At 45.7% G+C, this 71,610-nt stretch overlaps 2 protein-coding genes and 1 long non-coding RNA gene across 3 annotated transcripts in view; 2 read left to right on the top strand and 1 right to left on the bottom strand.

Moving 5' to 3' along the window:
• The window catches only part of LOC123347046 (killer cell lectin-like receptor subfamily F member 1), an 8,367-nt gene extending 6,787 nt beyond the window's left edge, over window positions 1-1,580 (bottom strand). The window contains exon 1 of the mRNA XM_044984474.1: window positions 1,444-1,580. Within this exon, the coding sequence (XP_044840409.1) occupies window positions 1,444-1,528 (85 nt within the window). The 5' untranslated portion in view covers window positions 1,529-1,580. The remainder of the gene's footprint in view (window positions 1-1,443) is intronic.
• A 21,296-nt stretch (window positions 1,581-22,876) lies between these two features.
• On the top strand, window positions 22,877-32,059 carry LOC123345116 (killer cell lectin-like receptor subfamily B member 1B allele B). Its single transcript, XM_044981784.1, has 6 exons — window positions 22,877-23,021; window positions 27,648-27,746; window positions 28,120-28,233; window positions 30,363-30,517; window positions 30,973-31,082; window positions 31,939-32,059. Exons 1-6 carry the CDS (start codon window positions 22,877-22,879, stop codon window positions 32,057-32,059), a joined length of 744 nt encoding a protein of 247 aa, XP_044837719.1.
• A 4,968-nt stretch (window positions 32,060-37,027) lies between these two features.
• LOC123345117 lies at window positions 37,028-69,234 on the top strand. Its single transcript, XR_006572724.1, has 4 exons — window positions 37,028-38,726; window positions 39,750-39,824; window positions 52,298-52,410; window positions 68,565-69,234. It is a non-coding gene; the product is annotated as an uncharacterized LOC123345117 (long non-coding RNA).
• The last annotated feature ends 2,376 nt before the right edge of the window (window positions 69,235-71,610 follow it).

Below are 71,610 nucleotides of genomic sequence, written 5' to 3'. Positions count from 1 at the left end.
AACTCACAGGGGAGAGAAGCAGCAGCTCAGGTGTATAGTTTGAGCACAGATTTCCCCTGAGCTGATACAGTAAATCTAGAACTCAGCGAGGTGCAGGAGATGCTCAGATCAGTGTTTCCGCTGTGCATTACTTTGCTTTTGTCAACATCAGAATTTCATTTTCCAGCCTGTTGCTCTTTCACCCACCGTGGTGGTGTCTGACGTCCCTCACAGTTTTCTCCGATCCCGACAGACCTAACCAATCCCTTGACATCCCCCAGCTTTGCAGCCTCCTTTCCAGATCATGAATATATTAACCATCAGGCCTAGGGCAGAACCTTGTGGCAGCTCCCTGCCAACCTTTTGTCGCGATGAAACTGGCCATTAAGTCCTGCTACTTGTTTCCTGTCTCTTAGCCAGTTTCTGTTCTAGGCTAGTACTTTACCAGTCACCCCATGAATACTTAGGACGTGCCTACACAGGGAAATTGACCGGATGGTTATTCCCAAATAGCTCTCCATGTGGACACTCTATTCTGATTAAAAATCTCTTTCTCCCAGAATAATTAGTGCACTTTCAAAGAGGAGTCATTATTCTGGAATAAAATCACTTTTAAACTCACTGTCCTGGTCAGTTTACCCATGTAGACAAGTCCTTATTTTCCTTACTGACTTCTTGTGAGGGACCTCATCAACTGGTCCAGTAGTATGCATATTAGTGGATCTGAATTCTGAGGACGTGGGATTTGTAACCAGGCAGATTATACAGGCACAATGTAACTCCCAAATGTAATCTGTTCTTCCTGTACAATTCATAGTCAGGTGCTACAGTAACCCATTGATTTGGAGAATTCTACCACCTACTATATCAGGTCTTCTATCAGTGTCCATTTCAATTCACTTGTTTGTTGCTTTCACTCTTCTGGCATTTGTAGATACACATATTTTTGATCATCTGCCTATGTTTATTTAACTCCTTTGATGCCCTTTTTCCGAATTTACTTTTGTGTCTTACTCTGTCCATCCTCCTGTCCAGCCATCCAGCTGAACAGGAGGATGGACAGGGTAATTTATGTCTTATCCTTTACTGGATCCTGCATTTTGGTATTACTAACATGTCTGACATTAGCAGGCTCCTCAGCATCTGTTAGCTTTTCCCCAGCTCCTACCTTAAATAATCACCCAAATCCTATTTATTGCATGTGCCAAGAGTCTGGTCCTGCTCTAGTTAAGGCAGAGACCATCCTTTCTGTACAAGCTCTCTCCTCCCGTACGTACTCCCACACTCACTACGTCTTCTCTATCCACCGCCCTCTGCAGTTATCTGCGCCATCACCAGAGTATCACAATGGCACATACAGAATTTCCACACACATGAGATGTTTTCAGTCGTCCCCTCCCTGCCAGGTAACATGTAAAGGCACAGTCAGTAACAGATACCACAGGGAGACAGTAAGTCACTTACCTTGGGTCGCAGATTGACACGGCCGGTCTGATCTTGTCATCTTCTGATGACGGTTGCATACCATGTACCCCTCTTCATCCTCCATTGGCCAGGCTCATCCTGGGTTTGAATTCTGTTCAGCAAATACTCAGAGGCGGGAAATAAGCCAGCTACCAACTGACCCTCAGGCTCTGCAGCTCAGGGCTCACCTCCAGCAGCAGCACTGTCCCCTGCTCATGAGAAGAAACCACAGGAAGTTTGGGCTCTGAACACAAGCGACACCCAACTCCTCCGCCTTCCCCCGCACCCTTGAGCCCATCACTAGACCCTGCAAGCTTCTCTCCAACACATTCTGCCGAGCTCCAGCAAAGTTAGCTTTCATTTCAAGGGTAGGGTCTGAAGCAACCCTGTACATAGTAGTAAGTGTTTTCTGGATCAAGCAGTTAGTTGTAACAAAGGAAATTACAGCAGAGCGCTGGCTCTGCTGTAGTAAGGTTTGAGTATTTAATTCTCGAAACATTGACTTTTATTGCACAAACATAAAGAAACTGAAAGACCAGGAAAAGAATGTACCTACACAGACAATATGATAGAATTGGGAGGGGAGAAACCAAGTCAGCTTGTCTGTAAAATGACAATAGTCTTGCCCATCAAAGTGGAAATGGTGGTTGTTCCCAAGTTCACAGCTCAGCAGAGTCTAAGTGAAATTTCTTGAAACAAAGAAAAGGCCCTTCTCCAGCCTGAGGACTCTCCCCATGCTGAATTTTCAAAGTCTGCTGCGAATATAAAGTGCAAGAGCTTCTTTAAAAAGTCAGAAGAAATTTTTCCAGTGGAAAGTGTAAGTGATGCCTGTATTAGGGTTCCCTACCAGCTTCACATTATAATTAGTTTCTAAAGCCCTTTGGGACAAAAGGATCTACACAAGTGAGGTTTTTTACCCATGAAAGCTTATGCCCAAATAAATCTGTTAGTCTTTAAGGTGCCACTAGACTCCTCTTTCTTTTTACACAAGTAGGATCCGAAGTGCATTTTGTACAGTACACACTGAGATTACCCCAAGTGACCACTAGGTGTCACTGAACTATGGGGAAACAACTGAGAGAGCAAAGGAGCAGAAGTTACCTCTTGAGTTGCTGGATGGAGGTTCACATAGAAACTGTTTGAAGCAGAATGGAAAATCCTTCAGCTCAGTGCTGCAGTTATAGCCGTAGCTGGTTCTCTCATCGGCACCGTCATTCCCCAGGCTCTTAAAATTTCCTTTTGACAGGAAGGAAAGAGCATGATTGTGAACCAGAGTTAACTATTCCGAGTTCGCAACCTGAGACTGAGAGTGTGTGTGTGCAAAACAAACACGTGCACATGCTGTGACAAATGTAGAGTAGGAAAGAGAGAGAACAAGACAGAAACTCTCATTTGTTGCACATTGTAAGATGCCTTCCCTTTTCCCTGCACGCTTAACAGAAGAGTTGCCATAGCTGGATCACTGGGGTTCATGTATCAAGCTCTTAGCTACCCATTGTTCATGGAATATTTTGCTCTGCTTTGGAATGATGAAGCGTCCATGATTTTATTCACAAATGTGTTGGAATCGATAACCCTGACTCAGTGCAGGGGGCTGGACTAGACGACCCCGTGAGGCCCCTGCCAGCCCTACATTTCCCAGATTCTATGAACAAGAAAGAGTCTTTGTGGAAATGTGGGGGAAGAGGAAATCTCGGGGTGCAGCATTTCTCACAAGTGAATAACTAGCCTTGAGTTACTCACCGCACACGCCCATCGCTACCACAGCTCCCAGCAGGACGATGTTCCCAGCCCAGCCGACCCCCAGAACCATCCGATGCCAGCGGGGACACTGAGGGTGACCTGGAAGAGTCAGTGTTTGGTGAAACATCTGCATATAGTGCAAGAAATAGTAGTGACCAGCTGCTTTCCAATGGAGCCGGTGCAGCAGCCTCTGACGGGGGTTATGTTCCCCCTCACATAATAGCAGGATAATTTAAAACCTGGCAGTCAAGGAGCAAGTCACTCTTAGGGCAGCCCTGTGACTAACCAGAGGAAATACTGGAAGCTGCTGAGCATGTGAACACCGACCTCCTGTTAGCAACGTCACAAGTTAACAGTGTGGTTATGTCCCACTTATGGGTATATTCTAACAGTGACCATGTGGCTGCATGGCAAGTCTCTGCTTCAGTCCCCCCAGGCCTTGTCTGCTTAGTCCAAGACCTCACAGGGGCCTGGAGGAGCAAAGGAGGATGCTTCTGGCAGAGCCACATGAGGGGGAAACCGCCTGGCAGTCAGTCAGAGTGTCACGGGGCTGGAGAAAAGAGGGAAGTTGTCGCAGAACAGACAGACAGACTGACAACGTGACAGCGTTGAACTACCTGTGACCGGGTTCCCTGTCCCCAAACCCCCTCCCCCCCACCCGCCTGTGAACACAAAAATCCTGTCTGTCTCCTTCATACCTGCAACCCCATTCAAGTTGCTGTGGTGACCTTCCCCTCCCCGTCTCTGTCCTGGAATTCTTTGCTGCCACCCCTGCAGAATGGGCACTGTGAAGCCAAGAGGGGCAGCTTTCTGAATGGTGAGTGGGGACGGAGAAGGGAATTGGCCCTCGACTGTGGCTGTTGGGTCAGACAAGATCAGGGCTGGCACTTGGGATGGTGAGCCGGGGGTGCGGTGTAGGGTTCCTGAGAGAGCAGCAGCAGGGGGCCATAATATGCTGCCACATGCGTCCCTACTGGGGTCAGGCAGGGACGACAGAGAGTGAGGGAAGGGTCTGTAAGGGTGCAGCAGCTGCTCAGTGAGAGCCCATCCCCACTACAACGTCAGCCATGCTTGTTCTAGCCTTTAATTCCAGCAACTAATGATGTGGCTGTGGCAGTTTGTGTATGATCCCTAGTTGCAGTTTTAAAAGCACCATTTTCTTTTGTTTTCCATTTCTTCCCGGTTGTAGGAATTGGGATTTCTTGGAACAATCATTGCTCTTCCTCCAGGGGTTACTTGTTAGACAGCCAATAGCATTTGTTCTTTTGTGGCAGCCAGTTCCAGGATCAGAATTTGCACCCAGGACCCTTTGGCAGCTGGATTGGGGATGAAGATGAGGGTACTGAATAACAAACACTTCCCATACAGTAATTTGAGGGACCATCGTGCTAAATAATGTGCACTGCATGCAGGAGCTACTATCTCAAGTTCTCTAGTCTGGGTTATCCAGGAGGTCATATTTAGATAAAGTGGCCGCTTCTGTTACTGTAATTTTATTTCTATATCTTTTGGTGTAAATAGGCTGCATCCTGGGAATAGGAAAGGTGGGTGGAAGAAACCAAACATAAATATGTTCAGTCTGTTATGGATTTTAGGGGAAAATGTAAGAGCAGAATGAATTAATAATCAAAAGAGGCCAAGGGAAACCTGAAGGGCTTTTACAAATGTGTATATAAGCACTAAGGAGCATTGGATGCAAATCTTATTTATCTGGGAAGTTCTACAGGGAAACTTAAGACAGGGCCTGACCCAACTCTTGTAGAAATCGACTCTCATCGATTTCAGATCTAGCCCACAGACAGGAACAGGGCTGGTCAATATTTTAATGTTTTTTGCAAATATTATTGAATGAATGAAAACTTTAAACTTGGTTCAAAAACTTTCAGGACTTTTTACAAAGTTCACAGCTAATTTTCTCTTCAGTTTTTCCCCCTGCCATTTTTTGACCTTTTTCCGCTTGAAAAGTTTATTTCTTTAAATGAGAAAACACAGTCATGTGCTTTTCTCCCCTTTTCCAATGAGAGAGAGGACTTGCAAAACTGCAATGAATTTTTTTTTATCAAAAACAATAAAACCTGAGACATTTCCACAGGAAACTTTTGTTTTTGTCAGAGCCGTTTTTGTGTTTAAAAAAAAAATTCAACCAGTTCTAGAAAGTAGGTCCATTAATACATGAGGAATATGGGACAGGGGAGAAGTGAAACGCTAACTGTTCCAGATGACAGCAAATTGGGAGGAGCTGTGAACACCAAAGAAGGAGAATACACAGGGATTAGAGCGTTTAGAAATATGGATAGAAAACAGGATTCAGTCTGGAGGACAGGAAGGAAATACATGAGGGGAAAACTAGCTAACAAACCAACAACTTACACTATGTTCCTATACTGTTTTGTGTGTTTGATACTATTATCCCCATTTTGTGGTGCTGTAGAAATAACAATTTAATACTGTAGTCAGTAAAATGTACTGCCTGACCACTAGGTGCTGCTGCTGCTATAGACAATCAGAGTCGAGAGTGTATTTAGGCCAAGCTTTTCCAAAATAGGAGCCTACAGTTGGGTGTCTATACGGATTTAGAAGCTAAGTGGCTTGGTTTGCAAGAGTGCTGAGCACCCAGTAGCTCCCACTAATGTCAGTGGCAGCTGTGGATGATCCCCACCTCCGGAAAACACACCAAGATGCCTCCAGCTGGGAAACCAGAAATTGAGGCACCTGAACAGAGTGGCCATTTTAAAAATCTGTGGTAACAGAACTCAGATTTCCTAGCTCCAGTCAAGTGCTTTAACTGTAAGCCTGTCCTTTCTTCCATCCTTCCGTCTCAGATCAGAGAGTGTTGGAGCATCTTGGGTTTAGTAGGGCTGAGGACCTAACAATAGCGTAGTCCTCAGTGCTTTAAGGAACAATGGTAATAGACTTGCTCACCAGTCATAGCAAGTGTGTGGAGGATCTAAGATTTCTTGCTGTGCTGCTGTATGGTGCCTTATGCAGAATTTGTTTCAAACCGGAAATTCTCAAGGTGAATGGTGCCCTCTGCTCTGGCAGAATCTTAGTCAGAGGCATTTAGAGCAACTCTGGCCTGACCTTTCTGACTCGGACCCTGGAAGACTTAATAAAAGCATCTTTGTGGAGCGCATGGTAATGTCTGGGTGCAATAAAGCAGCAAATAATGTGCCTCATACTCAGCACAACTGAGAGCAGAAAGGGGGAGACTCTGGTTCTGTAGAATTTGAAGGGAAATTTCTGTGGCTTTTCTGCATGATGTGAAAGTGACACTGTTAAAGGTCACTTGTAACAAGTAGGTAAATGGGGAGGGGAGTGTATTGAATGTGAGCACTTTCTTGCTGCTTTCTGGTGCATGAAGGTCTGAAGGGCTCTTTTATGTTAAATTATGGATGTGGGCATGTTCCCAGCATATACACAGAAAAATTAGAGAGAAACAGAACTACTCTTGCTGGAAGGTTGCAATGTAACACTGTTTGATTTCTTAGAATTGACAATGACAACGCAAGAACCCAAAACACACACACACAGAGAAAACAGGCTGCTCCCTATGGTGGCGAGACACAACTCGCCCACCGTGCTTTACTCTAGCTCTTTCACACGCTTTGCCACCGAGCCCTTTGTCTGCAAACAAGACCAGGAACCTCCTACTCTTAAAGAGAGCGCTTGCAATTCCAATGCAGTCCTCAATACATGGGGGTGGGGTGGAGGGGATTTGCCTTTATATATTATAAAAGTGGATCTTGCCTATCCTGTTTGTCTGGAGACTCTATGGCTGACCAGAGAACTAGTGAGCTATGCTATTGATATCAGCATCTGAATGTGGGGTTTGTCAGTTGTGTTCCTTCTGTCTGGCTCAACAGCCGCCGAGCAACAACACTGGATGGAGCCACGTACCCAGATTTTGGGAGTAAATTACTTGGCACAGTAGCCCCTTTAAAGTTAAAGGGCTTGTTGATCAGAGGTTTTGAGCAGAACTGTTAACAATACGGACGCTCCCCGGGTTACGCAAGACCCGACTTATGCAAATATGCATTTACGGAAAAAGTTCCGTAAGCTAGAAATAGGAGTGTTGTTGGGTATTTTTGCGTAATGGTTGGGTATATGTTTCCGACTCTTTAAATTCATTTCTGGTTTACTACAACTGAAAAGCATTCAGGTATAAAGTCTTTATACATTACTAGGAAGTTAAATACATTTGTCTCACAACTGTCAAATCATGTTTTTTTTTAAACTTATTCAGTGGCTTCTAACATGAAGATTCTTTACATCAAATTATATTTTTTATAAATCTATAAAGTAATTTCATTGTTTTATTCTCATCCAGTTGTTGATTGCATCCTAAGCATCTGTAGTTTATTTTGAGAGGGAACGGCTTGAGCATTTGCCTAAGGATCATCTTACGGGTAAACATAGACTCAGTCAGGCAACATTAGTGTGACTCTGAGCCCTGCCACAGACTTCTTGTGTGACCTTAGACAGATCATGTCTCTCTGCCTCAATTTCTCCATCTGTAAAATGGAGCTATTTACCTACTCATAAAGCCATTGAGAGGGTTTAACATGTGTTTATAAAGTCCTTTGAGGACTGCAGATAGGGTATTAGTTATTAGTACTAAATCCTACATTTAATTGTGATTAGTCAGTTCTCTGAAAAAATGTGCTGCAGAAATGCTAAGTACAGTAGCTCTACTACCTTGAGTCTTTCTTTGAAGATGGGTGACTGGGGTTTCTCGCTTCAGGCTCAAGATTTAATGCTGTGCAGCCCTGTTCAGCTTGCACCTTTTTATGTTCTGTTAAATTATTAGATGTTAAGGAGTAGCTAAGCCCAAACTGAGACTGTCTAACTTAGGATATAGGCCTGTGGTAGAAACAGTGACATCTCATTAACTCATCTCATTGAACTGAGAAACCACTTGAAAATGTAGACAAGGCATAGCTGCAGGGAGAAGAGCAAAATTTAAACATCGTTAATCAGATTAGACAGAACTTCAGGCTGCATGAAGATTGTTTTCTGACCACACAATGTAAAGTTAAACCAAAGAATCATAACGATAACGATTGTGTAATGAAGCCAGAAACAGCTCCATCATGTTATTCACTCTTAGAAGCGGCTCTCCTACACTTCCTCCTCCTCCCTTACCTGCTACCCTTTGGAAAACAGGTTTAGATGCTTTTTTTTAATAGACTTAACACACGTGTGAGCCTGTGAAAATGGGTGGGATTAAGCTCTAGATGTTTGCCTTCACTCCTCTCAAAATCACTATTGTTTATTACTAGGAGTGGACATGGGGGTAGATTCACAAAGGTACGTAGACACCCAGACCCCAGAATGAGACACCTAACTCCCAGTTTCAGGCTCCACTGAGATCTACAACACTCCCGCGAGCACTGCAGACACCTACATTTTCAGGTGGAAAATTCCTTAGGTGCTTTTGCCTCTGAGCACAGGCTGTGCTGCCTCACTGGAGGTGTCAGGATGCCGAGCTCCCGCCTAAGTCCCTGCACAATCCGTGACCCAGGGCAGGTAGGTGTTTGCCCATCGAGCTCACACACAGGGCCTGATCCGGTAAGTGTGTTAAGAGGCTGCCTCCCACATTGGCTCCCATTCAAGCTGTGGGCAGTACTGGAGGTGGTGGCAGCAGCCACCTTATAACTTTTAGCCCGGTGGGTGGAGCACTCACCTGGAATGTGGGAGACCCAGGTTCAGTTTCCCTCTCTGCCTGAGGGGGAGAAGGAATATGAAGAGGGGTCTCTCAGGAGTGTGCACCAGCCACTGAGCTATGGGATAGGCTGCTGGGGAGAGGGTCCCTAAGTCTCTCCTGTAGAAGCTGTTGCACTGTGGATAAATAAATATCCATTGGAGCAGGGGGACTGGACCATGAGTCTCCCACCTCCCGAGTGGGTATCCTAACCCTTGGACTACACAGCCTTTTATTCTCTTTCCCCCAGAGGCACCGACCTGATGTGCTGTGGCGTGCTCTGCCCCAGGCCCCACCCCACTCCACCCCTTCCCCCAAGCCCTCTCCCCACCCTATCCCCGCTCCACCCCCACCCCACCTCTCCCTGCCCATTTCCATCCCCTCCCCAAAGTGCACCCGCCCTCGCTCCCAGTGCTGCCTGCACGCCACGGAACAGCTGATCCAAGGTGGGCGGGAGGCGCTGATCAGTGGGGCCGCTGGTGGGTAGGCGATGGGGGGAGCTGGCTGGAGCACCCACCATTTTTTTCCCGTGGGTGCTCCAGGGCTGGAGCACTCACGGAGTTGGCGCCTATGCTCCCCCCCCCTTCGCCTGCTCCAAAGGCATATGATAGGTGAGTAAGGATCTGAATGTGTTCTCCCTTTCCTTCTGTCCATGCACTGGGGGAAAAAGACCTCAGGAGCAGACCGTATTTGCATAGACACACTTACTTTGCCAAACTCCACCAGAGAGGTCCTTTGGGGCCATCTGCCTGTCCCAAGTCAGGGTAAAGGAGGAGGGTTGGGCGTGGGGCTAGCAACTCCACCCTGTAAAAATCAGCTTGCTACAGAAACGTCAACAATAGAGTTAACAGAGACTTTTAGCCTAGAAAAAGAAGGGTCTTCAACTCGAAGATGCATGACGCTGGGTGGTGAAAGCCGCGAGGAAGCCACTAAGCCGATCACCCTTCTTGCAGCCAGGAGGATTACCATCGGCACATGGAACGTGAGGACCATGTACGAGTCAGGAAAGACGGCGCAGGTTGCAGCAGAGATGAGGAGCAACAACCTGACCCTACTAGGCATTAGCGAGACAAGATGGACGCATTAATAGCTGCCTCAGAAGGATTCTCCAGATCCGCTGGCCAGACACCATCAGTAACATCCACCTCTTGGAGAGGACCCATCAACTCCCAGCAGAGGAAGAAATTAGAAGGAGAAGGTGGGGCTGGATAGGACATACACTACGCAAGCAGCCAACCAACATCACCAGACAGGCACTGCAGTGGAACCCCCAAGGCAAGCGGAAAAGAGGCCGCCCAAGAAATACCTGGCGACGCAACCTTCAGGTTGATAGCAAAAAAATGGGCTATACCTGGAACCAGCTAGAGCGAATGGCCCAGGATAGAAGACTATGGAGATCTGTGGTTGGCGGCCCATACCCCGGTTGGGGTGACAGGCATGAATGAATGAATGACTTACTTTGCCAAGGTGATCAGCAGGCAGACCTGCTTTGCCAAAATGACCAATTCTTGCTGTTTTGAGTTAAAAATCACTTTAGTCTTGAATGTGGCAGTAATAAAATGTTGTTTTCCTTCCTGTATGACTGAAGGGCAGCAGAATTGTTGAGGGTCACCCTAACTGTAACCTCAGTAGCTAAGCAGGGGGTATTGATGTCACATGCTAGTGAAAGTGGGGGGAGATAGATGAGAGTGAGAGCTTCTTCAGAGTCTTATATGGTGGTGGCAAGTCTGTTTAAAGGGTGCTTTTGAATACAGTTTGATCCTTTCCCTCTAGTGTTTAAAGGCAGCATGTAGCGAACTCAGTTGAGAGTCTTTGTTTTTGTTCAGTGGTCACTAGAGGTGAAATTGCTGATTAATAAGTCTAAGGGGCTGAACCTTAGACCTGGCCTGGGGAGAACTACCTGGTGAAATTGCTAAGTGGTGGAGCCTCAGAACATGACATTGCGGCTAGAGGCAGAGGCAGCAATAGAGACGGGGTGAGCAGCAGCAGCAGCAAAGCAGTGGTAGAGGCTACAGAGGTCAGCAGCAGAGGTACTGATCAGTTCCCCCTTTCAGGGGTGGGAATGAGCCATGTGGACACACCCCTGAATTCTGGGACTTTGCTGACTTCGGACAACGAACTGTGAGTGGGGTGCAGCAGAGGGAAAGGGGAGTTGTGTGTTAAAGGGACATTCATCCATCAGACTTCCACACCACAAGCTGGGAAACTGAGGCAACTGACACTGCCCAAGATATTGTGGAACAGGTGGTTACTAATGGTTTGAATACTTTTGAATTACTGTTGCAGTGCTTTCCCAAAGAAATGCTGAGTGACCTCTCCCTTTTATTGAAAGTGTTTGTCATATGCAGACTCAGTGCTTGTGAATGGGGAAGTGTTGCCTCTTAGAGGTGCCCAGGGTGGTGTTAAGTTTTCCCAGATTACTGGGTGGGGGCTTGAGCTGGTTCTCTTTTGCAGTGTTTAGAGGAATCCCTAGATACTGAAACTGGCCCTTGTTCCTGCCAATATCACCTGGCAGAAGGGTACAGATATATTTATAAAGGGACTTAAACTTATGTACAAAGTGTGTCCCACCTTCAGGTTTATTCCAGAGTGTGTGTAACTCTCTCTCTCTTTTTCTCTCTCTGCCCCAAAAGCGTTTGATGTATACCCCTGGGACCTAAACATATGTACAAAGTGTCCAAGGTGACGTTGCTACTTGGCCGCTAAAACTGTTGTTTCATGCATGGTAGCCAAAATCTGTGCATCCAAACCAACACTTTTATACATAGATTGGATAGAACTACATGATTGACATGAGCAAAGATCCTCTGCACATCAAATGTGCTTTTCATGTACAAATACTTGCATGCAAAGATATTGTAACCTTAAAGTCTCTTTTTTAAAAAAATGGCCGTCTTCTTCTGAGAGCTTTGCCTGAACAAGGCTTGGGTTGTATAGTACGTGTCATGCTCTGCTGAACAGCAGTTCTCCTGGGGTGAAATGTGCTGCTGAACAGTGGACAGTAACACTGCACGGTACTTTAGGACAAGAACTGAAGATGATCAAGGTAATAGCAGGTTCACTGCAGTAGTGCCTGGGGACCATCAAGAGATGGATGATCCAGCGGTTTAAGGTGCGTTTGTAGGGCGTGGGCAATCTGAGTTTAAGTCCCTGCTCTGCCACAGACTCCCTCTGTGACCTTGGGCAAGTCACGTAGCCTCTCTGCGCTTTGGTTCCTCTGCTGTAAAATGGGTGTAATAACCCTGCCCTGCCTCACTGGGGTGAGTGGGGATAAAGATTTTGATGGGCTCAGATCTATGATGATCATGGGTTCCATATAGGTACTTACGATAGGTAGAATGGGCCCCCACTATAGCATGTGTTGTACAAATAGAGGTGATTGTCCCTGCCCCCAAAACTGTAACAGTCTAAATATAGAGGCCAGGGAATGGGCATAACAGAAAAGCAGAGTAAACAAATGTGATGGCTTGTAAATATCCTGCTACTGCCCCAATTATTTGTATTCCTTGGATGGGGTTTAGTTAGGAGGGGATTAGCTGCTGAACAGACAAAGGAAGGGGGCTAAGGGGCATAGGAGAGGGAGAGGGAGGGAAGGGCAGAGGGGAACATGGAAGCCTGATGGGGTGAAGCTGAGGGGAAGGGAGAGGGGAACATGGAATCATGATGGGGTGAGACTGAGGGGAAGACAGAGGGGAGAGGAACATGGAAGCATGATGGGGTGAGGCTGAGGGGAAGACAGAGGGGAAGGCATTGGAGCAAACCAGTCCCTGCTGTAGCACTTGTTGAGGAAGCTTCTGCATCTGCTCCTGCAGGCTACTGTCTCTTTGGCCTCTGGGACTAGTTCCTCCATGGACATTTTCTTTCCCCAGATCATGGCTTGGGGTGGGGGGTTGCTGCTGCATAGGTCCTAGTGCTCTTGTAGGTTGAGGTGGGAGAGATGCTCCTGCACAGTTCTGTCTCTAGAGGTATTGGGGGAGGAGGGGAAGAGAAGGGAGTCGTTCCAGCTGGGCCCCATCTCTCCCCCTTCCCTAGTCCAGTGTGTCAATACCTGCTGCAACTGCTTTTGGATCTGCTCTTGCTGTCCTTCGTAAACATGAATTGCAATACTAATGGGAGTCACTGTTTATTTTGGGTTTTTACCTGCAAACCAGGGAAGGAAAAGGTAGGAGTTCTATTATCTTTCAGTAATACTATTGTTTTTAAAAGGTAGAGATGCTTGAGATTAAGACTCTCTGTGGTGTTCTTTACTGGACTACAACAGTTTCCAGAGATGATAGATGTTGGTCTAAACTTTTTAATGTTGTCCCTCTAATTCTGTTTTTTATTTTGTATTTTCCACGAGAGTGGGTGTCACAGCCCACACCGAGTTAAAGATAGCCCTGCACAGTTTTCAGCTGTTTGCTTGCAGGTTTGTACAAGAAAGGAAACTGAGCGTTTCACCAGCACAATTAACACTTCAGACTTCTGACACCACAAGCCCCTGAGCCCAGATACCTTTTACAAAGAGTTAGGCCCTGATTCTGCAAGCACTTCTGCTTATTTAATTTAAAGCATGTGCATACTGTTCTTCATGCCAGTGGGACTGCTCACATGCGGAAAGCGAAGCGTCTGTATAAATGTTTGCAGGGTGAGAACTTGTTTTGAAACCCACTGGAGAAAACTAAACCAGATGACAATTTTTTCGCACTTCTGGTCACCAGAAGGGTGCCATAATGATTAACAGCGAGCAAAGTCTCTTTTGTGCATCATCCTGTTAACCACAAATTCTTCCCCCTTATTGGCCACCTGCTTTTGCTAAACATCCGCATCATTTTTGCACTAATTGCTCTGCTCACTAAATACATGTTCCCAGACCTCACGGTTTTGCTGAATAACTGCACAGTTTTGTTTTCAACTTTATGCTACTTACTCTAATCCAGTGGTGTCATTTCAGAAATTTTTTTGCGGGAAAGGGGGAAGATTGTGTCAGCATATAGAACGTTCTATGTGATTGTGTTCTATCCTGCAAGGTTGGGGAGGGGGAAGAGGAGCATATGGACTTCTGAAAAGTTGGGTGGGGAGCAAACTAAGGCTGGTGCGGGGGCGTGGGGGCAACAGCCCCCTTTGCCCTAGATCAAATAACGCCCTGATCAAATGTTCACCGTAAAGGATCTTAAAGTACCAAAATACTTTACATACAAACACTCCCCATCATATTGCTTTGTGCTGTAGAAACCTGCACGGTTGCCCTTCCTGCCTCTTGCTCACTTTAACTGCAACTTTACTGTTACATTAATAGTACAGGTCTTTTTGCGTCTAGCCTGAGATTTCAAAGCAGCCTGCGGGAGTTAAGTACCCAATTCCTATTGAATTTCAGTGGGATTTGAGTGCTTAAATCTCAGGCTCGGATGAAATCTCCTAATTTTTTAAAAGGAAACACCATTGAGTGAAACATGAACGTGCATTTCGATGTAGTATTTTGGAATAAAACTTTCAGTAGATAATACTTAAAAACATCCCAGGGTTGATGGAGCAGTGGCAGGTTCTGTGGTCACAGTTAAAGACGGCAGACAGTGCCCTGTGACACGGAGACTTGTACCACAACAGCCCGTTCAGTAGTTGTTGCTGGATAGCACTGAAAGACCCTCCCTTTCATGAGAACAAATTCACTCACATTTTACAAGCAACAAAGAACAAAACTGGGAGATTTTCATCTGAGCCTGAGATTTAAGCGCTCGAATCCCACTGAAATTCAAGAGGAATAATTGGGTACTTAACTTAATGCATCGCATTCAGACTCCTTTACACTGTCTTTGAGGTATTTCAATTACTCTGCTTATAACAACATTTTTTTCATCCTCCTTATCGGTTTCACTGATCCGGAGGATGCAGAGTAAGAGGTCTTTTTACAAAATGTATCTGAAATAACAGAATTGTTATATTTAGTGATCACACAGGAAAAGGGCACAACATTAGTCAGTCGTCAGGCAGGATTTGGTCATTGCCGAGGCTTCTGTGGTATAGATTTCTTGGAGGTGACACAAACACCAGCCTACAACACAGGCCTGAGGTCAGAATTTGAGGCTGTTTATTAAATAAAGTATTTTTTTCTTAGCATATCGGCCTATGGACACACAACACATTATATTGGTGCAATGCACTAGAGAACCTCAGTGTAAGGGTAGCAAGCTCAGGGCACTTCATTCCCCCTCTCCTTGGGCCTGGCAGCACTCAGGAATAACATGGCTTCTGTCTTATGAAAGAATGATACTTGCCACTTCCCTTTCTGTTAGTGATGGACAACAATCCCACCTGCAGAATCGGAACGGGCCTCTTTGTGAGTGAAGTTTGAAAAATTGTTTCATTTCCATTCCTCATCCCCCTTCCTGCTTCCATTTTAAGCCCCCTATGCACCTTCTATACTGTCTCCTCTCCTTTCTCACCTGTCCCTTGTTCTCCTGCCCTCTTCTAGCTGTAAATGTCGAAGTGTAGAAGCGAAGGAGGGAGTGAGTAGAGCAGCTAACAGAATGTTTTTAAAAGCATCAGGGCGGCTACGCTACCGCGCTACATCGGTGCAGCTGGACCGATACAGCTGCCCTGCTGCAGCGTGTCTGGTGAAGGTCAGAGCGCTCTCCCTTCGGCATAATGACTCCACCTCAGCGAGAGGTGTGCGCCTTGTTGGTGGGAGAGTGTCTCCTACCCACATAGCACGGTGTAACACCACTTTATGTTGACGTAACTGATGTCACTGGGGGGGGGGCTTTTTCACACCAAGTGAGGTAACTTACATTGACGTAAGCAGTAGTTTAGACAAGCCCTTTATGTTTATATAGTATTTTAAACATTTAAAAAAGAGACGAGAGCAGTGGTCCCATCTTCATATTCCCCAATCCATTTTTAAACAACCTTAACTCTAGAGCTGGGTGAAATTCTTTGGCCAAATCTATTTTTTAATTAAAAATGCAGATTCAGGGTGAGTGAAACATTTTGTGAATTCACTACATTTTTTGTTACTTTTTGGTTTGCTGTTTTATTTTTCAAATTTTCGGGACAGTCCGTGAACTGAAAATACAGTTGTTTGCATAGCTCTCCCCACAGCAGCATCAGTGGCGTAGCCAGGTGGAGGGAACAGGGGGAGTGATCCCCAAAAAAGGTGCCACCCACTGCGGCGCTTTTACTCACTTGGCGGCACTTTTATTGATGGGGCGCCGCTCTGGGTCTTCAGCAGCACCTCGGCGGTGGGACCTTCATGTGCTCCATGGGTTTTCGGCGGCATTTTGGTGGCGGGTCCTTCAGTGCCGCTGAAGACACCCGGAGCTAGTGAAGGGCCCGCTGCCGAAGTGCCACCGAAGACCCGAAGCGCTGCCGGCTGAGTAAAGGCGCCAAGAAATTTAAAAGGCGCCACTTGTGCTCAGTGGGAGAGCGGCCACTACCCCGCTCCCCCCCAGCTACGCTACTCAGCAGCATCCGAAGAATACCCACTTTGAAACAACCCAGTTCATCTGAGCCAGGGCTGGAAATACAACCCAACCTCCTATTCTAACACCAGACGGTGCTGCTTGTTTCCTCACCTGACATGCTGAGTCTTTTAAAGATTTGGCCATTGATTATGATGCCTAATTACAACATGAGATGTCGATAAACTTTGATATAAGGAGTAAGGGGTCAAATTCTCAGCTGGTACGAATGGGCACAATGACATTGACTTCAATGGAGCTTTGGCAATTTACATCAATCAGTAATCTGAGTCTAGCACTTCCTTATGTGTGAATTATATATTTTTCTTCCAGTCTAACCTTTTTTGCAGATCCACCTAGCAAATAAAATTACAGAAATGTAGGTCTGACAGGGACCTCAAAAAAACATAAAGTACTGAGGCAGGACAAAGTCAACTTAGACTATTCCTGACAGGTGACTGGCCATCCTGTTCTTAAAAACCTCCAATGATGGGGATTCCACAACCTCCCTTGGAAGCCTATTCCAGAGCTTAACTACCCAGAGAGTTAGAAAGTTTTTCCTAATGTCTAACCTGAATCTCCCTTGCTGCAGATTAAGCCCATTACATCTTATCCTACCTTCAGTGGACAAGGAGAACAATTGATCACTGTCCTCTTAATAACAGTGTTATGGGAAAAGAGGAGAGATATAAAGGACCCCTGCTAAAGGTTGTGTTCTGCTTCCCTGAGTTAGGGTCTATCACCCATAGACACAGTGACAATGACACTTTACTAGAATTAAAGGTGAACCAAAGAGAGTTTATTAACATAACAGTGTTAGGTAAACAAGGATAAAGCAATAATAATAATAATAACTTGGTGGTCTGAGAAACAGAGGGCTTGGAGCCGGTCTTACTATTCCCCAATACAGACTATGGACTAACAACAAGATTAATATTTTACAGATGAGATGACAATCAGAACAAGGAAAGCAGGCGTGTCCATCTGGTCTGCCACAGCTCCTGATGAGGTGGATCCAGACCTTTGACCGTGTGATGGATGAACACAGGAGGAACTTGGATCAGTTGGAATGATCTTTCAGGTAAGCAGGCCCTCAGGTAAGCGCTGATGATGGTACTTGTCTCTTGAAGACTGCACAAACACAACTGACACGGAGTGCCTCTGGGGCGGACAGCACTCGGTGACTGGCGCACAGGGTTTATATACCCAGCAGCATCTAGGCAGATTAGCCAGGTCACGTGCTCAGTCTTTTCCTGCCACACTTGAAAAGAGCCCCAAAAGCTTAACAAGCAGGAACCCCAATATGGCCCCCAAACAACAACATATACAGATTCAAAATGGCGACGACAGGAAAATTTTCAAAATAACAGTAAATGACAGCAAATGACCATAGAACCTTACAACAGCTCTCAACATATTTGAAGACTGTTATCAGGTTCCCACCCCACAGGGTTCTTTTCACAAAACTAAATATGCCCTGGTCTTCAGGGTCGAGTGCTGGTTTCTTGAGGATTGAGTAAGCTATTGCTGTCGCAGCCCTTCAGAGATTCCATGGCCAGAAGGGACCACTGTGATCACCTCATCTGACCTCCTATAGAACACTGGCCAGAGACCTGCCCCAAAATAATTCCTAGAGCAGATCTCTTAGAAAAAAAACATCTGATCTTGACTTAAACATTGTCCATGAGAGAGAATCCACCACGATGCTTGGTAAGTTGTTCCAGTGGTTAATTACTCTCAACTGTTACAAATGTACGCCTTATTTCCAGCCTTAACTTGTCTAGCTTCAGCTTCCAGTCATTGGATCACGTCAGACCTTTCTCTGCTGGACCAAAGAGCCCATTATTAAATACTTGTTCTTCCTGTAGGCACTTCTAGACTGTAATCAAGTCACCCCTGAACCTTCTCTTTGTTTAGCTATATAGATCGAGCCTCTTGAGTTCATCACTACAAGGCCTATTTTCTAATCCTTTAATCATTTTCATGGATTTCTCGGCACCCTTTCCAATTTATGACCATCCTTCTTAAATTGTGGACGCCAGAACTGGACACAGGATTCCAGCAGCTGTCACATCAGTGTCAAATACAGAGGTAAAATAACCTCTCTACACCTACTCTAGATTCCCCTCTTTATGCACCCCAGGATCGCATTAGCCCTTTTGGCCAGTGTTGCACTGGGAGCTCATGTACAGCTGACTATCCACCATGACCCCCAAATCTCTTTGAGTCGCTGCTTCCCAGCAGAGAGTCCCCTGTTCTCTAATCATGCCCTGCAGACTTCGTTCCTAGCTGTATACATTTACATTTAGCCATATTAAAATGCATATTGTTCGTTTGTGCCCAGCTTACCAAGTGATCCAGATAGTTCTGTATCCGTGACCTCTCCACCAATTAATCTCCCAACTTTATCAGTGATGATTTAATGTTTTCTTCCAGGTCATTTTTATTAATGTTAAATAGCGTGGGTCCAAGAACCAAACCCTGCAGGACCCCTCTGGAAACAGACTGGCTGGATGATGATTCCCCATTTATAACTACACGTTGAGACATATCCATTAGCCAGCTTTTAATCCATCTAATGTTTGCCATGTTAATTTTATAGCTCTCTAGTTTTTTAAATCAAAATGTCACTTGGTACCAAGTCAAACGTAAGTATGTTACATCAACACTATTACATTTATCAACTAAACGCGTAATGTCAACATAAAAAAGATATCAAGTTATTTTGTCAGGATCTATTTTCCATAAACCCTTATTGATTAGCATTGATTATATTACCTTCCATTAATTCTTTGTTAATAGATTAATTAACTAGTCCTGGTAAAGCTCCCCCTGCTGGACACTCACCAGGTTTCTGTGGTTGGGTCCCATCATGCTAGACCCTTGTGCTGTAAGCTACCCGACTCTGAGCAGGCCTCAGCACGCTCTCGTTCAGTGGCTTCTCTGGCATGCTCCCTGGACAAAGACAGTATGTCTATTGCCCCTTCATGGCAATGGGACCTTGTGGTCCAGTTACCCTAGGGGCCCAGGACCAGTACTGACCTCCACATAGACATCCCAGTAGCTTAAGCACTTTTCTCCAGAGGTCTGACCTTATGGGTATTTGGGTTTACAGTTGACCTCTCCTGCGAAGTGTGATAGTTGAAGCATGTAACACAGAGGCTTTGCAAATGGCTCCCAAACCAATCACTGTTCTTTTAGATAGCTCCAGAGATGTACAGATCTTGTCAAAACACTAAAACATCTATACACCATTCCTGTTTCACTTTCCTCATCATGCTGGAGTGTTTGTCACGATGTGGGGGAGTATCCTTTCAGTTCCAAGTCCCCTCCTCTGTACCTCTCTCCTCATGACTTCTCCCCTGGAACATGCAGTCTGCTCTTTCCTCCTGCCTGCTTCTTTCGACCTTGGCTGGTCCCACAGTCAAAGAATGTCCCCTCTGCTACAAAAGCATGCCTCTCTGTTCGTCTCTCCTGCTCAAACTTCCTCTGTCTCTGAGTCCCTCTGAGTCTTTGGTGAAAATCACCACCTGGTTTCTTTGTTTTCCTGTTTGTGGACTTTCTATTCTCCAAAACCCACTCCCTTCAGACCATCTGGGTCAAACTGGTTCTCCCAGATGGGGGCAAACTCAGGGCTGAGGTCAGAATTTGAGGCTGTTTATTAAATAAAGTATTTTTTTCTTAGCATATCGGCCTATGGACACACAACACATTATATTGGTGCAATGCTCACCAACTAAGGGCTGGTGGGGTGAATAATACAATCTGGTGAGCAATGGAATTTTCTTTCCCAGTCAGCTCCATTCATACATATTTGATTGATCTTGTCAGTGAAGCATGTTGACAGCTCTTCACAGCAGTTGACGTCTGGGTCTGATGTTTGGGCTATGCAGCCTGGATTGCTTAGCCAGTTCACTGTGCAAAATAGCTCCGTTGACTATAATTCTGCTGCATGGATCTTGGAGAATCAGATGCGTTGTTTTGCCTCCTTTACTGCAGTGCTGTAGTGTCATAAACAGATAGTTAAGGGTTAAAGTCTGTTTTACCTGTAAAGGCTTAACAAGCTCAGTAACCTGAGAAACACCTGACCAGAGGACCAATCAAGGAACAAGATTATTTTCAAATCTCTGTGGAGGGAAGCCTTTGTCTGTGTTCCTTGTTTGCTCAGAGCTCTCTTTGGATCTAAGAGAGGTCAGTCATGTCTCCAAGTTCTCCTGGAGTAGTTTCTACTATTTAATAGTGAGTATAAATTAGAAAGGCGGATTAGTCTTTTGAGTTGATTTCTATATTTGCAATTGTGTGTTTGCTAAAGGAAATTTTTTATTCCTGTTTGCTGTTACTTTGCTTTTACTAAGAAAGAAAGGAGGGGGGATTCTCTCCAGAGATTGATAAGTTTAGACCCTGTATTGTTCTATCTTGGATTACAGAGACAGTGACTTTTCTTTTTTATTCTTTAATAAATTCTTTTCTATTAAGGACTTGGTTGGTCTTTCCTTGGGTGGATTCTCAGGGAAAGAAGAGGGGGAGGATTCCCTCTGTAGTTAAATCCCGGTGTCTCTCCTAGGAAAAGGGAGGGGGGAGGAAGCAGGGAGGAATGGTTTATTTCTCCTGGGTGTAAGAACTCCATGATTTGGGGCTCTTGGAATCCCCTAGGATTTTGGGGAAGGACTGTGTCTCAATCCACATTTCCTGATTGAGTGGTGGCAGCTTTTACTAGATCTAAACTAGGATTTTAGTTTAGAGGGAAACCAGGCAGGTCCCCACATTGGAACCCAACAGCTCCAAGTGGGGGTGAGACCTATGACATGTAGTCATTAGGATTTCTGTACAGAGGGGCAGATTTGCTGCAGTAACAGGAGGGGTACGAGGGATGGACAGAGAAGTGAGGAGGAGACACCTCTGGAGCTGCAGATTTATCAACCAGGTAGTTAATAAACTAATGTTACTAGCAAGTGCTACGTGAGATGTAGAGGTGCCGGCATTACTGTATAAGACCAGTTTCCTCCAACTGTACTTCTTACTTGTCAGGTCACTGTGTGACTAGGAAACCTGATTATTTTCCTGTGGGCAAAATTTCTGCAGAACCTTGGCTGACTCCTACAGTCCAGGGATTAGACACAGGGGTCTGTCCTGTGCAATGCTGAGCACCCTTTCCTCCCATTACTTCAGTAGGATGTCACTCAGTGCCTTGTAGTCCTAGTGCAACAGAGCAGCTTTTCCCTGGGTCAGGTGCAGGTTGCCAAGGAAGTGCTATTACAAGAGTCGGAATATCTCAAAGGAATGATACTAATGATGTTATTGCAGGTTTAGCCATTGGCCTTCATTTAAGCCATGGTGGTTCTCAAAATTTTGCACTGGTGACCCCTTTCCCACACCAAGCCTTTGAGTGCCGCCACCCCCTTATCAATTACAAACACTTTTTTGTATCTTTAACACTGTTATAAATGCTGGAGGCAAAGCAGGGTTTGGAGTGGAGGTTGACAGCTTGTGATCCCCATGTAGTAAGCTTGCGACCCCCTGAGGGGTCCCAACCCCCAGTTTGAGAACTCCCGATTTAAGATAAGTTGAGAAAAGCCCTGGCTGGGATGATTTAGTTGCAATTGGTCCTGCTTTGAGCAGGGGGTTGGACTAGATGACGTCCTGAGGTCCCTTCCAACTCTAATCTTCTGTGATTCTATAATCACAAGTCCCCACTTAAGACAAAGGTGGACGTGAACACTGTGTGGGAGAAGGCTCCACCGTGAATTGTTTGGCCAGAGATATATGTGTGTGTGGATGTGTGAAGAGAAGCATGAGACAGAGCAGAGAGAGTGAAACCGGGGGTGGAGGGTGAGAGGGGAACAGACGCAGCCTCAGCAACAAGCCACTGGGAGCATGGTTTGGCCAGGGGAGTAGCCTAGAGAGAGGATTTGGGTTGGAAAGCTGAAATGAGTTTTGGACCTGTGAACAAGGACACTGGCTCCTGTTTGGTTCCTCCTGTGTTTGGGGAAACAGGACTTTGTACATTCTTTGTAAATAAGATTGCATCAAAGGTAACAGACTCCATCAGCAATTTCTCTTCCTAACTGGGACAACCCACAGAGCTCCCGACTTTGAGCAGACAGTCAGGTTAAAAGGGGTAACAGTGTAGAGCCTGAATAGAACAGCTAGAGAGGGGGGTATGACTGTCCCTAGTGATGAGATAAATTAAAGACATCTGTCTCCAATGGGAAATACGAATTGTAATTAAAAAGTTCTTATTTTTCAATCTGTTTTCCAGTTTAATGTGATGATAAGAATTTCTCATCTTAAAATGTCCAGAGCTTCTGAACCAAACATAACAGGGAGCAGCTTTCTTTTAATATAGGAAAAATCAACAGTTCATCTGATCCCAGTACCAGCTCTAATGTATTGAGAGAATGTCTCAGATTAGCTCGTGCAATTGTACTTCAAACACTTTTATCTCTAGTGCCTGGATTTCTCTCTTAGCTTGCTAGGAAAGAAGAAAGTCAAAATCTTCTGATAGACACTTCCTCTTACTGGATACGTCTGTCATCTTGGCTCATGCATAAATATGAGGCAACTCTTAGACAGTCCGCCTTCTTGTACCCTCTCATCTTCCTCTGCACTTGCCATGGCTGGAGAAATAGTATATGCTGATTTAAACATTCCTGGAGCTTTTCCCACTTCAAAGTCACTGCATCCAGCTCAGCACCCCAGTAAGTGTATTTAGCTTCTTAGTTTTGTAGTGGTAGGCTCTCTTTTTTGGTTTGGATTCCACTTTTTTGTTTTTTGTGGGGTTTTTTTGTATTTTTTTGTTTTTACAGGTAGCACAGATATTTAAAGAAAGATTTTTCTAGAAACAAAGAGCAGGTGGGAGTCTCTATGTTCCATTTTTATGTTAGGACTCAGCAAATATGAGGTAATTTACCACCTGTCAGAACTAGGAACTGAATCTCTTTAATGTAATATTGTGAATTTTACTTTAATGTTAATACAAAGTGTCACAGAAATCTTCAGAGCTACTGACAGTCTATACATGCAAATTACATGTGAAGAACAAGACAGCTTTATTTTATGGCATTTTTATACTTGGGGGTGGATATTCATGCTGTATTGAAGATGCAGTACGTAGTGTAATGGGGTAAGTCAGAGGTAAAGAGCAATGCACTGGTCAAGGCTTGGGAAGACTGAACACAAGGAATCTGGGAGACTCGTTTCAGTGTCTTTCATTTCTTCTTGGAGAGAACCTTATATCACACGGATCAAGGAGAAAAGATTGGATTTGGAAAATTGCTGAGAAGTCAGTGCAGAGGGTCATGGAGGTGATTCCACATGGTGAGGGAAGTGAGGAGAAAAGGATTCATGAAGAGGCAAGTAGGGAGACTGAAGTCTAGTATCCCAGGTTAGGAAATAGGTGAGGAGAAGAGAAAGAAATGAAAGACAACTTGGTCTATAAAGGATGAAGAAAACAGCGGGGGATGCAGCTGGGGGTTGTACCGGTTTCTGAATAGACCTGGAAAGAGAGGATTTGTGAGGAGTCAAGTCATTACACTGCAGAGCAATTAAACTTTGGACAACTCTTAACAAAGATGATCACAGTAGGAAGAAGAGGAAGACAAATAATAGCTGTCAGTGTTCCAGGAATAATGAATATACAAGGAACTGTAAACTAAACTTAAAAGGATGTAAAATGTAAATATATAAATCATAGTATAATTTTTTACAAGACTCTCCTGAAAAGGTTGGTATCTGGAGATAAAAAAATCCTAATAATATAATAAAATAGTAAATATATTAGCTATTTTCAGAGCATATTTTCTATAAATAGAGTCAGGCTACTAATGAGAGGCCATTTTAGATGACTATTATGCTGTTAATCTTAGAATCAAAATATATAATGCTGATATTTCAGTTGACAAGCAAATTAAATACTAATAGTTCAGATATTTTATCACTCAGTCTGTGTATAGTACAGTATATGCAGGATTACATATAAAAAGTTAAAAACCATTACTTAGTTTGCACAGTGAAGCATTCAAAAGTTAGGAAATGCCAGACATACAGTTGCTGTACAACCTTAATTCTGCCTCACTGTGTAACCATCTTGTGTATTCAATGAGGCAGGGATCCTTTGGAAAAAAAAAGTAGTCTTTAATTACATGGACATACATTGTCATAATGGATATGCACAAGGGAGCAGAGATAAGTTTCCTGAGGCAATTGTAAATCTGGCATTTCTTAACTTTTGAGTGCTTGACTTTGCAATCTAAATAACATTCTTTTAAGAAAAAACAATGAGAGGAGTCCTTATGGCACCTTAGGGACTAACAAATTTATTTGGGCATAAGCTTTCATGGGCTATAACCCACTTCATCAGATGCATTATAGCCCACAAAAGCTTGTGCCCAAATAAATCTGTTAGTCTCTAAGTTGCCACAAGGACGCCTCGTTGTTTTTGCTGATACACACTAACATGGCTACCCCTCTGAAATCATTCTTTTGGGAGTTTTCTTTGTATGTAATGTACTAGATTTTTTTTAAAGGAAAAGGGTAAAACCAAATTCTGTTATGTGCCACTGTAGCAACCCCCATCATGTATTTTCAGCAAAGTTTGAACCCTGAAGCTTCAGCATTGCAGCACAAACTGCTACTGCTTGAACAACAAGGCTAATTTAATTAGCTGGCTGCAGCAAAAGACTTATCACAGAGGGAGGAAATAGACCACTGGGTTCAGGTGTTGGTTTGTGGTATGGCTCTTGGGGGAGCCCAGTCCATGCCAGATCTCTCTCCCTTCAAGCCTCCAGAGTTGGAACTCCTGTCCCTTATAATGCACCCAGGCCACTGGGGTCACGAGCTGGGTCCCGGATGCTGTTGGGGAAAACCTGACCCAGCTCTCTGCCCCCAGGGAGTTGGGGAAGCTCCAGCCCCATGTGGTGCCCCCTGGGGCTGGAAAATGAAAATGGGTTGCTGTGGCCAGGAGGTGGGTCCCTACACATGTCCTTTACTTTCCTTGGAATCTGGAGCTTAAACTGTGGACCCACAGTAGTTACATTTGTCAAAGAGTTTCTAGTATAAGCCTAATTTTTTAACACCAACTCTCACCTCCCTCTTCCCCTCCACATTTTATCCTGAAATTTGTTAATCTGGGACCAGACAAGAATTTTATTTTTATTTTTTTGAAAATTTGAAGTCAATTTAACAAATCATTTAATTATTTTAATTAAACAGAAAAGCAGCTTTTTTACTTTTTTAAAAATACACCGCTTTTTTGTCCACCTATGTCTCTAGAATATCTTGTTCTATTAAGGTCATACTTTTTTTTATTAAGTCTCAATGAGAACTCTCACATAAGATGGACTTCTATGAATAATGGGCTACAGTTTTAAAAATTACTTGAAGTTAAGTTCTTTGATATTGAAAGCACTGAAGTCTTCTGTTGTGATTACAAACTCAGTGGAGCCTAAAGACTGTTACTTTTTTTTATTTTAAATTACGTTTTTAAGTCTCTAGCCCTTTTCCTCTTTGAAGACAGCTTTGAAAATGTAAAGTGATTTCTAAGGTTGTACTTCCTGGTGTTTTTTCTAATTTTTTTACAGTAGGAAAATATCAGAGCCATTTTAAAAGCATCAAACATTAGAATGTCAAGAAGTGAACAATTAAGGGACTGAGCATGTTCTCTCTGCCACGGTCCATTGACAATTTTCTAAGTCCTTCCCTCACAGCCTTTTTGCACCATTCGACCAACCATCACTTTCTTCCCTAAAATTTGAAAACTATGTGCAAATGTCAACATAGCAAGTTACTAGGAAACTAGTTTCGCATTCAAAGAATTTACTGTTCAAGGGATTTAAAAACTGAATCATGTTCAGAAATTATTCTGCGGATTTGAATAATGAAGTCAAGATAGTCACGATCTGCTTGCAGATGTAAAGAAAAAGAGAGGTGACCTGTTTTCCCAGCTCAAGTTGTACCTTTCCCATGTCCAGAAGACGTTGCTGTACAACATGAATATTCGTAAATTTGACAGACTATGCAAAAGGAAGGCGATGCAAGGGATCTTTCCTCCAAGAATTTTTAAGCCCCACCAGTCACTGATGCGGGCCAGATATTCAGGAATTTGTTCAAACCTTAATTGAGATGACAAACCCAAACCTCCTGCCCCAGTAGAACTCTAGGTTTTGGTGGAAGCTCCATCAGCCACTGTCTGCTCCAATTCTGGTGCCTCATCGATCAGCACTGGCACTGGCTGAGCCAGCACCGGCCTAGCCTACTGTCCCTCCACACTGGTTTCTGAGACGATGACGTGTGGGGCAGTGGTGCTTCCAGGACATGGAAGAATCCCCATTTGGGGACACTACTATGCCCTTGTCCTGCATGAGAACATTGTCTTTCTGTAGTGTCACCTCCTGGTGACTAGACAGTTTCAAGAGCATCTCCGAAGAAGGCCAATACTTGGAGCTCAAGGCAGGTACCTCTGCAGTGGAGTTGTTCAATGTTCTGCAGGCCCAGGTGAAAGAAAATGTTATTCCCACCAGACAGGGGCTGACAAATCCTACAAAGGACGTTTGGCTGACTCTTGTGCCTTTCCCCCTCGTCTCTAAGAGAACAGGCCAGATGTATCCTGTCCCATTAGAAAAATGTCAGTTCCTTCAGCAACACTGTACCCCCAACTCTGTGATGGTGTCAGTGGTCCAGGACAGGCCCAGAGCCTTGCCTTCTGCTCTCACAAACAGGGAAAGGAAAAGATTTGTCTCCTTTGGCTGTAGGGAATATTCCTCAGGCTCTCAAGGACTGTGAGTCTTGAGTTCCCAAGCAGTAATGGCTAGGTAGATCTGTGCTCTCTGGGATACCCTGAACCCCTCTTGGAGTCTCTTCCAGAGGAACAGAAGCAGGCGGCCTAGGGCACCGGTACTGGAGGGGCTGTACAATGGGTAAACATCCTCTTAACATGACATATGATGCCTTGGATACCAATACAAGGGCTGTGGCATTTTAGGGGCCGCAAGGCTGCAAACTCTGGGGAAAAACCCCCACACCTGGTTAATCAATAATCAGAAGGAAACCTCTTGCTTGACCATTGATGTGAACTTGCTAACTAGTAAACATTAGTTATCTTTGGTATTTTCTTCAGCTTTCCTCTACTTCCATCTAGTTGGACAATTAATGTTGCCCTTGTGAGGGTGATGTGTGGCCTCAGAGTTTTAAACTCTGAGCATGATCATTTTCCTCCTCATATTTCATGAGCCTGAACTTAATCCTTATCTCCAGCTGAGCAGCCTACAACGGAGAAGAAGTTTCCATGTTTCATTATGAATCTTTACACTAGATTTTGACTCTTGCAGAAATCCCTCAGTGCCCACGCTGGCATCGGATGGCTCTATGGCTTGGATGGGCTGGGAACATCATCCTGGTGGCAGCTGTGATCGTGCTTGGTGTTTGGGGTGAGTATCTCAGCACCACAGATTCATTGGCTCAGAGAATTCTCCTCTTCCCCTGCAATTCCATTTAGATTCTATTTTTTGGCCTCCAAAACATTTCTGAATAAATTACCAGGCATTTCATCACTGCCATAGACATCAAAAGTGTTACATAAACAAAGCAGAGTTGAGAGCTTGATACATGAAACATCATTATTTGGCTGTAACAACTCCACTGTGAGAAGTGCAAAAATGTGGAATAACCTTGCAATGGATAATGAGTCAGATTCCATCTCACACTGCTTCTCTGTCCCCATTGTAACTGGATAGATCTCCCATGGTATTTGGTGAGTTGATACTTTTTACCTTCTCTCTTTTGTTACATGTCCTTGTGAAGGTCAGACTGGAAGACAGGGAACAACAAATGGAATTGAATGTAATTCCAGCCTGAAGGATTCCCAGTCTTGTTCGAATCAAAATTTGTATCCAAAGCCAGACAACAACTCAACAGGTAACTATATCTGCTATTCTTTGCGCTCTTTGCAACGTTGTGTCCACCTGGAAGAACACTCCCTCCAAACTTGCTGATTGAAAATTCAGCTACTGTGTCACAATAACTTATACATAGCTGAGATGTGCCAGAGCTTCATCTTCCCGGCTTTATTTTTCTTGTCATTTGTTCTGTTTGATGGCTGCAAAATAAATACTACAACTGGCTGAAACATTTCTGATTCTTAATCAGAAAAGAGGGTTTTGTCAAATTTTATTTTTCATGATAAAATTTATTTTTCAATTTTCTGAAATTTTTCCAAAGGGGAAATTTTCAGAGAAAAACTAAATATTTAGTTTCAAAATCATGGCCTTTTCCCCACTTTCCTATACATTTTATCTTTTTCACATCTTTTCTCCAGTGGGGAGGAAAGCAAAAAACGGGAAAACCCTCTGATAATTTGCCAGGGAAAATCCCACGTTTCAGGCAGCTCTGATAAATAAGTTTTCAGCTGTTTGTGCAGAGTAGTAGGAGTGATATCTAGTGGTCATTCAAAGTACTTCTAATGTGTACAAAACAAGCACATTTTATATCCTTTCACTTACCATTGTAGTGTGATCACATGTGGGGTGAAACTTGCTAGCTGTTTAGTAGCACACAACATTATACAATACCACAGGAGAGGAAGTGAAAAACAATTCCAAATCCCAGGTAGTTTCAAATGTTTTTGCATGGTGCAGCATATTTTAACACAGAGCACCTAATGGATGCCTGCCTTCCCATGTGTAAACTCCCAGACCCCACCCTCCTCACCTCTCTTTTGCAATCCAATAACATCCCAATGGCAACTACAGAAGTTGCTCATAGGAAAAGTAGTACACCTCTACCCCGATATAACGCTGTCCTCGGGAGCCAAAAAATCTTACCGCATTATAGGTGAAACCGCGTTATATCGAACTAGCTTTGATCCATTGGAGTGCACAGCCCTGCCTCCCCAGAGCACTGCTTTACCGTGTTATATACGAATTTGTGTTATATTGGGTCACGTTATATCGGGGTAGAGGTGTACTGGGAAAGCATTACATGTAAGTGTAGCTGTCTTGTAGTGAGATACAGCAGCTGGAAACAAGGAGAAGCCAGGCACATCTGACTTGTCAGCTTTCATGGAGCACCTACAAGCACCTCATAGACCATAATTTGGAAATATTTGCCACATCCAATTGAAATTTCCAGAGAGATTTTTAGGGAGGAAAAAAATGTAGTTACACAAGCTGGTAAATCCTCTGTTAGTCAAAAGAGGATGCTGGGATTTTAATGATCACGAGTGTAGACACAGCCATAGTGGGGCAGTGTCCGAGCTGGTTTTAGAACCCAGGTGTTCAGCCTCCCTACTCCACCACTAGCTAGCGCTGGCTTTCCCTATACTGACTTTTGAGGCACTGAGTACAGGTATTCAGGATGTGCATTTGCAGATTATACGTGAGGCTTGTAACACCACCTGGTAGCAGCAATCCAGGAAACTAAAGGCCCATCCGTCATGTGCCCTGAATGACACGGGTCTGGTGGAGAAAACTGGTATGTGACTATGTAATTACGGACTGGATCATAATGCATATGCACAAGGAGCCCAAGAAAGATTGCACAGGCAACCTTAATTCTGACACTTCCTAACTTTTGAGTGCTTGACTTTGCAACCGCAATACTGTTCTTGTAAGGTGGTTTTGTGTGTGTTTGTGTGTGTGATCAACACGCAGCCCTCAGAGCTTCCTATGAGAATCCCTTACCTCCCTACTACTACTTTTAAAGTGCTCCAGAAGTGGTTCAGCAGAGAAGGTGACAATTTTGTTGTGTCTTTCATTTCAGTGATTCGGTGCTCCTTGGGGGGAAATGCATTGTGTGATACTGAGCCTGTAAAATGTGAATGGTGTGCCCGAGCTTATGAATTCCTATTCACATTACAGCTCTGCCAGAGCACGTCTCTCCTGACCCACACCTCCAATGAGCCTTTCCTCAAACAAACAATGAATAAAGAGAAATGTCTTGGCTGAGAATGTTTATCGTTTGAAAGCCCTTCGTGAACAGAGGGAAGCTAAGCATTGTTCAGAAGCTTCCAGCCTATTTAATGCTGCCTTTTCCATGTCTATTTCTAGAGGGCTGTGGGTGCAAACTGTGCCCCGCTGACTGGCTGCCACACAAGAACAAGTGCTATTGGGTCTCTAAAGAAAGTAAAACATGGAATGAGAGTCGTGAGGACTGCTCAGCGAAGAGCTCTCAGATGCTCATGATCCAAGACAAGGAGGACATGGTACAGTAAATAAAAATGGCTTAACCCACCCCTTGAGAAGAAATGGGTTTTTTACCCACGAAAGCTTATGCCCAAATAAATCTGTGAGTCTTTAAGGTGCCACCGGGCTCCTTGTTGTTTTTGTGGCTACCGACTAACATGGCTATCCCCTGATACTTGAGAGATGAGTGTCGCTAGATGTAATGTAATACAATGGGCTTCCAGCAAAACAACAATGCCCCAGCTGTATGACATTTGGCTTAAGAAAAATCGATTACAGAGCACATTAAAATATCATTGATATGTGGAAGGGAAGAAGGGGGTGAGACTGGGAAAGGGAAACATCAGAAATTGGGTTTATATCTATTGTAGAGCTGTGTAGCAGGTTTTCTTCTGTCATTTGCTGAGAGAGCAAAGAATCCAGAGAATTCTAGCAGGTTATATTCACCCAGACTCCTCCGTCCTGTCACTTACAGGTGTATGTACTGAGTATTCCACAACTGAACCTGGTCTGGCTTGGACTCAGTGTAACATCCCCAGAGAGGAAATGGACCTGGGTGGACGGCTCCACATTTGATGAAACACTGTGAGTGTTCATGGTTCCTATTCTGGCTCTGAAACTGAGTGTGTTTTGCATGGTGCACAAGTGGGAACACAAGGTTAGTGCTCTCTAGTGCTAGCAGGAGCAGGGGCTGTCTGTGAGCCCAAGTAAAGTTAAACAGCAGGCAGAGTCCTCCCCATGGAGAGATGGTCAGTCTCAAGCCCCCGTGTGCTTGCAAGACCACAGGATAAAGGGGGGTCAGGCCAGGGTCTGTTTGGAGAATGGGCATGTCTGGGACGACACTAGTTTAAGCACAATCCTTGTCTTGCTGAAGAGGCACTTAGCTGTTCACGCCTATGTTAGCTCTCAGCTGTGCTATTTTGCCTGAGTAAGGTGGCCCTTGTCCAGCAATGCGCTCGTTAATGCAGGGTCAAGGTCCCCTCTCCTGCTGAGCAGCACATTTTACCTTCACCAAGGCTGCAATGGGGGTGGGGAAAGTGGCGGTATTTTCCCAAGCCCCACCCACCAACTAAGCCCCACCCACTCCAGACACTGCTCAGTGCACATGGCACAATTGTACAAAATAGAACCACACAGGCGCTGTTGGGCTCCTCGGCTTGGCTCCCCAGCAGTGGGGTTTGAACACACCCACGGGCAGTGTTGGTCAATCATTGCGGTTGGTTTTGCAAGTGGACAAGTGTTTTCCAGCACTGAACTGAGCCTCCCCAGCTCCTTCCCCACTCTGGGAGGCACGTTACTAACTAGGGCACTGTAGAAAAGTAGGGATGAAGGAAGCTAGTTTGGAGATAGGCCACCGCTCCGAACAAGGGATAGCTGCTAAAGATCTTACTCATTAAAGCTAAACACCCAGTGACGCCTCAGCCTGCTCTTTGTTCCCCAGGTTCCAGCTAACAGGCGCTGCTGACAGGGAGAGCTGTGGGATGATCACAGGGAACCACACTATTTCAGAAACCTGCACGGCTGTAGCTAAATGGATTTGTGAGAAAGTTGCCCTGAAATAAGCAGTCACACCAGTGAGCTGCACTTGCGTAACTGAAATAGCAAGTGTCCTTGTTTATTTTCTAAAAGAAAACACATTTGCTAATTAAAGAATTCTAAAGCCTCCGACAAACTCATTTTCCAAGGAAGCTCCATTCACTTGTTCCTCAGGAGCTGGGTCTGATTTCACGAGGAGCTGGCTGCCTCCTGGGCATCGTGTGGGAGCAGACACTCTTGGCTCTCAGGAACAGTTTGAAAATTAAAAGTTGTAAAGCCCCAATGTCACCACTGGAGACCTACGTGCCATCTGGCCACATCTCAGAAAGGCGCCGTTTTGAACATTCTTCCACCCTGCCCCACTTTCAGCCATAGCCTCTAATTCTGTGGGAGATTTAGGGGAAGAAGCACCAGTTTGTATTCCCACATCTGGTAGTTGCTTACCATTTATGCACCCAAATCTGGGTACACAATAGTTCTCGTCACAGATCCACAGGGTCTGGTCTATGCCCAGCCTGTAACTAGTACCTTTACTGGGCTGGGACTGGCCTGTGGCCTCCAGGACTCTGAAACTGGGCCCTCAGCAGCCAGCTATTCCTCTCTCTCTCTCTCTCTCTGGCTCCCTGCAGCGATTCCAGACTCCTACGGGAGGCTTGTGTACACTGTACCCCTGCAGCACACACTGCTCCCAGGGAGTATTTGCAGCAACACCAGGCAGCCTTTTCAAAACAAGGTAACAATTTATTAGTCACCTGGCTACAGAATCTGTAAGTTCTTAGGGCAGCATAGAGAGGCAAAGGTTAAGGCCTGGTCCCCAGTGGCCAAGCCAGTGCAATCAACTAGCTGAGCTGGCATGGGATCCATTTTTGTCTCAGTCTCCTTATTAGTCCCAAGTGCGAGATTCTCTGTCTCCCCAGAGGCCAGCCCTTCTCCAGCCATCACCTTTCCCCTTTGTTCTCTAGCTGGGGCCTTTGTCCTGCTTCTCTTCCAAGATGTGACAGGGGAAATCTCCTTTGTTTTAGTTGGTGTTTGCTAGGTCTGAACATCACGGCCAGTGGGGTTCCCATTGCCTTTCAAAATTCTCCATTGATTTGGGTCAGTTTCTACCAGTCCTTTAATGACCCCCTTTATACCACCCGGACAGCTGTGTGACACAAACACCTCCTGTCTCTTAATCTGCCCCCAAGAGCAGATTTAACCCATTTGTACCCCGTGGGTAGCAATGCAAAAGCACACAGGGAAACTGAGGCACACAGGTGTCAAAATATTACAGGAAATGCCCACTTTGTCACAGTATTTGCCTCCGAAAACACCCTTGTAGGTACAGTTCTTTGTGTGCTAATCTACAGTCCACAGTGAGACCTCCCATTGGAAAATCTGATCCTAATCTTTGCAGATACTGCTCTGGGAATTCACAGGATTCAGAGCTGGCACTTGCTAGCCATTGAGAGTCACTGCTGTCTGCCCATAACCTGCTCCTCCAGTCTGACCCGCCAGTTTTTCTGGTGGTGGGGGCAGGGCAGGGCAGTGTCACTGACTCACAGCATCTGTGCTATGCTCGAACCTTCCATCAGTCTCCTGCTAGTAACTACTTTAGGGTCCTGGACCCCAAGGATCCCCACTGTTCTGCAACAGCCAGACTGTAACCTCAGTGACTCTGAAACCGGAGCCTTGGAGCTCAAGCAACCCACTTGGCAGCTGAACTGAGGTAGGGTCCTGTTCAGACTTTCCTCTCCAGGGTGCAGTGCCCTCAGTGAATATCTGCAGTGACCCCAGGCAGCCTTTTCAACATAAGGTACCAATTCATCAGTCACCTGCAATACAGAAGCTGAAAGGTTGTAGGCTAGCATCAAAGAGGTAGCCTTAGGCCAGGGATCAGATGGGTCAGGGTCCCATGGGTTCACCATGCCTGCTTCCGTGGGGTCCACCTTTGTTCTCTCCTTGTCCTGCTCTGACTCCAGCAGCAACCTCACGCCTTTGTTGTCCAGCCACATCCAGGCTCAGGTGCTTCAGCTTCCCCTTTGGTAGTGTGATGTTGCACTCCATAGGTTTATGGAAATATGCTTACGAGTGTAAATATAATGTAACTGGAATATGCTTTATGCAAAAGCTCTCTTGTAAATTATGATTACAGAGCTTATAATCCACTGAGTGTGGTCATCCTATTTGTAGGAATGTATCATTCTTGTGTCTAAAACTAGAAATATGAAGTATTACTCTGAAGTCCTATTGTAATTATGCAAAGTGTGGGCCATTTATGGTGGCTTGGAATCTTAATGGTTCCCATTAACTAGGACAATTGATTGCCAATGGCTCTGTTTACTTGCAAAACTTCCTGGGTATGTGCAGGCCAGTGCTGGAAGGATGAAGGCTGGGGTCTCAGAGGACATGTGACCATGTCACATGATACTGGAATCCATCTTAAACCTGGTGCTTTTTTATTTAGAAGGAGAGGTGGGAACCCAGAGAGAGACAAAGGATTCCTTCTTTGTGCCAAAGCTATAAAAGGGAGTGGAACAGAAAAAAGGGGCTCAATCATGTGAAATCCCCTGCTTTTCACCTAAGATGCCTGGTGGAACTAACAAGGTCTGTACCAGGGAAAGGATTGGGCTCAGACTAGGAAGGTGTCTAGTCTGTGAAAGAAGCTTATTGGAACATCTCTGAGGGTGAGATTTTACCTGTATTCAATTTCTTAATGTATTAAGCTTAAACTTGCGTGTTTTGTTTTATTTTGCTTAGTAACTTACTTTTTTCTGTCTGTTATTACTTGAAACCACATACATCCTACTTTTTATACTTAATAAAATCACTTTTGTTTATTAATTAACCCAGAGTAAGTGATTAATATCTGGGGGAGCAAACAGCTGTGCATATCTCTCTATCAGTGTTATAGAGGGTGGACAATTTACCCTGTATAAGCTTTATACAGAGTAAAATGGATTTATTTGGGGTCTGGATACCAATGGGAACTGGGTGTCTGGCTGCTGGAGATAGGTGACCTGCTGAGCAGTTTTTGGTTAAAGTCTGCAGCTTGGGGACATGGACCAGACCTGGGTCTGTGTTTGCAGCTGGCAAGCGTGTCTGACTCAACAAGGCAGGGTTCTGGAGTCCTAAGCTGACAGGAAAAATGGTCTCAAAGGCAAATTCAGCACATCAGGTGACAGTCCCAAGGGGGTTTCTGTGACCGAGCCCATCACAGGTAGGTGTTCATGCCCAGGCATTGAGGTTTCCATTGTTCTGTAGGGTCTCCCATTCAACGATGTGGATTGGAACCTAGACAGCCCTAGTGGCTCCATGTCCCAAACACCACCTGCTTTCTCTGGCCCAGGGGAAGCACTTAAGCCCCCTGCATTTATTGTTCATAAAAGTAAATTCCCACTTTCATCACAGGGGGCTATGGTGGTAGATGGGGGAGAAAAAAAGGCAGGGAGGGAGGGGAGCCTGCAGCAGGAGCCCCAGAAGCTGGCAGGACCGAGCTTCTGCCCCAGCAGCTGCCCAGCCATGGGGCCTCCTGTCATTTGGGGACCACATGCCAGGGCAACCTGTGTTTTACTGTAAATCTGTCTCTGCATGGGGGGGAAGGATCTGGAAGAGCAGGGCTCTGTCTGTGGGGGACAGACTGGCAGTTAGTCTGGGATGTGGGGCGGGGGGAAGAGCGGGGCTCTGTCTGTGGGGACAGACTGGCAGTTAGTCAGGGACATGGGGGGGTCGGGAAGAGCGGGGCTCTGTCTGTGGGGACAGACTGGCAGTTAGTCAGGGATGTGGGGGGGGGTCGGGAAGAGCGGGGCTCTGTCTGTGGGGACAGACTGGCAGTTAGTCAGGGATGGGGGGGGTTGGGAAGAGCGGGGCTCTGTCTGTGGGGCCAGACTGGCAGTTAGTCAGGGACGTGGGGGGGTTGGGAAGAGCGGGGCTCTGTCTGTGGGGACAGACTGACAGTTAGTCAGGGATGTGGGGGGGTTGGGAAGAGCGGGGCTCTGTCTGTGGGGGGACAGACTGGCAGTTAGTTAGGGACGTGGAGGGGTTGGGAAGAGCGGGGCTCTGTCTGTGGGGACAGACTGGCAGTTAGGGGCGTGGGGGGGAGGGGAAGAGCGGGGCTCTGTCTGTGGGGACAGACTGGCAGTTAGTCGGGGATGTGGGGGAGGGTCGGGAAGAGCGGGGCTCTGTCTGTGGGGGGACAGACTGGCAGTTAGTCAGGGACGTGGAGGGGTCGGGAAGAGCTGGGCTCTGTCTGTGGGGGGACAGACTGGCAGTTAGTCAGGGATGTGGGGGGGTTGGGAAGAGCGGGGCTCTGTCTGTGGGGGGACAGACTGGCAGTTAGTCAGGGACATGGGGGGGGTTGGGAAGAGCGGGGCTCTGTCTGTGGGGACAGACTGGCAGTTAGTCGGGGATGTGGGGGAGGGTCGGGAAGAGCGGGGCTCTGTCTGTGGGGGGACAGACTGGCAGTTAGTCAGGGATGTGGAGGGGTCGGGAAGAGCTGGGCTCTGTCTGTGGGGGGACAGACTGGCAGTTAGTCAGGGATGTGGGGGGGGTTGGGAAGAGCAGGGCTCTGTCTGTGGGGACAGACTGGCAGTTAGTCAGGGACGTGGGGGGGTCGGGAAGAGCGGGGCTCTGTCTGTGGGGGACGGACGGGCAGTTAGTCAGGGATGGGGGGGTTGGGAAGAGCGGGGCTCTGTCTGTGGGGACAGACTGGCAGTTAGTCAGGGATGTGGGGGGGGTGGGGAAGAGCGGGGCTCTGTCTGTGGGGACAGACTGGCAGTTAGTCAGGGATGTTGGGGGGTCGGGAAGAGCGGGGCTCTGTCTGTGGGGACAGACTGGCAGTTAGTCAGGGATGTGGGGGGGGGGGGGTTGGGAAGAGCGGGGCTCTCTCTGTGGGGCCAGACTGGCAGTTAGTCAGGGATGTGGGGGGGGGGTAGGGAAGAGCGGGGCTCTGTCTGTGGGGGACAGACTGGCAGTTAGTCAGGGACGTGGGGAAGATCGGGAAAGAGCCGGGGCTCTGTCTGTGGGGGACAGACTGGCAGTTAGTCAGGGACAAAGGGGGCATTGGGAAGAGCGGGGCTCTGTGTGTGGAGGACACTGGCAGTTAGTCGGGGATGTGGGGGGAATGCTGTGGAAGAGCGGGGCTCTGTCTGAGACACAGACCTGCACTCGAGTTCATAATGGGTGGATGGAAGTTTCTGTAAGAGCAACTTCCATTAGTGAAGAACCGACTGTCAGCCAGGCATATGGGGAGAAGGAAGGTTCTGGAAGTGCCGAGTTCTGTTTGTGAAGTTGTGGGGGGGAAGGAGGGGAGAGATACTGGCAGTAAGCAGGGGCGGCTCCAGGCCCCAGCACTCCAAGCGCATGCTTGGGGCGGCAAGCCGTGGGGGGCGCTCTGCCGTCGCCGCAAGGGCGGCAGGCAGGCTATCTTCCACGGCTTTCCTGCAGGAAGTCCGCTGGTCCCGCGGCTTCGGCGGACCTCCCGCAGGCATGGCCTCTGCAGGCAAGCTGCCGAACGCAGCCTGCCTGCCGTGCTTGGGGCGGCGAAATGCCTAGAGCCGCCCCTGGCAGTAAGTCAGCGATGAGAACAGTGGAGGAAAGTTTGTGACAGAGCTCAGCTCATGGGATGGGGGCCTGCGGGTGGTGGGGAATTGACTGGCAGTTAGGGATATCACTGGGGCTGTGGAGGGGAGTGGGGAAGATTTTGGCAGGGCTGGGGCAGTTAATAAGATGGAGGCAGAGGACAGACTAGCAGGGAGGCAGGTCAGGGATGGTGTGTGGAGGACAGCTTTGAGAAGTAATGGGGTTTATTAGTGAAGCACAGACTGAATGGCCATCAGGAGTATAGAGATGGAAGGTTCTGGAAGAGCTTGGTTTCGTTGGGGGCAGAGCCTGACAGTTAATCAGAGATTGTGGAGTCGGGGGCTAGAAGGTTCTGCCATAGCCAGGGCAGTTCCAGGAGGTGGTGGTGGGATGGGGGTGGGGTAGAGAATAGACCAGCAGTTAGTCAGGAATAGCACAAGGGGGTGGGAAGGAAGCTCTGGCTCTTAGTTTCGGGCAGACAGTCAGTCAGGGGTGTGTTTGTAGGGATGGAAGATTCTGGAAGAGCAAGAGTCTGACTGTGAATGGGAAACAGAATGAGGGGTAGAGTGTAGGAATGGGAGGCTCTTGCAGAATCGGGGGAGTTACTAAGGAGGTACAGACGTGAACAATTGAGAACGGGTTCTGGCAATGCATGAACGGGAGACAGATTGGTAGTTAGCAGAGCTGGTTGAAATTTTCATTCTGAGCCTTTTTTTGTTGTCTTTTTTATCAAAACTAAAATGGAGAAAAAATTAAGTTTACCTCGGTATTGCATTTTTGTCTAAAAGACAGAATATATTGATGATTCAGTTGCCACAACTTGCAAATTCTTCCATTTTCAATCAAAACCTGAAAGCTTGATTTAAACAAGGTTTTTTTTGTTGTGTTGAAATTTTTCACCAAAGAAAAATGTTTTCAGTCAGTTCTATCAGTTATTGCAGGATATCACAGCACCTGGAGAAGCGGCAATTAGCTGAAGGGAAATGCTCCAGAAATACTGGATAGAGCAGGGTAGGGAACGGTTTTCCCATCCTGTGAGAATTTCTGCAGTCTTTGAAGTCTTGCAATCCTGAATCACGACAAAAAGTCAAAATCCAAAAATTTTCATGAACCTGGAGGAGAAAAAATATTCAGGTCAGTTGAAACACTTGATATTGACCTTGAACCTTTTTTTAAACTATAAATTAACTAAAATTTCCAAATGAAAAGTTGTTTTGAATCAAAAAATGAAACTTCATTTTGACAACATCACAACTGGACACTTCAGATTCAAAACTTTCTCACATTTCTTTCAAATCAGGAGGTTTGTCTCAAAACTAATCCTTCCCGCAAATAGTTTTGGTTTTTCTGATTTGAAAGTCTTTGTTTGAAAATTTCCAACCAGCTCTAGTGCTGGGGCAGCTCCAGGGGTGGGTACTGGCAGATTAGTCAGGGGAATTGCAGAAGCCTGGAGAGGGTGGGGGAAGTTTTGGTAGAGTTGTAGGGTGACTATATGTCCCGTTTTGGCAGAGATGGTCCCTTTTTTAAGCCCTGTCCTGACTGTTTTCACAAAAGTGGGCATTTGTCCCCTTTGTTCTTGCCAACTTGATCAGTTAGCAAGAGCAAACAGGACAAATGCCCACTTTTGTCAAAAAATTGGGGTGTGGAGGAACTTGTGGTGGGAGGGGAGTGAGCAGCGATTACAGTCCTGTGCAGGAGTGACTCCAGCCCTAGCCTTGCACGGGGGGGCAGGCAGGATGTTTGGGCGAGCAGCAATGCCTGCCCCAGCCTCACATGGGGGGGTGGGGCAAACAGGGCTCAGATTAACAGTGACGCCAGCCCAAGCCTCAGGGTGGGGTAGGGTGGGGTGGGGGTAGGGCTCAGACCAGCCCTGCTGCCAGCCTGAGGGTGGGAGGAAGGGGGCAGGGCTTGGGTAAGCCCCATGGGGTGGGGGCTCATATGTGTGGATTGGGCCAGCCCCGGGGGTGGGGGATGCTCAGACTAGCCCCATTTGGGAAATATGGTCACCCTATCGAGTTTGGGGAGGCAGTGTGCCAGTCTACTTTAGTCCTGTCCAGTCACCTCTGATTGGGGTCTCCCTGCAAATTCTCCTTTGTATCTGTGACTGCCTTCAAGCTCTGATAACCCTTCCTTCATCTGTTCCCTGCCCTGCATCAGCTGGTGACCCCCTCACGCCTGCAGCATGTGGATCGTGGAGTCAGGAAGTGGAACTGAACTGCAGCTTTCCAAATGGTGAGTGGAGAGGGGAGATAGGGAACTGGTTCTTGGCTGTAACTAGGTAGAGTCAGCCAAGACTGAGATTTGGGATCTAGGTGGTTGCTCTGACTACTGAGTAGGGGAAAATAGGGGAATGGGGCCTAGGACACTACTGGAAATCAGTCAAGGACATTGGGGGGACCTGAGGCTGGGAGAAGGGGTTGGTCAGGTTGGGTCCATGTACGCTAACTTCCACCATGTTTGATGTCTCCAAATCCAGTCAACACTATTGCGTTGTATACTGTAGTGAACTGGGCTAGAGCTTTATAACTGATATCACATGCAGCATGCCTAGAATCTGAATGGTTGTTTGGGTAGGTACTAAATGCATTTAATTCCAGTGTTCTTAACCTGCTAAAAACTTGCTTGCTACCAAGTGTTACCCTTGTCATTTGGACTATATAGGGCCAATAATTTTCCATCTCTAATATTCAGGACTGTGATTCTTAGCCTTGTCAGTAACTTGCTTCACTTCAGCTGTAACAAGCTGCTTAGAAGCATAACTATTTCAAATCAGAAACTTAAAAGTAACTAGAGGACTTATGTGCATTTAAAGATCTTGGAGGAAAACAGGATTGCAGATCTTCTATGCCACTACTGACCACCCCTAATGTAACAACAGGATGCCTCAAGCAGTGGTGTTAATAGATCATTAGCTAGCTGTCCTTCTAAGGCCAGGGCTACACTAGAAACTTTTGCCAGTATAGTACTGTCTGTCAGGGGTGAGACTTTTTATCATGACGTCTCTGTTCTATACTGGCAAAGTCCTAGGTATAGATGCGGTTATAGCAACATAAAAGTACTTTTGATGGTATATATTATTTTGCTCGGGGAACTGGTATAAGCTCTACTGGCAAAAACACTTTTTTGCTATTATAAACTGCATTTACACTAGGAGGGTTTGCTGGTATAGCTTTACTGGCAAACGTCTTCTAGTGTACACATGGCATAAGTTATTTCTGAATCAATGTCTTAGCAAGGTGCTACTGATGCTGTGGTAATGGAAGAGGTGGTCTTGTTTTAAAAAGTAACTCAGGTGCTTTGTATTGCTGTATTGGCAGCTTTTTACATAACATGTAATGCTAAGCTCCTGCTCACTTTTTGGCTACTAAGCCAGATTTTCAAAAATGTGTAGTATCGCCCTCCACATTGCATATCTCCCTCCACATTGAGGGTGGGGTGAATTTCATAAAACCTTTGGGTTTGTACCCCTTAAAGGGAGTGGGCACCAGAGCGTTGAGGTGAGCCCCTAAAGCTGAATCTTTCCAGAGGGGATCTCTGTCTCTCTGTGCAGGTGGGTGTGGCCTTGCCTGCAGGGGCGGCTCCAGGCACCAGCGCAGCAAGCGCATGCCTGGGGTGGCAAGCCGCGGGGGGCAGCCTGCCAGTTGCCATGAGGGCGGCAGTCAGGCAGCCTTTGACATCATGCCTGCGGGAGGTCTGCCAGTCCCGCAGCTTTGGTGGCAATTTGGCAGTAGGTATGCCAAAGGCGTGGGACCAGCAGACCTCCTGCAGAAATGCCGCCAAATCCGTGTGACCAGCGAACCACCCGCAGGCGTGCCACTGAAGGTCGCCTGACTGCTATGCTTGGGGCGACAAAAAACATAGAGCCGTCCCTGCCTGCCTGTGTGCTTGGCTGGAAGAGGCTTGTGAGGCTAACACAGCCAGGCCAGGTAAAGGGGACCCAGGCTGGCATAATAGGCTGACTCAGTGGCACCCTAGCACATCAGATCAAAAGGCCCAAACCCATCACATCTACCCAACTTCTTGGGTTTGTGGGGATTTTTTTCATTAAAGCAAAGATTTTGTTAATGGAAAAATATACTGAAGCAAAATATTCAAAGTGACCTTATAGCCTACCTATTAAACATGTCAGGATTTTGTATGCACAATCTAGTCGGTGGTTTAAGTTGCGTAAACTGACTTTTGAAAATTGGCCCTATATTGAAATAAGGACTGCAGGATTAGATGCTCTAATGCAGGGGTTGGCAACCTCTGGCACGTGGCTTGCCAGGGTAAGCACCCTGGTGGGCCAGGCCATTTTGTTTACCTGCCGCGTTGGCAGGTTCAGCCGATTGCGGTTCCCACTGACTGTGGTTCGCCGTCCCAGGCCAATGGGGGATGCGGGAAGCGACGCGGGCAGAGGGATGTGCTGGCCGCGGCTTCCCGCCACTCCCATTGGCCTGGGACAGTGAACTGCGGCCAGTGGGAGCCACGATCGGCCGAACCCTCCGGACACAGCAGATAAATGAACTGGCTTGGCCCGCCAGGGTGCTTACCGTGTGCCAGAGGTTGCCGACCCCTGCTCTAATGTATAGAGTCATTCACGGCAATTGTCTCTGGGATAAAATGTTTAATATACAGCAACGTTACACATCACTTTAGATCAAGATACGAAGAACAATATGGTAACTGCATCGCTGTAATTAGAATATTTTTTTCTTCAGCTGCCATTCATGCCAATATCCATGCAGTAATACGACTACTTTAATGGGCATTGTATACTGAGAACTTACTGTAAAGAGATTTAGACTCTATAGGCATTTCTTAACTGACTACACCACCTCAAGATAGGCTTAATGTGGTTAAACATCTTGATATTGTCCCTCTAAATCTATTCTCTCATCTAGTAACTTTCATTTGAGTGGGCATTAAACCCATTCATTTAAATGTAGCTCTGCAAAACTTTCTCCAGTTTACTTCTTTTCAACAAAAGGAAATGCAGGGTGTCAACAATACAACTGTACATTTCAATGTGCAGTACCTCAAGCTCCTCAGCTCAGCTGCCTTTTTATAAAGACATCTTAACACCGCTTAGTTCATGGAATAGACTTGTTTATTTACTACTAGCAAAAGTCTGTGCGGCCATGCATACCTGTGTTACTACTTGGTAACCACTAACATTGCACATTTCTTTGCTGCCTGCCTCTGCTAAGCAACCAGAGCACTTGCTGCTAGCTGTTCTGCACAGTCTCTCAGAATGTTTCCAAAGATCTTAAGGTTTTGTTTAAAAATGCACAGTTGCTTCCAGCTCTATGCTGTTGTGGTGCTGTTCATTTTAAAGCTTTGGTTTTCAAACTGTAAGGTGTGCTCTCCTGGGTTACAAGGCAAGTGTGAGGACCTGACTGGTTAACAGTGCTGAGCCTCCTACTTCTTGCTGCTGCTGCCAGGCTGGAAGAAGGAGGAGGAAGGAGGAACAAATACAGTACCTTTTTTTAAGAGAGGGGGCAGAAGCAATCCAGAAAACTAAAGGCCCATTAGTTTGACCTCAACTGTATGCGAGGTCTTAGAACAAATTTTGGGAGAGTAATTAAAGACAGAGGTAAATGGCAAATTGGATAAAATACAACATGGTTTTACAAAAGATAGATGTGCCAGACAGCCAGACCAACCTGATCTGTCTTTGAGAAGATAACCACTGTTTTAAACAAAGAAAATGAAGGAGATCTAATCTGCCTGGAGTTTGGTAAAGCATTTGATACAATTTCATATGGGAAATCCATTAGTTAAATTGGAGAAGCTGGGGATTAATATGAAAAGCAAAAGGAGAGTAAGGAACTGGATAAAGGGGAGACTACCCTGGGTCATACTGAAGAGTGAATTGTCAGTAGGGTGACCGGAAGAAAATATCAGGACACACTGGTGGGGAGTCCCACCGGCGGAGGAACCCCCCCCCCCCAAAACAGGAGTGCAAAATATTGGGACAAATTGCGTTCCAACCATACATCGGTCGGGACGCGGGACAAATGCCTAAATATCGGGAGAGTCCCAATTTTATCGGGATGTCTAGCACCCTAATTGTCAGGCTGGAGGGAGGTTACTAGTGGAGTTCCTCAAGGATCAGTCTTGGTACCAATTTTGTTTAACATTTTCATTAATGACCTTGGCACACAGAGTGGGAGTGTGCTAATAAAATTTGCAAACGACACAAAGTTGGGCGGTATTGCCAATACAGAGGAGGAATGGAATATCATAATGAGTTGGGTGACCTTGAAAACTGGAGTAATAGAAATAGGATGAAATTTAATAGTGCAAGGTCATGCACTTAGGGACTAGCAACAAGAATATGCAGGGGATTTATCAGTTGGAAGTGACAGAAGAGGAGAAAAACCTGGGAGCATTGGCGGATCACAGGATGACTGAGCTGCCAATGTGATGCAGCTGTGAAATAGGCCACTTCAATCCTAGGATGTGTCAGGCAAGGCATTTCCAGTAGAGATAGGGAACTTGGGAAGTGTTAACATTGTACGAGCCATTGATGAGACTTTATCTGGAGTACTGGGTGCAGTTCTGGTCTCCCATGTTTCACAAAGATGATTTCAAACTGGAACAGGTGCTGAGAAGGGCTGCTAGGATGATCAGAGGAATGGAGAAACTCCTACAAGAAGAGACTTGAGGATATCGGCTTGGTTAGCCTAACAAAATGAAGGCTGAGGGGAGGTATAATTGCTCTCTATAAATATGTCAGAGGGATAAACTCCAGGGAGAGAGTGGTGCTATTTAAGTGAAGGGCCAGTGGTAGTTCAAGAACAAATGGATATCAACTGGCTGTCAACAAATCTAGGCTTGAAATCAGATGAAAGTTTCTAACCATCAGAGGAGTGAAGTTCTGGAACAGCCTTCTAAGGGAAGTAGTGGGGGGGAAAAACCTACCTTGTCTTAAGTCTGAGCTTGATAAGTTTATGGAGCGGGTGGTATGATGAGGTTGCCTACGCTGGCAAATAGTCTATCCATTACTGCAGTTAGAAAATACCTCCAATAGCTGGTGATGGGACACTAGATAGGAAGAGTTCTGAGTTATCCATGGGAACGAATTCTCTGTTGTCTGGCTGTTGGGTCTTGCTAAAATGTTCAGGGTCTAACTCATTGCCATATTTTGGGGTCAGGAAGTGGGTTATATTTATAGCAACACTGTGCGGGGGTCACCTTTTTCTGAAGTATGGAGTATGGGACACTTGTTGGTTTGAAGTGGAGTAAATGATGGAGTCTCTTTAACTAGAAGTCTTTAAATCAAGAATTGTGGAATTCTGCACCTCAGCCAGTATTTATGGACCCACTACAGGAGTGGTTGGGTGAGGTGCTGTAGCCTGCAATGTGCAGGAGGTCAGACTAGATGATCAGGAGGGTCCCTTCTGGCCTTAAAGTCTATGAGAAAGGGGGTGTGGAGGCCAAGAATTAATTAATGAAGGTTTGAAGGGATCTTAATGTGGTACAGAGAGAATTGTGTGAAAAGTCATTACGACCTTGTGAATTGCAGTTTTGTTTTCTGTTCTAGTATTGCAGACAAATAAGATAGCGAATAGGCTTATGTATAAACAAATGCAAATGTTTACTTTTACTGTCTCCAGGTTTGCTAGCCACTGTCTTTAACAAAGGTATAAAAATTGCTATGATTGTTTACTAATTGAGAGAGATCCGTCCGGGACAAGGGGCAACCCAGTTCCTGACACTCTCTCCCTCTTGTGTTCACTAGAGAAATAAAGTATTTAATTTTGCTGCACCCAAACAAAAAGCGAGAACTTAGTTTTTCTTCGACAATTTGGGGGCTCGTCCGGGATGGCAACGCCCACGGACACACAGACAGCTGCTACGGATCGTTCCCCTTCGAACCCCATGGCGCCACAATAGAGGTAAGAGACCTTTTGAAATCTCTATTGGGGTGTCGGAGGAGGACTGTCTGTGGGGGACGTCTGTTTCTGCTGGGCTCACGCCATCTGAACTTATTGACTGTGCAGCAGGATCAAATGCAGAGTGGTATTGGGGTGAGGCCCCAATAAGGTTAGTTTATAGCAGTACTGGGAACTGCTGAGTTGGCCAACAGGTAAATGCATATGGTAATGCATAAGGTAATGCATAGGTAAATGCATTAGAATGCACCGGTGCTGAGGGGTTTTTACCGCCTCAAGAGGGGTTGTCATACCGCCTCATGGTATTGGTCCGGACCAGGTAACGATGCATCTTGGTTAAAAAAAAAAAAAAATTTTTTTTTAAAAAGAGATAAAAGGTTAAAAAAGGGTTAAAAAGAGGAAAAGAGGCCTTGATGTGTGTGTGTGTGTACACCAGTGTGAGTGATCGTTATCGGAAGACGCCCAGAGTACCCTGTGAAGCGGAAGCTAATGATCAGGACTGCTCTAACGCAAGCCCGGTAACTAGTGGATCTTTAGGAGATCCGACCCATGGTGGGCTGACTCAGCTTGGCATAGTCTGGCGAGGAGGCTGCCTGGGTCTAGGAGTGTGTGAACCCATCTTCCCTCCCCTTTCCCTTCTGTGTGGGCTACTGACAATCTGATCGTCTCCCTGGAAGCAATTAGAGTACGCGGCTTTATCTCCCAGAGACTAGCCGACGCTCTTTGCTGAAAGGAGGTGTACGAGGGTCGTAGTCTTTCTTGTGAGTCTCTCCTGTATGTGAGTACCCTGTAGGGAGGGATTCTTAGATTCTGATCCGTTAGCGCGGACAGGGACCCCCTCAGTTGGTGTGACTGAAAAATGGGGGGGGACAGTCTAAACTTTCCACCTTACCCCCTAAGGGTACCCCAGCATATTACATGTACGTACATTATGGTCCTAAAACCTGCAGGTATTTAAATGATTGGAATCTGTACACGCGTGAAAATTCATTTAAACAATGCCCATTAGAAGGTACCTTTGAGTTAGATAAACTTACATACCTCAGAGAAACCCTTAAATCACACGCCTCTGCTGCGCAGTGCGAGCAGTTTCTGTCTTGGTGGGAGGAAGCAACAAAGAGACTCCATGAGTCTCGGGTGCGGAGTCTGAAGGACTCCCAGGACAAATTAAAAACTGAAGTACAGGATTTAAAACTTCAATGTAAGACATCCAAATGTCTTCCTGCTCCAGTGCAGCCCTCTGCTTCTCTTTATCCCCAATTAGTTAAGCCTGAAAGTGAGGAGGAGACTGCTGAAGACATAGTGGATTTTTTTAGCAGCATTCCACAGCCGCAGCCGGTTCCTCCCACGGCCCCCCCTTCTCGGAATATGCAGGCAGTGGTTGTATCGCCGCCGCGAGTATCAACTGCACAAGTTGTTCATTCTCCTTCTTCGGAAGAATTATCTTCTTCCCTACTGACTGACACCAGTAGTCCGGTTAACCCTGCCTCTGCTGATAATAATGCCGGCTACTTTCTTAGAAGCACGACACAGGCACTCCAGGCTCCTTTAAGAGACTTGCCTGGAGCTGGAGCTGTAGGGGGGTTAGTTAAGGTACATGCCCCTTGGACACCTGGCGATCTTAGAAACTTGGTAAAAGAATTTCCTAAAATCAGGGAGGAGCCAGTAAAGTTTAGAGAAGAGCTCCAGACAGTGATTCAGTGCTATAATCCATCTTGGGCAGATATTAATCAACTTTTACGAGCTGTACTGCCAGCTGAAGTTCAGCAACGGCTTAACAGACAGGCAGCTTGGCCTGATGCCGACCCTGGTATTGGGGATGATTTGACAGAGGCTAGGAATCGTCTCTTGACCTCTATTTCAGAAGTTTGTCCTAAGAAAACAGATTGGACTAAAATTGCGAATTGTAAACAGAACAAGGGTGAATCCCCTGCTGATTATCTTGATCGACTAACAAAGGTCTTTGAACAGCATTCGGGAATTACTGATCCGGCTGATAATGCCAGGGAAGCGGTAGGAGCTGCTTTTGTTCAGGGACTCTTGCCAAAAGTTCAGCAACCATTAAGAACTATTTGTATTGGCTGGCAAACTAAACCCCTTTCAGAATTGGTGACAGTTGCCAATCATTGTACAGCTTGCATAGAACAGAAGAAAGACAATAGTGAAACGAAACTTATGGCTTTGCAGTTACAAACTTATCAGAACAGGGGTCGTGGGGGAATGAGAAGAGGACGGGGACGAGGTCGTGGGAGAGGTATGGGAAGGGGTTCCTCATATCCTGCCCAGAATCCTGCCCCGACTGGGAGCACTGCATGCCACTTTTGTGGTCAGGAGGGACACTGGAGGAATGAGTGTCCAAATCGATTAGCTCAAAATCCTACTCAGTTCCCAAATCCTGAAGTGCCTGTTTTTTCCCCACAAGGAACCCCTTACTAGGACAGCCTGAGGGAACGTAACTGCATCATGAATCCTTTAATTCCTATTAATCAAGAAGGCCCATTTGTTGATTGTAATATTGCTGGAAAATCTGTTACTTGTCTTGTGGACACGGGGGCCAGCAGGTCTGCTCTGAGATCCTCAGAGCAGAAAAACTTAGTTTTTCTTCGACAGGGGCAAGCCCTCTCCCTGAGCAGGAGAGGAGGATCTGGTCTATCTTGCTCACCTCTCCAGAGGCTGAAGTATAGGCACCCCCTTGGGAAGTAGTTCCTCCCTTCCCACACAGGCTCTTGCATGTTTGCTGGGATCGTGCCAGGAGCCTGAGGTCTGTGAGTGGTTCTGGAGGGTCCCAGGGCATGAGCATGAGGAGAGAGGCTCAGACTGGCTGCCTGAGTCCTGCTGGGGCTGCCTGGTCAAAGCATGTGCCTGGCTGGGGATGCTTGTGTACTGGGGAGCATCAGGATGCCCCAGCTGGGATGGGCTATCAGGCCCTAAGCCTCTGTGGGAAAACTGTTTCCTTAGAGGTGTTCATGCATGGGACATGACTCTCTGGAGAGAAGGTGCAGTAAAATAGTGTGGGAACCTCTTCTAAGAGTTTTTCAAGTTACAAAATACTTTACCCTCTCCTATTCCTATTTCTCTAGGCTTTTGGAGCCTTAACTTTTGCTTTTCTTGACTTTAACTGAGCACGTTTGCCACACGGAGGGTATATGTGCACTGCAGACCCAAGTTAATTCTGGAAACCCAAATTAGCTAAACCCAGGTACGAGAGTCCATAGTGCTAGGCCACAGTTGAGTCATACTTGTGTAGCCACAGCCACTCTGGTGCTACACTAACGTGGGTGAGGTACTAGGACTTCTAGAAGCATATCCCATTCTGCTTAGCACTGCACAAAACTGCAGTGTTGTATGAATTGTTTGGCAGTGTATTGTGGGAGAACTTGTCTGTCCTTTCTGGGCCCTTCTGCTGGAGTGTTCTCAGCCCACAAACTCAGTAAAGTAAAGCACTTCGTAGCTGGCATGTTCTAGACTCCATGCCAACCAATAGCAAGGTATAGATCCAGCTCAGGATGATGACCTGTTCCAGTTATTAGCACTCATGAAACCTGATTTTGTTCTTGATGTCTTGGCTTCCACTATTCAGGCTGATGGTGCTGCCCAAGTATGTGAATGTCTCTGTGTTGGTGAGAACATAATCCTCTATCCATACTGGTGATGGTGAGGAAATATTAAAGGTCATGATATTTCATAGAATCATAGGACTGGAAGGGACCGTGAGAGGTCATCTGGTCCAGTCACCTGCACTCATGGCAGGACCAAGCACCATCTAGACCATCCCTGACAGGTGTTTGTCTGTCCTACCCTTAAAAATATCCAATGATGGAGATTCCACAACCTCCCTAGGCAATTTATTCCAGGGCTTAACCATCCTAACAGTTAGGAAGTTTTTCCTAATGTCCAATCTAAACCTCCCTTGCTGCAGTTTAAGCTCATTGCTTCTTGTCCTATCCTTAGAGGTTAAGAACAACAATTTTTCTCCCTCTTCCTTGTAACTCCACTTTTATGTACTTGAAAACTGTTCTCATGAGGAAGGACACTCTGGAGCTGTGTGAGGAATTTTCCCTGACCCTCCAGCACCAGGATATGCAGATGAGGGAGGCCATACCAGTGCCAAAGCGGGTTGCTGGAAGCTGGCTTGCCCCGACCGCTGTGGATTGGTGGCTAACTAGTTTGGTGTAGTCAACTGTTGGTGTAGTGATGAGGGAGGTTTGCAAGGCAATTATTGCTGTGGTTTACCCATGGGTGGTGAAAATTGCTAATGTCCCCAAAATAATAGCTGGCTTTCAGCGAATGAGCTTCCCAAACTGTGCTAGAGTCATCAGTGGCACATATGCACATTAGTGTCCTTTCTGGTTTTCAATATTTATCACTCATTATGCAGGCCTTGGCTGACCACAGAGAAAGGTTTGTGAACGCAAGTGTGGGATTCACCGGCAGGGTGCATGATGCCAGGATATTTCAGAGATCTGGCACTTTCATATTTATTCCTTCTTAATAGTGTGTATATCATTCAATGCGGTGTCTGTACCCACTGTTATTTTATTACATCCAGCCTATCCTCTACTACCCTGGCTCATGAAGCCTGACCCTGGTTTCAGAGCACCTGGCACAAGGTTTAACTAAATACTGAGCAGTTGCAGGACTGTGGTGGAATGTGCATTTGGCTGACTGAAGACACGATGGCTCTGCCTACTAAACCATTTGGGTGCCAGTGTAGATAATGCAAATTGTGTTAGTGGGGCATACTGTGCACTGCACAACACATGAGGATAAGGGAAAGGATTTCCACCAGGACACACACAGTGCTGGTTTACAGGCCTGATACAGGCAATGAGGAAGTGTGCCTCGGTGCAGGAGAGCAAAGGAAGGAAGGGACATCTTGCGTGGACCATGTCCTTGATGTGGAGGAGAAAATACAGGGCAAAACGGGATAGTGTGTCACATGACATCCAATCCAATGAGCATCTGTAACCATCTGCCCTGTATCCTTTGGCACACACCCTCCACAAAGTTTGGACACCAGAGAAAAATCAGATTCAGTAAATGAAATAGTAAGGAAAAGCAAACCCAAGTTACACAGAAAATAAACATAGAGATGCAACTTCAGGCTTTGCACTTCTATATCAGATAAATTCCCTTTTCTGATATGTTACCTCAGCAATTCCCAAACATTTTCCCTGCATGACCCCATTTTCAGCCTTATGGCTTTCTGCAACCTCAGACACCATGAAGGGTGCCTTGACAAAATGGTGGCCTCTGCATAGCTGACCTTGCATGCAACGTACATGCAAGGTCATGTTGTGAAAAGCAAAACAGTGGGACCCCCTTCATTCATGGTGTGACCTCCCCTTGGAGTCCCAACCAACCCCCTAGTTTGGGAACCGTTGAGTTACCTGTTGCCTCTGAACAGTTTCCCAGTGTGCCCTTGTCATAGAGGGGATCCGGTGTTTCACGGACAGCTTAGAGGCTGTCCCTCAGTTTCTGGATACCTTTCACTTCAACCCCCTTCTTTTAACTGGGTTTGCGGGCTCTTTGTTTTTTCTTTCTCCCAGACTATGGTAATTCACAATTATTCAGCAGGTGGGGAGTGGGGGTGAAATTCCCTCTCAACTTGGTAGCTGGGGCTTCTGTGTCTTACCACTAATGGTCCATCATTTGTCTTTTCCTGGGTTGTACCAGGGATCATTACTTGTGTCTGATTTTGTGTAAACACCTGTCTTGCTCGGCACGCCTGTGGATGCTCCACCGAAGCCGCGGGACCAGCGGACTCTCTGCAGGCACGCCTGCGAGAGGTCCACCGGAGCCGCCTGCCGCCCTCCCGGCGACCGGCAGATCACCCCCCACGGCATGCTGCCCCAAGCACGCACTTGGCGTACTGGGGCCTGGAGCCGACCCTGGCTGAGAGGATGAAGGCCAACCAGTTTCTGCCCAAAGATTGTCAAAATCAATTTTGGGGTGCATTATACTCTGTTTTGAGTCAGCTAGATTACATCCTCCAGATAATATTGGAACCCCTTTCACTAGGGCACAAGCAGCCTCAGCTGCTTCCTTGAGAAGCATTCCCATTCTAGACATCCGCAAAGCAGAAACTTGGGTTGCCATACACACCTTTTCCAAACACTACTTCTTGGTGGAAGCATCCAGAGCAGATGCTTCCTGTAGAGACCTGTATTGCAATCTCTTTTTAGATAGTCTGAGCCCCCAAGTTCTTATTTTACATCTCTGTGAGTTTCCAAGAGTGGAATATATATATGGGCAAGTACTTGAAGAGAGAAGTTACTTACTTGGAGAGTAGTTGGAGTTTGTCAAGATGGATTGTCCATATGTGTATTCCATGTCTTGTCCTCCTTCCCTCTTACTTTAGAGTCCTGTTACGTACGTGGATGCTGTGGTGGTGAAGGAACTGAGTGGCAGTTGGATCCACACTGCCCTTTATAGCTTTGATACAGGAGCAGGAGGGCAACCAGGGCACACATGTGGCCCAAACAAACAATGCTGGCCAAAACACCCCAATCTCAAGCACCAGGGTGCATGCACACCAAGAGTAGAATATACATATAGAGAACTCTCAAACTCCAGTTACTGTACAAGTAAGAAACTTGTATAGAAAAGTTCAAGTTTGGACTAGCTGGGGATTTGTGGTGGTGGTGGTTGAAGTATGCTGGCAGAACTGTGTAGAGTACACAGCACGAGTCTGTACAATATTTGGATGTGGACAGCACTCTCATGAGAATCTGTTTCACTGGGAAATTGTGAATATTTGCATGTCGGTATCACAGTCTATTTTTGTATATGTTCTCTAAGAAAATGTCAATTCCCCTGTGGTAGGATTTTGGTCCCCTTCAGTGATTATAAAGAAGGTGCAGGGGAAGAGGCCCTTCACAAGTCTGAAATGCAGAGCACGGTCTGACACCTGAGATCACACAGGAAAGAAGCACAAGGTAAACCATTGCTTAGGCAGGCTCCTGTCACTGTTGAAGCTTCTGTAGTAAATAATTTCCACTACGATAGTGGAGCAGACAAAAAAATTGCATTAAAGAAAAGAAACTTCAAGCCAGAGTTTGAGGTAATATTTGCTTACCAGGGAAGCAGGGCAAATTGCATGATGATGTTGCATTCCATTAAAGTAATTCAGTGTAAGGGTAGATAACTAAGTCATAAGCGTGTCTTTGTAGTGTTTCCTCTGACCACCATGGGATCTCTGACCATGGGTGAACTGAGAATAGAGGACTTCTTTTGGGAGGTGAGAGTCTGGCATCCGCACACAAAGTCCAGCCCAGCAGAGTTGGTGCATGAGGGTCATTGCTTCCATGCTGATGATATTGGCTTCAGTGAGGATGCTGGCATTAGTGCAGCGATCTTCCCACTTGATGCGAAGGATCTTCCGGAAGCATTATTGGTGGTACCTCTCCAGACTCTTGAGGTGCTGTCAATAGGTCACCCAGGTTTCGCATCCATAAAGGAGTGTTGGAATAACAATTGTCTTATAGACCTGGATCTTGGTGTCTTGCCATAGGTAACAGACCATGAAAACAAATTGGAGCAATTTCCCAAAGGAAGTACTTGCACACTGGATCCTGTGCTGGATCTCACTGTCAATTTTTGCATTTTGAGAGAGTTGGCTACCAAGGTAGCAAAAGTGCTCGACTGTCTCCAAAGTCTGTTCCTTTATAGTGATTTGTAGTGGGTCACGTGCAAGGTCTGAAGCAGGCTGAAAAAGCACTTTAGTCTTCTCAATATTGAGTGAGAGTCCTAGGTTTCTGTAAGCTTGTGTAAAAAATCCAGTGTGGACTGAAGGTCATTCTCAGTGTGCAAAGCATGGCACAGCCATCAACATACTGAAGATCACTAATGGATGCCTGAGGATTTTAGACTTTGAGCAGAGACATCGAAGATTAAAATGTCGCACATCCATTCTGTATTGAATGTCAACTCCACTGGGAAGGAGGTCTTTAATGAGGACCAAAATGACTGCTAAATAGATGGCGAACAGGGTTGGGGCAATAACGCATCCTTGCTTGACCCCAGTTTTGATGATGGAAAGGGTCCATCTCAAGACCATACAGAGAACTGTGGCAGTCATCTGATCATGAAAAAACCTTAGGATCTTAATAAATTTTGGAGGACAGCCAAATCGGGCCAGCACCTTCGACAGAGCTTCGTGGTTGACCAAGTCAAAGGCCTTTGTCAAATTGATAAAGGCCATGTACAGATCCTGATTTTGCTCCCGAGACTTTTCCTCCATTTGGCAGACAACAAAGATCATGTCTGTTGTCCTGTGGAATGGTCTAAGACCTCACTGAAATTCCAGCAATATTTCCTCAGCAAGGGGAAGTAATCGGTTTAAGAGGATACGGGCAAGAATTTTCCCTGCTGTAGATAACAATGCAATACCTCAATTTCCATACTCTGACTGATCTCCTTTCTTAAAGATTGTAACAGTGTTGGCATTTCTCAAGTCTTCTGGAATCTTCTCATTATACCAGATATGAAGAAAAAGTTTGTGGAGCTTCCTTACCAGTTCTTCACCTCCAAACATGTAGGCTTCAGCTGGTATGTCAACTGGTCCTGCTGCCTTGTTGTTCTTGGTATGCATAATGGTTCATGTTACTTCTTCAAGGACAGAGGGGTCAGCAAGAGATTCTCTTTCACTTTATTGAGGTATAGATTTGATAGTGGTATCAGAGACAGTTGACCCACAGTTCAGGAGTAACTCAAAATGCTCCTTCCATCTGGCTTTGATGGCTTTGCTTTCTTAAAAAATATGTCGATTCATCTTGGGCTCAGAGTAGTATGGGACCATGGGAGCATCGACCATAAATGGCCCTTATTGCCTGAAAAAAGCTTCTGATGTCATGTTTATCAGCATAAAACTCAATCTCCTTGGTCTTTGCTCACCATCACTTATTTTTGATGTCATGGATTTTCCTTTGGGCTTCAGCTTTGAGTTGCTTGTATGACTCTTTCTTCTGCTAGTGTAATATGTCATTTTGCCATATGTGATGAGCTTTTCTTTTCTGGTCTAGCAAGCCCTGAATGTTCTCATCATTCTCATCAAACCAGTCTTGGTGATGGTGGCTGACATAGCCAATGGACTCAGCACATGCTGAGAGAATGGCAGTCTTTAATCCCTTCCTGCTCGGTTGCTTTCTGGGATGGCACATGTGAAATCCTGTCACGTATAGGGGCTGTGCTGGAATGGAGCATGCTCAGTGATTTGGGGGTTTAGCAGTGGAGCTCTAACAAGTCTCTACTGAAATTGTGCAAAGTACAATTTGTTAAAGGCTCATAACTTGGCCAAATTTGAGTGGCTTTTCACTGGAACTGCTAAAGCCTTTCCCTGATAGCAGGGTGATTTCTCCCACTCCGCAATGTCATATTGAAGTCCCTGCGCCAAAGCCTGGAGGTGCTAGAGCTTCTGCAGAAAATTCTCATAACCAGGTCATTAACATGGGTAGAACAATATGGTTTTCCCTAATCTCACTCCGAAATGGCTGAATACTTTTGCTGAAACTTAAAAAAAAAAATCAGCCTGAGGCAGACACACAGCAGGAAATTTCAGCATGAACAGTTAAATCTGGCAAAGTTATAAGCAACTGAAAACAGGGTCTTATAATGGAAAGTGTGAAGCAACATTAAGTATAGGTTTCACTAGCTGTGTCACCTATAATAAAGCACTTTTTATCTATGCATCTCAAAGCATGTCGTCAATTAGCCAGATTTTCAAAAGCCCCAAAATATCTCTGAAAATCTGGTCCAGTATCATTATCCTCATTGTAGGGTTGGGGAAACTGATGCACAGGGAGATTAATGTGACTTGCCAAGGTCACCCAGCAGGCTAGTAGTAGAACCAGAAACAGAACAGAACTCAGATCTCCTGAGTGCAAGTCTAGTAGCAGAGCCAGTGGACAACACTGCTTCCCAATGAGGAATAGAGATGGTTTTTGGTCTTTGTAAGAATGGATCAGGACTTTTTAAACTTTCTCTTCCTCTTAATCCGTTTACTGGCAGGAAATCCACCAGAATTTCTCTCTCTGTGTGTGACACACACACATATCTATATATCTGTATAGATATATAGGTAAAGTATAAAATTTCTGAGTGAATTTAAAGTGGTTCAATTCCCATCTCTTCCATGCTATGTTATTTCCTTGTTGTACATAAGATGCTGGGCTTGCTGTACAGTTGAGACTTTATAGTTGTATTGTCAACCTGCTAGTTAACGAATTGAGAGTGGCAGTGAGTGTTGTAGGAGATGCAGGGTACCAGCATATGACCAGTGCCCTCCAACTCTATTTCCCACTTGACATGACACTGTGCGAATGCAAACCGAACAGTTTTACTGTGGGCACAAATTCTATTGAGCCAGTCTCAGTGCTGCCAACTCCCATGATTTTGTCAGGAGTCTCATAATTATTGTTTTCCTTAAAGCCCCAGCTCCTGGAGTCAAGTGGAGATGTGATGATTTGAGGCTTCATGCCTAAAAAAAAAGAAAGTTTCTAGCCCTCATGGCTGTGGAGAAAGCTTCAAAATGTGACCCCACTGCACCCTAAGGGCTCAAAAAGCAGAAGGCAAATAAAGAACATCAACTCTATTATTTTTTTATGTAATCTCATGATTGTAAAGCCAATCTAATGATTTTTGGTGAGCCTGACTCATGATTTTTGAACATTTGGGGCTGGCAGTACTGCAGTCTATTGAACTGATTCTGGTATTATCAGTCCTCAGACATGGAGTCCTATCCTGTGTGGTGCTGAGTGCCTGTAGCAGGGCCTTCACCCTGCTCTGACATGGAAGGGGTTAAAAACAGCCCTGGGGAAGGGCTGCTGTAGGAAGCCAATCAGGAGCAGGCTTGAGGCAGCCAATCAGGGCCGGGCTGGGAGTATAAGAAGGCCTAAGGGAGGAACTGGGTCAGAGTTTCACTCTGACTCTGGAGTGGGAAGTGCTAGGTGTCTGGGAGCAAGGTACCCAGAGCGAGCTGAGCTGAGCTGAGCTGGGGAGCTCCAGCCTGGTAGCTCCCCAGGCTGAGGCCCTGATAAAGGCATACGCAGGTACTGGGGCTGGGAGGTGCAGCCCAGGAATAGGCAGAGAAGCTGGTCCGAAACCCTTGCCAGTGATGAGTGGCCATTACAGACTGTGTCTGCCCCAGTGAAAGGGGGCTGAGTGATGACTGGCAGTAGCCACTGAGGCAAGGTGGGTATAGAGGGTTGGGGGTTCCCCTGGGAGGGGAGACCCAGAGCGAGGGGGTCCTGCTTGGGCAGGCCTCCAAGGTAAAGGGCACCATGGGGGCCTGAGGCAGGAGAGACACTAGCCATCGGGAGGAATTCCAGAGGCTGGAAAAGAGCTAATTCCCAGGACGACCAGCAGGAGACACCGCAGTGGTGAGTCTTGACCTTGCTACAGTGCCCTGGCCTCCCATTGACTTCAGTGGGAGCTGAGGTTGCACCACAACTCCTGCGTTCAGGTCCTGATCCAGCAGAGCCTCTTTTCCCTGGGGAAGGCAGTTCAGCCACCACATGCAAAAGCGTTTTTCACTCCACAAGAGTTGAGTGCCCAACAACAGAGAGAGAACTAGAGTGAAGGGCGTACATGGAAGATGGCTGCTCCACTGACCGGCGAGGGGAAACGCCAATTGACTATTTCCCTCTTTTATGCTTTAACAAGACTTTCTTGCCATGTGACTTTTCAGAGCTGCCATGCTAAATGCATCAGGGCTCAGCTTACTTGTACTACTGAAAAATAATTGTGCTTCTGAAATCCTAAATACCCTACTGCAGAACAGCTCTCCTGTCCTGAATGTTTTCAAGCACAACTCAGCCTGCTTGCTAGCACATAGGCATTAATTCATTAGCCTGGGTGCATGGACTTCTCAAATGACCAAGGGGAAAGGAAGTACAAAAGCTTCAGAGAGATGACAGACACTTCCTGAGTTTGGATACATTAGCTCATATATAAATGAGGCTGCTCTTAGACTCCGTCCTCTTCTGTACGTGCTCTCCCTCCTCTGCGCTTATCATGGCAGGTGAAATAGTTTATGCTGATTTAAACATTTTGGGAGCCACTTCCAGCCCATTGCATCCACCTCGGCACCTCAGTAAGTCTTTAATTTCTTAGTTTTGTACTAGTATGATCTCTCTTTTTGATTACAAAAATGCAGTCCTAATGTACTTTTTTATTATTTGAATTGTAGCACAGATAGCTCAGAAAGAAGGTCTTTAGAACCAAGGAGCAGCTCTATATGTTATGTTCACAGAGTGGGACTTCTGAGAATGTGAAATCACCTACAATTGTCAGAACTGGATATGGAATTTCTTTAAAGCATTATTATAATGTGCATTATATCAGTATTAAAACAGCCACAACACTACAAGAGTAGCCACTGGCAGCCTATACACAATTACAAGTGCAATACAATACATTATTGTATGCTATCTTTCATACATATTTGGAGGATTGAAGTAAGCTAGAGAATCTACAATTTACTATAGTGGGATAAGTCAAATGGGTAAGGAGCAGGGCATTGGTCAAGTCTTGGGAAGAGTGAACAGAGCAGAAGGAACCTGGGAGGCTCCAGGAACAGGGAGGATTTCATTGTCTCATTAGAGAGGATTAGAAGAAAAGAGGTGAGGAGATATTTAGGTAACTGTGTCATGGAGCCTGCATTACTAATAGGAGCAGAGTGAAGAAAAGGATTTAGTAGCCTCTGGTTAAAGGCCCAATGTTTATTTGAGGAGGTTAGGAACTGTGGCTGGAGAAAAAGGGAAGTTTGGCTACCAGAAAAAATTACAGGCAACCAAGGGATTTTACACAGGATTCAGAAATGGGAACACGTTCCCACCTTCCCTTCTATCTCTGAGTGCAGAAGAGGAATAAACATGTCTCCCACCAAATGAATTTTCAAAAGTCGTAACTTAAAGGAGACTCTCAAAGAGGAACATAGTAGCAAGGATGAGAGGAGAGAGGGAAAATGCATATCAGAATAATGAAGAAATAAGGAACTGAGCTAAATGTTAACTTAAGGCAGAGGTTCTCAAGCTTTCCATACTTGACTCCATGTTACTACAAGTTTTAGGGCACCCATCCACGTATCCAAAAAGAAAGGGATTGTGGTCACAGCCCCCTGAAACCTGTTTATGCCCCAGTGAGGCTAAGAATCCTTGACTTCAAAGGATGCAAAATGCAAGCATAAAAATTACAGAGCAATTTTTAAAGGATTTGCCAGAAAACTGGTATTATTTGAAACTTTAAAATCTTTATGATGATCTTTTAGAACTGATAAAATAGTGTAGATGTTAATCTCTTTTCACGGTAGTACGGTAGAGTGATAACCCAATAAGACTGTGGCAGTTCGCCTTTTAATAGGAGTATTAAGCCTTTAGTATTAAGAAATGATTTAAAAGTGACAATGAATAAAACACAAATTAAAATTGATATTTGAATTTTACCTGTTAGTTTGGCAAATGTAGGTCCATTACTTAACAGGAAAAGAAAGCAAATAAAGGCTGACACAGAAAGTTGAGGTGTTTCATGCCCTTTTTGCTTCAATCTTCACTAAAAACATTAACTTTGAGCAGTTACGTAACACACTGTTAACAAGGGGGAAGGATCTTGGGCCAGAATATGGAAAGAACAGGTTAAAGAATGTTTAGATAAGATAGATGCATTCAAGACAGCAGGGCCTGATTAAATTCACAATAGAGTATTTAAGGAAATAACCAAAGCAATATCAGAACCATTAATTGGTTTTGAGAACTCATGGAGGATGGGTGAGGACCCAGGGGACTGGAGAAAGCAAAACACAGTACTCATCTTCAAAAAGAGGAAAAAGGAAGACCCAGGAAATTATAGACCAGTCAATACCTGGAAAGATACTGGAACAAATTATCAATGAATTTGTTCAGACCTAGAGGACAATAAGGCGATAATTAGTAGCAACATAGATATGTCAAGCACAAATCATACAAGACAAATCTAACTTCCTTCTTTGACAAGGTAACTGGCCTAGGGGCTGGAGGGAAGCAGTAGACATGATGTATCTGGATTTTAGCAAGGCTTTTGACACAGTCCTACACGACAGTCGCATAAGCAAACAAGGGACATGTGGTTTCAATGAATGTACTATAAGATGAGTGTACAACTAGTTCAAAGACCATACTCGGAGAGTAGTTAACAATGCTTCACTGTCAAACTGAGAGATCATATCAAGTGGAGTTCCACGGGTGGCTTTCCTGGGTCCAATATTAGTCAATATTTTCATTAATGACTTAGATGACGGAGTGGAGACTACACTAGTAAAATTTGTGAATGACAGTTTCTAGCTAGGAGTAGTGCAAGCATTTTAAAGGACAGGATTAGAATTCAAAATGACCTTGATAAATGGAGAATTGGTCTGCAATCAACAAGCTAAAATTCAGTAAAGACACGTGCAAAGTACTACACTTAGGAAAGAAAAATCAAATGCATACCACCAAAATGGCAAATAGCTGGCTAGGCACTAGTACTGCAGAAAAGGATTTGGCGGTTATAGTGGATCACACACTGAACATGAGTCAACAGTGTGATACTGCTGCAAAAAAAGGCTAATGTCATTCTGGTTTGTAGTAACAGGAGTGTCGTATGTACGGGCTTGTCTACTTGGAAACTTTACAGGCCCCTGTGTGCATTAAACTAGGGTGTGACTCTACAGAGCACCAGCTTACCACACACTAATGTCACGTCTGGATGCAGTTTGTCTGTTCTGAAAGTTCTGGCGTGTGGTGCTTCCAAACACCTGTCAAGGTTGGGCTAGGACCTGATGTACCTAATCCTGTCTCAGCACAGCTGATAGACTAGATGGTTTGTTGAGGTTCCTTCCATCCCTACATTTCTGTGATAAACACAGATTAATACCACCTCCAATTATCAAAAAAATAAAATTAAGGGGGTGTATTACCTTCTTTCAGAGCTCTTTTGCAACAAATCTGACTTTCTGAACTTTTTGTTTTGTGTTTTTGCCTTGCATATTACTTTCCATATGACAATTGAATTAATACAATAACAATTATAAATATCTACTTCCGAGCTTAATGTTTTCTTCAGGTAATTGGTGTTAAAGACAAAAAGAGAACCCTGGAGTCTGATACTGATAATACAATGCTTTTTGGCACCCAAGTTCAGGAGACACTCTGTTACCAGTATAGGAGTTGTTTCCACAGAGGATTTTAGGAGTTATGATGACACAGTGTTTCAAACATAGCGTTACTATGACAGAGGGCTTTCAGCAAAGGATTCACGGGACATGCCTCTTACATGAAGAAACTGACACATTCAACTGTCACACAATTCTCACTTGAGTAATGTTTTTCTACCACAATATTGGAGAGGTACCTACACCTTAATGCAGGGCTGCCTTTGCCTTACCTGTCCTGATAGCTTGACAGGCTCTCTATGTTGGGTCACAAGGGGAGCTGATGGGTTGGGATACAGATACAATCCAATTTCTTCCCTTACAGAAGGGTGGGGGAGGTCTCCAAGGGGATGCCGACAATAGCACTGGGCTGTGGGAAGGCATCCTGAAACAGCTGTATGGTGTGTGACACAGTAGGAAATTGTGAGTATTGCTGAGGAAGAAGGAGGCTATTTGGTGATCAGGGTAGGGGGCATCTCTTCCCCTGTCATTGCTCCACATCTACGAAGCTCAGACTGGCTGCTTTATTTTTAAACTGCATTTAAAAATTCAGCCACTTGACAAAGTACAATTAGAAGTTAACGTGGACATAAAGACAATGAGACATAGACACCGTTATATGGTTAAATGTGGAGGCTGTGACTTAAATTATTACCTAACTAGGGTAACTACCCAGAAAGGTTGTCCCAGTGCGGAGCTCAGTTGTCACGAATGGCCGTGGTGTACCTCAGACCAGAGGGTAAATGTGACAGTCATGCCCCTTCTCCACCCTCACCCTTACTGTAAGCCAGAATCCTACCCCTTCCTCCATGCTAGAGACAAGAGAGACAAGATGAGGTGAGCCACAAGCTGCATGAGACACAGGGTATGTCTACAGTTTGAGCTGGAGGTGTGATACCCTGCTTGGGGAGACAAACCCTGCACTAGTTCTGAGGGAGCTAGTGTGCTAAAACTAGAGGATATTTAAAAAAATAGTGTGTCTAGCTCGAGCAGCAGGACGGACTCATCACCCCAAGCACATCAGTATGAACCCAGCCGAGACCACAGGCACTTAGAGTGGCTAACACCCCTCCTGCCTGTCACGTTGCTGCAGCTACATTCTGTTTCTAGGGCTCTAGCTCAGTCAGAGTTAGCACAGGGAACTGCTCCCCCAGCTCAAAGCGCAGGCAACCCCCCTCACCAATTAATACTGTGCTAGGACCATGGCCCAGGCAGCCCACTGGGTTACGGGAACCTGTAAACAAACCCTTTCTAATCTACCAACCACATGGGAACCTGTCAAAGTTGCAACAATTATAATCTAAACACAGACCACCTTGATGCTGACTGGAAGGTGGAAAAAACCCACACAGCAGTTTGCCAATTCTGTCATATGGCAAATATCCCTTCTAACCTCCAAACTGGTGATCAGCCAAACCCCTGGCATCACCAGCAATCCACCAGCTATATTAAAAGTGCAACAGGGGTCACACAATAGTTACCCCACATAGGTAACTCGAAGCACAGTCAGGTAGTTTAGACACTGGTTTTCTAGCAACAAAGGACAGGTCTGTGTTCTATGCAACATGCATCTCGCAGGACTTAGCTAATCTGAGTCCTTTACCACTCCTGGAGCTGGATGCTGAATTTCTTTAATGCCCTGTGGGGCACTTTACTTCAGTGTAAATACAAACTGTCTCAGACAATGTCATAGTCAGTGACAGGCTCTACATACAAATACAAGGGTCAGGCTGTTATATTTTGATGACCCTCTTTTCTTTCAAATTCCTCAAGCCCTATCTGTGCTGTGATACCTACAAAAAAATCAGGCAACCAATGATGCCTAAGTTGAATGATAGTTTGGGGTAAATTATTTAACTTTACCAAAGGAGGAAACAAATTTCAAATTATTTTATTTGTTTGTTTGTTTAGATTTAAAATAACAAAGATTCTTACCCAAGGCTCCAGGTATCCTAACATAATTATACAATTAAATTCACCATCAAACTGGGCACACAGCTAATCTCTGTAATGTGTGATCTTATTACTGTTACCCTCAGGCTCTCTTCCATTGTGTCCTGTACTCAGTGAGAGCGTCCCTGGCATGAGAAGATTATGTTATGTCCCTGGCATGAGAAGATTATGATACAGTCTCTTAGGGCAGGTCTATGCTTAAAACGCTGCAGTGGTGCAACTGCCGCAAAGCCACTGTAGCGCTTCAGTGCAGATGCTGCCTATGCTGACGGGAGGGCTTCTCCCATCAGTGTACGTGCTCCACCTCCCCAAGAGGCAGTAGCTATGTCAGTGGAGAAAGCCCTGCCAGCAACACAGCACTGTCTGTACCAGGGGTTAGGTTGGTGTAACTGCATCACTTGGGGTGTGGAGTTTCCCCACCCCTGAGTGACAGTTACACTAGGAAATTGGGTCAGTATAAGAGCAATTTCCTAATTGGCCTCTTACCGTTGGTATGGCTACTTCCACCTTTTCATGTTCTCTATATGTATAAATATCTTCTTGCTGTATGTTCCAGTCTATGCATCCGATGAAGTGGGCTGTAGCCCACGAAAGCTCATGCTGAAATAAATTTGTTAGTCTCTAAGGTGTCACAAGTACTCCCGTTCTTTTTGTGGATACAGACTAACACCTGTCAATTTCCTAGTGTAGATCTGGCCTTAGTAGGAGTATAGGTTACTTCTCCAGACTGGAACCTTTGGGTGTGACCGCAATAAAATAAATCATATATTTCATAAACCTGTTTGAAGGATGCAAATGAAGTATTGCAGTTACCATTTGACTTGCCCTACTATAGTATATATTGTAAAAGCTAGTAAATGTGGTGTCTTGAGAGGAATGACTGGGCAGAAGGGATCTGGCAGGACTTCATTGTTCTTTTAGGAGAGGTGTGGGATTCTCACAGTCCAAGGAGGAATGATGAGATCTGAAAATAGTTGGGGAGCCAATTCAGTGCAGAGGGTTGTGAAGTCCGTGCCACTCGATGGGTGAAGTGTAGAGAGGGACTACTAGTGTCTGTGCAGACAAGAATAAAGTCCCGTATCTGAGGAATACAGGAAAGGGGACTGTTGAAAAGGATGAAATGTGGGAAGCCTGGTCCAGGGGGAATGATGAAGGCACAAAGGGATATCTTCTCCTAGGCTCTGAAATGGACAGGATGCCAGGGGCATTTCCAAGGCTAGGGATGAGGTGTTCACATTTCCTGAGCGCAGAGAGAAGCTATAAGATTCGGTATTTGTGGATCAGTCGAAGTTTGGGAAGTTGTGACTTAGAACAGACAGGAGGGAACCTGTGGTAAGTATGAGAGGAGATTCGGGGTGAGCAATGAATATGCATCAGTATTTCTAAAATAACGAGGAAACAAGAAATCATGAATTAAATTTTAACAAAGGATTGACACTCTCTTTTCTTAAAGGATTCCCTTGAAAATGGCTGGGTGTATTTGAAATGTAACTATACAAGTTGTTTTACAAAATAGATATCTTTGGAGTATAACTTCTATAGGTACATGAGCTTACTGATATATGTGAGAAAATTTTAGATTATTACGTTGTCAGCCTCTGTATTTATTCTACTAACATTGCAGTTGCTAAATAAATATTAATATCCCAACTATGCTGTTACATAGGGCATATGGAACATGTTAATTGTAATTGGCCCAGTTTGCAAGGCCTTACACTCAGCTGGGTGGCATTTCTGTCTGTCTCTTTGTAACACAATAACTGTAGAGTGATACTGTCACACTGAGACACAGCTAAGAGGGCCAATCTCAGGTCAGACTGCCAAACTACAGGGCAAGTACCCCAGACTGGTGGTATAGTCTATCATAGGGTGACCAGATGTCCCAATTTTATAGGGACAGTCCTGATATTCAGGGCTTTGTCTTCTATACACACCAATGACCTCCCACTTCCTGTCCCGATTTTTCACCCTTGACATCTGGTCACCCTATTCTATCATAAGATTTCACCAGCCAGTAACAAATATGTGCCTCCAAAATACTATACTAGTTATCATGAAGCCACACAGTCCATTTAGGCTCTCCACTCCCCTGTTTACCACCCAGGCAAACTGGACTTTATGAGAAAAGGTTATTAAAACCAAAAATCACATACATTGGTTTTTCCAATCCCAAAGGATCAGTCACTTACCCCCAGGTAACAGGATGCCCAAGTTCTTACCAAAATACAATGCTGGTAGCCAAACCTTAGTAAACTAACTAAAGATTTATTATTAAAAAAGGAAAAGAGAGTTGGTAAAAGTTAAAGCAGATAAGATACATTACTGTTGCATCAGAATATATGAGTCCAGTTGTTGGCAGTGCTATAATGTCAGCTAACCCTCTGTCAAGGTCTTAGAGGCCTTTCATGAATCTTTCAGGGCATCCCCCTGGGGATCTCAGTCCAATAGTTTAAGCTTCCCCTATGTCAGAGCTGAGGCTTTGTCTACCCTACACAGCTTTTAGCGAAAGTCGGGCAATGTAGCCGCTGTACTCCCACCCCGAACGAGCAGCATTCATCTTGCTGGCAGGAAAGCGCAGTTCACACTGACGCTTGCCACGTCAAAACTTTTGTCTTTGGGGCAGGGGGGTGGGCAGGAAGAAAGGAGGAGGATTTAGCACCTCTGAACAACAAAAGTTTTGTTACTCAATTGGCAGCATAGACGTAGCCTCAGCAGATCAGAGATAGCAGGGCCATCCCCAAGGTCCAGTATTTATTGCTCTCTTCATTCTTAAACCAAGGACCCTTGCTTTTTCCTTACATGCACAAATAATCCTGTTACATTATGTAAATCAATGTAATTGCTGCCAGCCATTGCAACAGGGACAGGTAATTGAAGACCATACAGGTAACATTATTAGTTTCATGCAGTATACACACATCTTTGATCTTCAGGTTGACTGAGCACAGGACACATACATAATGTAAAGAGACGAAAAAGATTTAGCAACTACAAGCTTAAATTTGGTTACATCTAACAGGATGGCGGTAACTACAGACAAATGCAGTTAGCATCTACTCTTGATTCGTACTAACACAAGTGAATGGGCCTATGTTTCGAGCCCCTGGCATGGATGGAAGTGGGAGGAAGGGGGCATGTGGGTGCACACAGCATCCCTGTTATGAGGGGAGAATGGGGGACTTGGAATGGGGAGGAGGGAGGAATGAGGGGAACACAGAACTGCTGACGTGTGGGGCGGGGGGAATGGGGGACCCTGGTGTAAGAAGGACAGCATGGGGGAAATAAAAGGGGACACTGGTATGGGAGATGAGGGAATGGAGGGCGCAGATCTCCTGGCAGGGGGAGATTGAGGGAGTTGCAGGGAGGTGCAGTACAGGGAGGTGAAGGGGGCACCCATGAAGCTGGGAGAGGGTGGGGGGGAATAGAGGGATGGAAGGAGCCCTTGGTGTGTTCAACAAGCTTGGCTGGCAGATGCTACAGAGTGTGCGAGCCTTTGGTTATATTCAACTGTTCTAGATCACTAGGCAAATGTGTAACTAGTTGGTATTGATCCAGTGACTCTGACTTCCTTGATATTGTTGCTGTTTTGCCCAGCATTGGCAGACTTTGGGCCTGGCAGGTCAGTTTCCCATTGGCGGTCAAATTAGTGATCCGGTCTCAAGCTATTTTCTTAGTGGAGCTTGTTTATTTGCAAACACCTGGCTGTCCTTGAACAGAGGTGTAACAGACTGAACACAGGTAACTCCTTTTTGCAGAAAGGGAGGAAAGACTTGGGGGTTGCAGAGTCCATCTTGTATTCACCCTGCAGCTGTGGATCCTGCAACTCCAGTCTGCAGGGTGGGAGCTACTCCGGGCATTGTGATCCGCACAGGAGCATAGCATCTCTCAGGCTTGGCCCAGCCTCTCTTCTGTCATGATGACAGGGCTGATGACAGGCCAAATTTGTGTGAGTGGCACTACGAACCTGGGCACTGGGTCACAATGCCACTCACACAAATTCAGCTCAGCTGCCCTCCCCCACAGTCAGGGAGGCCGGGCCAAACCTGACCAGCATTGTGACCCTGGAAGTCACAACACCCAGAGTGGGGAGCTGAGCCCAGCTAGCCCCATGGGATAGGAGATGCAGATGCTGCTGCTGTGATATGTATGGTGTACCAGTACTAGTTACACTAATGTGTATATTCTTGAAGAAGCTTATGATGAAGACTAAGATCTTGATTTATAAAGCCTGCATAGTCAGCATCCTCCTTTACGGCAGTGAGACATGGATGTCATATAGCAGGCAAGAAAAGAGACTCACTAGCTCCCCTCTGTGGTGCCTGAGATCCATTCTAGACATCACCTGGCAAGGTAAAATTACTAATGAAGAAGTGCTAATGAGGGCACAAATCTCCAGCCTGAGAGCTATTATCAAGCACAACCATCTTTGTTGGTTAGGTCATGTGCATAGGATGCAAGACAGAAGACTTCCTAAAGACATCTTAATATATGGTGAGTTAAAGGAGGGTCAAAGACAGAGAGGACACCCAAAACTTGGGTTTCGAGATGCCTGCAAAAAAGACCTAAAATGCTTTGGTATTGAGCAACAGACTTAGGAAGCCCAAGAACAAATGAATATAAACTGGACACTAGGAAGTTTAGACTTGAAATTAGACGAAGGTTTCTAACCATCAGAGGAGTGAAGTTCTGGAACAGCCTCCCAAGGGGAGTAGTGGGGGCAAAAGACATATCTGGCTTTAAGACTAAGCTTGATACATTTATGGAGGTGATGGTATGATGGGATAGCCTAATTTTGGCAATTAATTTGGCAATTGATCTTTGATTATCAGCAGGTAAGTATGCCCAGTGGTCTGTGATGGGATGTTAGATGGGTTGGGATCTGAGTTACTACAGAGAATTCTTTCCTGGGTGCTGGCTGGTGAGTCTTGCCCACGTGCTCAGGGTTTAACTGATCGCCATATTTGGGGTCGGGAAGGAATTTTCCTCCACGGCAGATTGGCAGAGGCCCTGGAGGTTTTTCGCCTTCCTCTGCAGCATGGGGCACGGGTCACTTGCTGGAGGATTCTCTGCAGCTTGAGGTCTTCAAACCACAATTTGGGGACTTCAATAACTCAGACATAGGCTAGGGGTTTGTTATAGAAGTGGATGGGTGAGATTCTGTGGCCTGCATTGTGCAGGAGGTCAGACTAGATGATCATAATGGTCCCTTCTGACCTTAAAGTCTATGAGTCTATGAAAGATCGTTCCAGTTGGCAATCCAGTCTGGAGATAGGCATCACAGAACACAATAAACAGTGGCTCTCTATACTCAAAAAGAGTAAAAAATGAGTGACTAGCCATGGACAACAGGAAAACACCTTTTGTTGCACTCAATGCGATAGCATGTTTGTCCAGAATTGGTTTTTATAGTCATCAAAAAAGCTGCAGCACCAATTATGACCTCACATCCACAATAACAAACATCTGTAAAGACTAACGGGGCCAATACTAATGTGTATATTATGTGTTGTGGGTAAGATATTTAGTAAGGTGTGTGACTTTTGCACTAATGCTATTTACTGTGTCGTGACAGGCCATTGAGGTTTACAAATGTGTCCTGACCCCAGAAAGGTTACAAACCACTGGTCTGGTCAACACAAAGCCTGAGGGGGCTGATGCAAAGACTCGCCATATAGCATGGTCAAATATGCACCACTCTAAGTGGGATAGAACCATGTTGCTAAATAATTAACAGTAGAAATATTAGTATTGCCTTCACCTTTGCAGGATTTTGCTCTGTTTCTTCATGGGGTGCCCGAACAGTGACCTGGCCCTTAACTGACAGGTTTAAAACCATTCCTAGTATTATGTGAGAACTGAGGAGAAACACAAATGCCCATTCAAGGATGCTGCACGGGTTCCACAGGACAGCAGGTGGCCATTAATATTTCTTGCACTATGTGCTGAAGCTATTTCACTAAACCCCGACTCTTCCAGATCACCCTCAGTGTCCCCGCTGGCATCGACTCGCTGCAGGGCTTGGAGCAGCTGGGATCCTCATCCTGCTGGGAGCTGTGATAGTGATGGGCGTTTGGGGTAAGCAGTTCAAAATTAATTTGTGCAAAATGCAGCACCCTGAAATTTCCTCTCCCCCCATATTTCTGATTCCAATGCTTTTGTGAATAATATCCTGGACTCTTGATTATCATCTACAAGGGAACAATATCGCATGAAGAAGGTAGTGTTGGAACTTGATACATGAGCCCCATGTGATCCAGCTCTCACAACGTCACTGTTCAGTGTGCACAGGGAAAAGTGGAAGACACCTTATAATGTGTAATAAATGAGATTTTCTCTCTTTCTCTGTAATGCTCTCTCTCTCTTTGGCCCGGTTTCTGAATTTGATAGCTACAGTATGTTAACAATGTAATGGTTTATTACACACACCCTCATTCTCAGTTTGCTAATCCCTAAGTAGTAGTTGCCGCTCATGCTCACACTCTTCTGAAGTTTCTCAGCTCAAAGGACGTCTGAATTCACTGGAGAACAACAGTACCAGGGAGAGAATCATCCATCAATCCAACTTCAGCAATGGCCTAAAAGATTTCCATTTCCAGTTGAAACAATTTGTGTGTGAATCATCTCACAGCAACTCAGCAGGTAACCTCAGCGCCTTCTCTCAGCAGCTTCCTGTTTTGTGGTGCCATCTAGTGGTCAGCTAGAGTAACCCGGTGCAGGACACAAACCACTTCAATAACTTCTTATAGGGCAGCTGGTATCCACTCCTGTGTTTAGGGTCCCTAATGCTTCCATTGTAAAAGGATCTTGCGGTATCTTTTTTGAGGAGCTCTCACACTTCCCTTGTTCAAAGCAGCCTTTGAAGTAGGGGGGTGAGGGGAGCCCTCAGGCCGGAGAAACATATTTTCTTTGGCCCGTAAAATTTCATCCAGGTTTTACTGAGATGGGAACATTGGGGACTGAGAGTTGCGATTTCCCTCCTTGCTTGTGATCCTCAGGAAAACTCTGTAGTGCGACAAAATAACAAAATGCTGGGCTCACCCTGCCACTGCAGCACACCCTGCACTGGGAGCTACCACAGCAGATAGAGATGGAGGGGAGGAGAGGGTGAGAGCTGGGCCAGGCTCCCCCTCCTCATCCAGCACATGGGCCCAGGAACTTCCATCCATAAAAACACCACATGGGGCAGAAGCTCCTCCTGGGGAGGGAGAGAGAGCTGGCTGGGCTCCCTTTGATCACCCAGGCCTATTCCCTGCCCCCATCCCCCAGGATAACAGACTTTTCCTGTAACCAGCTAGCAGAGTTGTTCCTGTTGCTGGAGCGACAGCAGTGTGGTGTGGTACTGAAGATCCAAGGTCCAAACGCTGCTGGTGATTCAGGATGGTGGAGTTGTTCCAGTTCCAGAATTGTTTTATATGTTTTTTAAAAACTAGGAAATAAAACACAATACTGGATTAAGAGAACACTAAGATTACAAAGCCAAGCTTCTGAAAGTTAGGAAATGCCAGATTACCCGCACAACCTTAATTCAGCCCCCATTTGTGTGTGCCTGATGATATGGTCTTTACTGCATGATTATCTACTATTTTTATCTCAGGACTGCTGCCTCATTCAGTGCACAGCCCTGTTTGGTTCCATGTCCATGATGGCTCCCGAATCATTCAATGTACTAGATGACCTCACACTCAGGCTGAATTATAGTTGCATGGGCAAGCCATGAATGTGGCATTTCCAATTTTGACTTTGCAACCACAATAACGTTCTTTTAACTCTTTTATATGTAGTATTATCTACCCCACCTGGCATGCAGCCATCTCTAAGGGGAAATGTAATAGTTGTTAACCAGTGCACAGGAACACTACACTAAAGGGGAGGAAGTGAAGGATTCCAGCTGAGCCTGACCTGCGTTAGCCGGTGCTACTTCAGGGCTGAGGTACTCACAGCTTCACCAATACCCCTCCCTCCCGGCCTGCAGCACCTGCAGTGAGTGGAAAGTTGGACCTGTCCTCAAACAAAGCCAAGACAATAGCTCTACTGGAAATGTCAAGCCTGAAGGCCTGTGCATGAGTGTGATGCAGTTCAGAACCTTCAGCTCCATTAAACGTTTCCATTTTCCCCCCAGAGGGATCAGGGTGCAAGCTCTGCCCCCCAAACTGGCTGCTGCGCAGGAACAAGTGCTACTGGGTGTCTAAAGAAAAAAATCCCTGGGACAAGAGCCGCGATGACTGTTCAAGGAGGAGCTCTCGGCTGCTGGTGATCCGGGACCACGATGAGATGGTAAATAAAACTTGTCGTGGGGATATGAGCATCACTAGTAACAATTAATACACAAAACCGATGTGTTGTGTGTCTGTCAAGGTTGCTCTATATTGGGGTGTCCAAACTTACTGACCCTCCAAGCCGCATACAACAATCTTGAGACGTTCTAGAGCCGGGCTGCTCCTGCCGTAGGGTGACCAGACAGCAAGTGTGAAAAATTGTGTGTGTGTAATAGGAAACTATATAAGAAAAAGACTCCAAAATCAGGACTGTCCCTATAAATTGGGACAGCTGGTCACCCTATCCTGCTGGGACTCAGGCTTCACCCCTGCAAGGAGTGGGGGGGGGGGGGGGGGGCTCAGGCCTGGTCTACACTAGGACTTTAATTCGAATTTATCAGCGTTAATTCGAACTAACCGCTCAACCGTCCACACCAGGAAGTCATTTAATTCGAACTAGAGGGCTCTTTAGTTCGAATTTGGTACTCCACCCCGACAGGTGGAGTAACGCTAAATTCGACATGGCTAGCTCGAATTAGGCTTGGTGTGGATGCTAATCGAACTTAGCAGCTCCGGGAGCTATCCCACAGTGCACCACTCTGTTGACGCTCTGGACAGCAGTCCGAGCTTGGATTCTCTGGCCAGCCACACAGGAAATGACCCGCAAAAATTTGAATTCATTTTCCTGTCTGGGCACTTTGAATCTGACGTTCTGGTTGCACATCGGGGCGAGCTCCGCAGCACCTGCAACGATGCAGAGCTCTCCA

This window comes from Mauremys mutica, chromosome 12 (assembly GCF_020497125.1).
Source record: "Mauremys mutica isolate MM-2020 ecotype Southern chromosome 12, ASM2049712v1, whole genome shotgun sequence".
Lineage (NCBI taxonomy): Eukaryota > Metazoa > Chordata > Testudines > Geoemydidae > Mauremys > Mauremys mutica.
This window is presented reverse-complemented; position numbering and strand designations above follow the sequence as displayed.

Coding starts and splice junctions, on each gene's coding strand:
- LOC123345116 (XM_044981784.1), top strand. CDS start 22,877: ATGAGGCAACTCTTAGACAGTCCGCCTTCTTGTACCCTCTCATCTTCC. Junction 28,234..30,362: donor GCCAGACAACAACTCAACAG/GTAACTATATCT, acceptor GTCTATTTCTAG/AGGGCTGTGGGTGCAAACTG. Junction 30,518..30,972: donor TCCAAGACAAGGAGGACATG/GTACAGTAAATA, acceptor TGTCACTTACAG/GTGTATGTACTGAGTATTCC.